This window comes from Fusarium coffeatum (assembly GCF_003316985.1).
Source record: "Fusarium coffeatum strain FIESC_28 chromosome Unknown BRIP53273_contig_179, whole genome shotgun sequence".
NCBI lineage: Eukaryota > Fungi > Ascomycota > Sordariomycetes > Hypocreales > Nectriaceae > Fusarium > Fusarium coffeatum.
In genome coordinates this window covers 161,780-215,111 of record NW_022157972.1, presented here as the reverse complement: position 1 = coordinate 215,111, position 53,332 = coordinate 161,780, and the positions used below count along the sequence as shown (strand labels likewise).

At 49.0% G+C, this 53,332-nt stretch overlaps 12 protein-coding genes across 12 annotated transcripts; 8 read left to right on the top strand and 4 right to left on the bottom strand.

Moving 5' to 3' along the window:
• Positions 1–932: 932 nt before the first annotated feature.
• Positions 933–3,189, top strand: FIESC28_07984 (uncharacterized protein; the record flags this gene model as incomplete). Its single annotated transcript, XM_031162124.1, has 3 exons — positions 933–1,175; positions 1,286–3,021; positions 3,078–3,189. 3 exons carry the CDS (start codon positions 933–935, stop codon positions 3,187–3,189), a joined length of 2,091 nt encoding a protein of 696 aa, XP_031013868.1.
• A 5,302-nt stretch (positions 3,190–8,491) lies between these two features.
• On the top strand, positions 8,492–9,912 carry FIESC28_07983 (uncharacterized protein; the record flags this gene model as incomplete). The annotated part of the gene is made up of 5 exons (XM_031162123.1): positions 8,492–8,621; positions 8,779–9,497; positions 9,550–9,639; positions 9,716–9,835; positions 9,892–9,912. The coding sequence occupies 5 exons, from the start codon at positions 8,492–8,494 to the stop codon at positions 9,910–9,912; spliced, it is 1,080 nt and encodes a 359-aa protein (XP_031013867.1).
• A 4,829-nt stretch (positions 9,913–14,741) lies between these two features.
• On the top strand, positions 14,742–15,657 carry FIESC28_07982 (uncharacterized protein; the record flags this gene model as incomplete). Its single annotated transcript, XM_031162122.1, has 2 exons — positions 14,742–15,356; positions 15,409–15,657. The coding sequence occupies 2 exons, from the start codon at positions 14,742–14,744 to the stop codon at positions 15,655–15,657; spliced, it is 864 nt and encodes a 287-aa protein (XP_031013866.1).
• Positions 15,658–18,585: 2,928 nt separating this feature from the next.
• Positions 18,586–20,610, top strand: FIESC28_07981 (uncharacterized protein; the record flags this gene model as incomplete). Its single annotated transcript, XM_031162121.1, has 1 exon — positions 18,586–20,610. The coding sequence occupies one exon, from the start codon at positions 18,586–18,588 to the stop codon at positions 20,608–20,610; it is 2,025 nt and encodes a 674-aa protein (XP_031013865.1).
• A 1,587-nt stretch (positions 20,611–22,197) lies between these two features.
• Positions 22,198–23,061, top strand: FIESC28_07980 (uncharacterized protein; the record flags this gene model as incomplete). The annotated part of the gene is made up of 3 exons (XM_031162120.1): positions 22,198–22,440; positions 22,521–22,908; positions 22,967–23,061. 3 exons carry the CDS (start codon positions 22,198–22,200, stop codon positions 23,059–23,061), a joined length of 726 nt encoding a protein of 241 aa, XP_031013864.1.
• Positions 23,062–25,333: 2,272 nt separating this feature from the next.
• On the top strand, positions 25,334–26,519 carry FIESC28_07979 (uncharacterized protein; the record flags this gene model as incomplete). The annotated part of the gene is made up of 5 exons (XM_031162119.1): positions 25,334–25,452; positions 25,595–25,743; positions 25,811–26,200; positions 26,346–26,431; positions 26,496–26,519. 5 exons carry the CDS (start codon positions 25,334–25,336, stop codon positions 26,517–26,519), a joined length of 768 nt encoding a protein of 255 aa, XP_031013863.1.
• Positions 26,520–29,630: 3,111 nt separating this feature from the next.
• On the top strand, positions 29,631–32,832 carry FIESC28_07978 (uncharacterized protein; the record flags this gene model as incomplete). Its single annotated transcript, XM_031162118.1, has 4 exons — positions 29,631–30,244; positions 30,306–30,575; positions 30,627–32,416; positions 32,471–32,832. 4 exons carry the CDS (start codon positions 29,631–29,633, stop codon positions 32,830–32,832), a joined length of 3,036 nt encoding a protein of 1,011 aa, XP_031013862.1.
• A 1,090-nt stretch (positions 32,833–33,922) lies between these two features.
• Positions 33,923–37,745, bottom strand: FIESC28_07977 (uncharacterized protein; the record flags this gene model as incomplete). Its single annotated transcript, XM_031162117.1, has 4 exons — positions 33,923–33,969; positions 34,022–37,333; positions 37,427–37,614; positions 37,672–37,745. The coding sequence occupies 4 exons, from the start codon at positions 37,743–37,745 to the stop codon at positions 33,923–33,925; spliced, it is 3,621 nt and encodes a 1,206-aa protein (XP_031013861.1).
• Positions 37,746–40,208: 2,463 nt separating this feature from the next.
• On the bottom strand, positions 40,209–42,625 carry FIESC28_07976 (uncharacterized protein; the record flags this gene model as incomplete). The annotated part of the gene is made up of 5 exons (XM_031162116.1): positions 40,209–40,727; positions 40,780–42,081; positions 42,137–42,208; positions 42,261–42,329; positions 42,542–42,625. 5 exons carry the CDS (start codon positions 42,623–42,625, stop codon positions 40,209–40,211), a joined length of 2,046 nt encoding a protein of 681 aa, XP_031013860.1.
• Positions 42,626–44,141: 1,516 nt separating this feature from the next.
• On the bottom strand, positions 44,142–45,004 carry FIESC28_07975 (uncharacterized protein; the record flags this gene model as incomplete). The annotated part of the gene is made up of 4 exons (XM_031162115.1): positions 44,142–44,291; positions 44,345–44,602; positions 44,659–44,934; positions 44,999–45,004. The coding sequence occupies 4 exons, from the start codon at positions 45,002–45,004 to the stop codon at positions 44,142–44,144; spliced, it is 690 nt and encodes a 229-aa protein (XP_031013859.1).
• Positions 45,005–45,473: 469 nt separating this feature from the next.
• On the top strand, positions 45,474–48,221 carry FIESC28_07974 (uncharacterized protein; the record flags this gene model as incomplete). The annotated part of the gene is made up of 2 exons (XM_031162114.1): positions 45,474–47,823; positions 47,875–48,221. 2 exons carry the CDS (start codon positions 45,474–45,476, stop codon positions 48,219–48,221), a joined length of 2,697 nt encoding a protein of 898 aa, XP_031013858.1.
• A 409-nt stretch (positions 48,222–48,630) lies between these two features.
• FIESC28_07973 (uncharacterized protein) lies at positions 48,631–51,036 on the bottom strand (the record flags this gene model as incomplete). The annotated part of the gene is made up of 5 exons (XM_031162113.1): positions 48,631–48,804; positions 48,860–49,529; positions 49,610–49,726; positions 50,512–50,881; positions 50,946–51,036. The coding sequence occupies 5 exons, from the start codon at positions 51,034–51,036 to the stop codon at positions 48,631–48,633; spliced, it is 1,422 nt and encodes a 473-aa protein (XP_031013857.1).
• Positions 51,037–53,332: the final 2,296 nt, after the last annotated feature.

Here is a 53,332-nt window from a genome sequence, read left to right as displayed (position 1 = left end):
CCAGCGCCAAGTTACTGTGGTGCCATCTTGTCTCAGTTCCTGCGCAGATACCATTCACGACTTGATGTGTTACTGTTTACTACAGTAGACTATGACATACCTGAGAAAGAACCTCGGCACCCGAGTGATAGTCGGAAGTTTAGGAGAATCTGCCATGCCGAGCCTACGGTAGTACATACCTACATAAAGCATAGACAGTCCGAGGCGAGTAGCTAACGGGTATTTAATCTTGCTAAAAATGCTAAATAACGTGATTTTCCTTTAGCTTTTCAGTTAAGCTTAGGCGATCACGCTATTATACGTACTTAGTACTCTCTGTATATAAAAATACCTAGAGATAACAATTAATTAAAGCCCTATCAGCAGTCTACTATAGTATAGTATATCTGTACATGCTTCTCCTGACAAGAGATTAGGTCATTGCCTGTCTCAGTAATGACATTTAACTACAGCATGTTACCTAGATCTAGATCATTATGATCAGACTTATTATAATGCAACTCGGCGTATCAACAGCAATCGACCATAATTTGATAGCATCTTGTTTTGGTAGATCCCCCTCGGTTCAGTGAAGCCACACATCACCAGCCTCCCCCACCACAGCCACGTTGGGGACCGTTTCGATGGCGGGGAACCGAGATCGGGAGGGGACGGCTTTCAGCGGTTCGCGATAGACACGGCAGTGAGAGAATCATTCCGTTCCGAGCTCTTAGAGGACGGAATACAAAGTCCGCTACACTTAGAAGACATTAAAACTTCTCAAATAGCAGAGTCCTCTTCAATTGTTTTGTTCCAGTGCCATAATCTTTTCCTGTTCTCTCGCGTTATCATATCTTCTCCAACTCGTCGCTAAAATTGCCCCTCAACATAATCTTTACCGAGGGGTTCGTTGGGTCTCTTAATCTCCCTTCTTTTACATCTCAATGCCCGTCATGTCGATCGATAAACTTGAGCCTTCTGCGGCAGCACCTCTCTCTGAGGACAATGTCCTTTGGAGGCATCCAGATCCCAAGTCCACTCATATGTGGAAGTTTCTCGAGCATGTCAACAAGAAGCATGGTCTAAATCTTGACGGTTACCCTGCGCTTTACAAGTGGTCTATCGACGATGTTGCTTCATTTTGGGAGGAAGTTTGGCAATTCACTGGTGTCACAGCGTCAAAGCATTTTGATGAGGTATGGAAATCCTGGTGTAAGCGAGATTTCTCAGGTGAGATACTCGCCGTGTCTACAATTGCAGTCAATGGGGCCAAATTGTTGAGAAACTCTACTAAACTCACACACAGGTCCTTCCTCAAAATGCTTCTATGTATCCTCGGCCTGACTTCTTCTCTGGTTCGCTCCTCAACTTTGCCGAGAATCTACTCTTTCCCGCAACTTCTCCACATCCCGAGCCTTCGGCTCCGGCTGTAATAACCGTCACCGAGTTGCCCAACTCCACAGTGACTACTTCGTGGGCCGAGCTACGTGAGGCCGTTCGCCGATGCTCTAATGCCTTGCGCGCAGCCGGCCTCAAGCCCAATGATGTTGTAGCAGGTTTTGTGTCAAATCATGTTGAGGCACTTGTTGTCATGCTTGGTGCTGCTGCAATTGGTGCTATCTGGACCGGTATCAGCCCTGATAATGGTGTCTCAGCTGTGCTGGACCGTCTGAACCAGATTGCACCCAAGGTGCTGTTTGCCGATAACGGCACTGTCTACAATGGAAAGGAGTGGTCAAGTGTGTCAAAAACAACAGAGATTGTGGCCGAGCTCAAGAATAAGGGGCTTGAAAGGGTCGTTGTGATCAACAACATCAGTTCTGGAGGTCTCGGTCTTGAAGAGCTTGAGAAACATGGTGTGATAGCTGTCGATTACACCAAAATGCTCGAATCTGCTCCAGATGGGTCTTTGGAGTTTGAGCAACTTCCTCCAGCTCATCCCCTCTACGTCCTTTACTCCAGTGGAACTACTGGTCTTCCCAAGGCCATTGTCCATACCGCACTGGGCACGCTGCTTCAGCACAAGAAGGAGCATCTTCTTCACTGTTCACTTGACTCGACATCTCGAATGCTCTACTACACGACTACTTCATGGATGATGTGGCACTGGAGCATAACGGCTCTCGCTGTGGGAAGCACTGTTGTAGTGTACTCCGGTTCTCCTTTCCGACCTAATGGCCACCTCTCGCTTCCACGTCTCCTTGCTGACCTTGAGGTCACTCACTTTGGTACTTCGGCCGCTTACTTGACTGCTTTGGAAGCCAATAGAGTCTACCCTGTCCGTGATAGTTCAATCGATCTCTCCAAGTTGCAAGCTATCTACTCAACAGCCTCCCCTCTACCTCCATCAACATTCAAGTTCGTTTACGAAGCTTTCCCTAAACACATCAACCTTGGCTCTATCACCGGCGGTACAGATATCATCTCGCTGTTTGGTGCCCCTTGTCCTCTCTTGCCTGTGCGCGTTGGTGAGATCCAATGTGCTGGTCTCGGTATGGCCATCCGTGCTGTTGACTCAATCACAGGAGAACCAATCAAGGCCGATGAGCCTGGTGACCTTGTTTGTGTCAAGCCATTCTTGTGTCAACCACTCACATTCTTCGGTCCTAATGGAGAGGCGAAGTACCAGTCAGCTTATTTTGAGCGTTTCGAAAACATCTGCGGCGTCAAGGGTGCCGTGTGGCATCACGGTGACTTCGTCAAGATTCCCGACCCCTCAACTGGCAGTCTTGTTATGCTTGGTCGATCAGATGGTGTATTAAAACCATCTGGTGTGCGTTTCGGATCAGCCGAGATCTACAACATCCTCACGCGTTTCTTTGCGTCGGAGGTTGAAGATGCTGTTTGTGTCGGGCGTCGACGAGAGACAGATTCAGATGAGACTGTATGTCTATTCGTCGTGATGGTGCCCGGAAAGGAATTCAACGATGATCTCCGTCTACGAATCAAGTCAAAGATCAAGGCCGAGTTGAGTCCTCGACATGTTCCCGGTGTGGTCGAGGAGTGCGGAGCAGGTGTGCCCAAGACAAGTAACGGAAAGAAGTAAGTCTCGTTGAGGAATCAGTGTACATGATCTCGGAATACTAATAATCGCGTAGGATCGAAGTTGCTGTAAAACAGATCCTTTCTGGCATGGATGTCAAGACCAATGCCAGTGTTGCTAACCCTGAAGCACTGGATTGGTTCAAGAGTTGGGCAGAGACTCACTAAAGAAGTCTGGTATAATTCGGGCAGGATCAATGTATTTCTTTGGAAATAAACAAAATACTGGCTAGGCTTTAGAAGGGGCTACTCTGTACATAGGAGGGTGTTTATGGTTATGAATGACAAAGAGCGAACAGTTCACGCATTATCTACGCATCACTATATCCAAGTCGGCCATACACAGCTGCCGTGCCCAGCAATTGAGTGGCTTCTTATCTAAGTTATTTTGTATCATCCATTAAACCACTCATTCTGAAGGAATTGCAGATTGAAGTGCGTGTGGCGTTTGCCCCGAGTAGCGTGTCGATACATCCAGTGTAAACGCGGAAGTTTGATATATGTCTCGAAGATGGATCAGAATGGCTGGAGTCACTAAACTCGTAGATTCTTTACTGAAATAGTACAATTTTAACATCCCCATGTATTACTTGATTGTGGGCTGTGTTAGTCTGCTGCTTTCGTATCTCAAGTTGAGAACTTGACTGAATGTTGATCCAAGCATACAAGTGACAGCCATCAGGGTTTGCAAACTAATTGCCATCAAGTAGTTAATTTCCATGATCTTTATGTTGTAAGCCTAATGGGTATCGTGTAAATGGATCTCGAGTTCATATGTTCTTCCGAACAAACCCCTTTCATACTGGCAATGTTAGCATGTAATTACAAATGTGTCAATCATGGGTTCGTGACAGATTTGCCAACCACGACACAGAGGTCCTGATATTTCTGGTATATAGGTAGCCCAGAGTGATGAAGAATATAGATCTGTATGACAGATTGAATGAGTGACCTTTCAGCATGGCATCAACGTTTATACTGTTCATTGACGAAAAGCAGCTTTGCTATAGGGTAGCCAACGCAGTCGGGTTGGCCCGACATTTCCTCTGGAGCAGCTACATGGCCTACCTGGTAAGCTGTGTCTATTGCTACTCCTTGACTCAATACTCCCCAGTCCAATTCGATTCGACATCGTCATTGTTGGTTCTGCAGCATTTCTATGTCAAAGCACACCTTCAGCTAGGTTGCAGGGTTCATGGTTCCTGAGTCACGCCTACAGCATTGCCAACTCAGCATAAGAGAGCTGAGAACAAGGAAGAACAGTCATAAGCTTTATTTGAGGACATTTTCGTTTCAAGTGAATCTGTTATAGTTCACAAAATCAGTGTTGTTAGCAACCTTCGAGCGCCCCATTGTATAGAAGAAAGCCGTTATTTGGCAACGATCGCAATATGTGGCTGAGCAAGGTCAAGAAAGTAAACACAAGCTTGTCATGAGTCGTGCACTAGGAAGAGGACCTACCGCAGAAGCTCTGGAACTAACTAGTCATTGGGGTTTACCTTGGGAACCAGATATTCTACAGATAAGTGTGTAGCTGTAGTAAGGGGTGCCAAGCCGGCTGGTTCCAGATACTACTGTACTGTACCGTACTGTACCCGACTCATGGACGCGTATGTATATGCAGAGTAATAACGACAAGTCAGCTTGGAATAGGATGAGAACTACGATGGTGGCTGAACATCAGGCGAGGGAAAGCACGGGAAGGATGAACGGGAGCCAGTATAACGATTCCAGCTATCGACATCGTCTGCGTTGGTGTATCTCGGCGCGATAGCTTGCAGCACCTCATATTACCGGGAAACCCTGGACAGGCTCGAACTCCGAGATTATCAACGGCCAGATATAGTCCGACGACTCTGTCGGTAAACAGAACTAGCATGGGGCTATTAGCCGGTTACCGCATTATGCCATAAAAGAACGTCAACACGAATTGCCTGCAGAGTCCATGGAAAGTTTAAGAGCAGAGTAACTGTCAATGACTCCCCTGAGCAAAACTGATCAGGGGCGCCGTCCTCTATCGGTACGTACTGTACTCTCTTGACTGGACTAGGACTGGACCAGGGACTGGGGGTTAACCTCACTTTAAGATGCAGGGGCCTGTCAAAAGAGTGGATACCTTGGGGATATTTAAATTGCGTTGGAGCCTGTGGTTTTATACTAAAAAGATGCAAGAGTTTTGAGCTAACGTAGTCGGAAGCTATACGTATATCATTTCGAAGTACGAGAAGAGCTAGACAAGTAAGAAGTTGTATGGAGTCAAGTAGACTCTATATGAGAAGATCAACTGGTGACATAAACGGTCAGTTATGAAGTCAGACTGGTTATATGTGCGGTGATTGTTACGGATACTCGTACTCAGCTACCACCACCCACATTTGAGGGGTGACAGTATGTACAAAATATGCATAACGCACTTGGGGGCACTTTTGATGTTGCACCTTACTGCAGGTACCGACCTCCATATCCACATTGCCAATGTCCGTATCAGCATACGCTACACATTGGATGACCGTGAACGTCTGATAAACGCCGGATGGTTACCTTTGTTTAGGTTGAGCCATACAGCGACAGTCATACGAGCTGTAGACGGATATAGGAACGGGTGGCTTTGGTGGCACAATCGAGGAATTGTTGTATCGATGATCTGCTTTTGTTAGGCCTGGGTCTGGGCCAAAAGTCCTTAACATTAAAGAATAGTCGCTACCTGGGCATTTTGTGTTGAAGAATGATCGACAGACGGGACGTGATTCAGGCGACAAAACGAGAGACACCAGCAATTTCTGCTACAAACAGAACCTAGCAAGCTTGGGTTGGATATTGCATCAGTGGTTGAAGGAGCCCTGCTGTAAACCAGGGTTCATCGGGGCTCTAAAGTCTGAATCCACAGTGCTCTCCGTATCCAGCCAATTGTGCCCCATGTCTCTTGATCAACAGTCTTCTCGAACGAAAACATCTCGAATTCTATAGCCTAAGAATTAGGAACAGAACAACTAGTCTTGATTAGAAAGTAGAACCGTAGCACGCTTGCAGTATCCAAAGTTGCGTGGAGGGACGTAATTTTGAGACATTGAAATGCTTGGATGTCTCTGCTCCTGTTGTCTCACAACGAAACCGTCACGGGTAACCCAAAATGCTGGGTCGAGCATACCGGAGAACCTTGTAAATGAAGTCAATTCGAAGACCTGGGGATCTCTTGGAAAAGCAGTGGCCACTTGGGCCAAGGCTGATGAATATTTGTTTTTTCCCCCCATTCCAGTTGCTTGGTGCGATCGAGAACCGTTCTTGTTGTAGCCGCGTACGATATAAGTAAGACCCATTCAAGCACCTTCTTGTCCAGTGCAGATTGGTGTCACCTAGCACTGGCTAGACTGGGCAAATCCTGGCCATAGGCTATATATGCAAGGCCGTGACTCTCTAAACTCCTTTCTGGGGAGACTTTGCTGCATAGCCGAAAAGCCCGGCGAGCATTTAATTATACAAGTGGAGCCGACAAGGTGCAAAAGTCGTGGGTCAAAAAACAGCTCATGACGGGTTTGGCAATGGCCCTGGATGAAGAGAGTCCTCTGGGACTAGCTTCTCCTTATGTGTATCGAAGCGAAAGATCATCTCTTGGATGGCAACGAGTAGCGCCGTCTCTGGACTTGTCTTGGCTGGAACTACCAGCAGCTAGTTATGATTATGTGAAGTGTGATTTGCTAATAATCCATGAAAGCAGACACCATATCCTTCCCCTGAAATGAGCCATCAATGAACCCAAAATTCAAGGTAAAGCAATGTCGTTGCTGTGACTTGTGCTGATGCTTTGACACCGCAAGAGTCTCTTGGTGACAGAATTAACCGGGCAGTTATGGAACTCGAGGTACGTACTGATTGAAGCTTGGGTAATTTTTGTTGTTCTCGGTCCTTGGGGTATTGGAGCTTGGTCAAATTTGGCGGGAGATCACCTCAGTGGCTCTGGTGGGTGCAGTTTAAGCAGGCGGACGCATGCAATGGACGCAATCTGAGTAGCAATCTGGCTTGGGGGTGGTGCGCCTTCGAGTCCTTCACCTACCCAGCTCGGGTTAAGACTCTCCGCTCTGGGGCGAGGCTCTAGCCCTGTTCGCTGCCAGGACGACCTGGATCGGTCGCTCAGTGGACGGGACGAGCTTCTAATGGAAGCCTGGGTGGGCTCAGTTGGCGATGCCAGCCAGAGCCAGAGTAGACGAGGTCAGGGGCCGGGTTATCTCGAATTGCTACTGATGCCTGTAGATGCTTGTCATCGCGCTGGAAAGAACCAATCGGTCATTTGCATTGTGTAGTCGGATTTGAATCAACAAGCCCCGAGCGGAGCATAGCAAAGCAATGAACAGTCTTGTGGTGTTTTGTCTCTGAAATTGTCGCAAGATCTGTCTGACATGATGGATGATCCCGATGATGGGTTGCAGTACCATACGGTACATGAAATTATTGGTGGTTGATTTGATGGTTGCAGCTGGCTCGGAAAAAGGTACGAACAAGATGGATGGATGGAAAGGAAACCGGGCAAGGTTGAGGTGGACAAAAAGGGTCGGGGCGACGGCGGCGACCGCAGGGTTCCCCTAGCTGCAGGTTCGTGCAGCAACAGCATCCACTGTAAATGGATGGAGGGGTATTTTTTGTAGATGAGAGATGCCATGCCAGGTTATGTACAGCAGATGGTACTTTGTATTTGGTGGCTGGATCGCAGAAGATAAGGTAGACTAGGTACAGGTAGCTAGTCGCATTTCTAGCCGTGCGAAGAATGATGGAACGATACTAGAATTCATCTTCGGAGCGAGACAAAGCTGCTGGTGCCCGTCTCCTAGGTACTATCGGGTCGGGTACTATAATACTGCCAGCTGTATCTCGGCGATGCTATGGATGGCCCCAATATCTGGGAGAACCACAGTCAGGGCAGTGTTACAGTCCCATTCCTTCTATTGTTCTGTACTATAGCTTCCAGTAACAATTGCAACTGTAACTGTAGCAGTTCAGTTCAGGTCATCCATCGTCGTGCTTGTTGTTGCCGCTGCCGATGCCACTGGCCAAGTCGAGCCCGCGCCCACTCATCGTCCACTCTTAGATTATCCACTCAACGCACACGCCCCCCTGTAGTCTGTAGCTCGCATTCCCTTCCCCCCCTAAAGGCCCCTACCACTCACAATCCTCCTCGCTCCTCTCTCCTCCAGCTCTCTCTCTCCGGCCTTTCCCTCTCCACTTGCATTGCATTTCGCCCATTTCAATTCCATCCACCATCTTCAGCCGGCCGAGCTCCTGTTTTCGTCCATCGTCAATTTCTCTTCTCGAAAGTCGCTCTTTTCTGCTCTGCTCCTCTTGAGCTCGACTTGGACCTGAGTATCGTCGTTCGTCTCCTCGATTCTCATCTCGACACCGCTTCTTGGTCCCCGGAATATCTTTTAATCTCTCCTGTCGCGCGTCAACAACCCGACACCAATTTTCCCGGTCGATCACGATGAATTCCCAAGGCAACAACGATGTCTCCCCCGAGGCCATGCAATCGCGAATTCAGCAGGCTCGTCGCGAAGCCGAAACTCTGAAGGACCGAATTAAGAGAAAGAAGGATGATCTTGCCGACACAACTCGTACGTGCTTCCCGATTACTCAACCACCCCGAACACTGCTGGCGGACGAAATAACCATAGCCATCCGACAATGCTCTGATTCTATCGTTACGCGTCTCGTCAAACCCATGTGTATCTCGGAGAAACCAATGCTGACTCGCTCTCTTCAATTCTTTAGTTCGCGCTGTCGCGCAACAGGCTCATGAGCCTATTCCCAAGAACCAGCTTATGAAGGCCAAGCGAACGCTGAAGGGTCACTTGGCCAAGATCTATGCTATGCACTGGTCAACCGATAGGAGGCACCTCGTCTCTGCCTCTCAGGATGGTAAACTCATTATCTGGGATGCTTATACCACCAACAAGGTGCACGCCATTCCCCTGCGATCCTCTTGGGTCATGACCTGCGCCTACGCCCCTAGTGGCAACTTTGTTGCTTGCGGTGGTCTCGACAACATCTGCTCTATCTACAACGTGAACCAGCAACGCGACGGTCCTACTCGTGTCGCCCGCGAGCTTTCTGGTCATGCCGGTTATCTTTCATGCTGTAGATTCATCAACGACCGCAGCATCCTAACGTCGTCTGGTGACATGACCTGTATGAAGTGGGATATTGAGACTGGCCAGAAGGTCACTGAATTCGCCGACCATCTCGGAGACGTCATGAGCATCAGCCTCAACCCTACCAACCAAAACACTTTCATCTCCGGTGCTTGCGATGCTTTCGCCAAGCTCTGGGATATTCGTGCTGGTAAGGCCGTCCAGACCTTCGCTGGTCACGAGTCCGACATCAACGCCATCCAATTCTTCCCTGATGGTCACTCTTTCGTTACTGGATCCGATGATGCTACTTGCCGACTCTTCGATATTCGCGCGGATCGCGAACTCAACCTTTACGGGGTAAGTGTGGATCCTGTCAAATTGGCTCTCCCTAAACTAACGCAATTGGTAGTCCGAGTCTATTCTCTGTGGTATCACCTCCGTAGCCACTTCTGTATCTGGACGTCTCCTTTTCGCCGGATACGATGACTTTGAGTGCAAGGTAAGCTGGATTTTGCTTGTGGTGTCACAAGCTGTCCCTCTGTGAAACAATGCAGTGCTAACATAGGGGAACCTAGGTCTGGGATATTACTCGAGGCGAGAAGGTTGGCTCTCTGGTCGGCCACGAGAACCGTGTCAGCTGCTTGGGCGTGAGCAACGACGGTACAAGCTTGTGCACAGGATCATGGGATTCTCTGGTAAGTATTTCTGATGCAAGGTTTCAAGATAAAGCATTGCTAACTTACATTCTCAGCTTAAAATCTGGGCTTACTAATTGTCGTTCGCGACTATGATACTATATGTCTGGATATATGAATGCCAGGACGTGCCCGCGGCCTCTATACCATCTGCGTTCGAACGACTATTTTGCCCATCGAATTCGAAAGCCAGAGATGCCCATCTTGAGTTCGACTATTAGCGAATGCAGGACGAAGTGACGAACCGCACCTTACCTTTACCACACATACCCCTACCAACGACTTTCTTCAGCCGGACGCGAGCACTCCAATAAGGGCTGCTAACTCGTGGTGGATTTGGGGAAGAAAATACACTGGCTGATGCGATACCTCTTTTTCATTACTATTTTCATTGTTCTTTTTTCTATTCCCTGTTTTTCTCGCACCTGCAACATTCTCTGCACCATAGTTTCCCCTTTTCTGACACAACCTGGGCTGTTAGTAATGGGTGGTTGTATTATTGGATGGGTTTCCTCTGTTGTTCAGTTGCCCTCTGTATGCGCATCGACTCTCAGCGGCACACACGTCTTTCGGTTCCGAGCCGTTTATATCGCAGAACGAATAATTACGGAGCCAAGGTCTGGAAAGCTGTATGGGGGATGATTTTTATATGAGGGGAATCCACAGGAGTTGACGGCTATACCGAGCAAAATTTCAGTCCTCGAGATAATACATCATGATGTTTCAAAACTAAGCGAACTTTCTCCCGTTTTCGATCTGACCTGAGATCTCGATCTCATTCTCGACCACTGTGACAACGCTTTAATCAGCTCAATGAAGAACGCAACTACGCTGTCCAGGGACGGTTAGTGGTAGGCCGGGTTGGCGACTTGGGCAATTCGGCTGTGTATCAACAAAGCAGCTCGGTAGAAGATTTCGCATACATAGGCTGCGATACAGAGGCAGTCATGCCCACCTACTGAGGCTATGCTATTGATGTTATTGCTCGATACCGGGTGGGGTTCTCTTACGCCGGGACATCTGCTCAACACCGGTTCTCTGGTATGTGCAGGTCAGTCAATAACTAATGTGCCATTGACAGACAAATTGAAGTCTAGTACTCTACTTGGCGAATAGAGGGAACAGGCTAGTCTTGAAGAGAACAAAAAGAAACGTTAGTCTAAGACAGACAAGGGGACTGGAAAGCTGTATAGTTCTTAAGCTATCAATATTGACTATATATCTATTAGCTAAGTGCCGTCTCGAAACGTGACCAAGAACAGAGTGCTGATATTGATGTATCTATCAATATGTATCCATGTGACTCTTCGTTGGAAGGATGACCTTGTTTATACTTACTGGTTTAACATTTGGCAGGCTTCTCTTTGCCATGACCGCCAAGCGTTGTATATACCATCAGCCAACATATGTATCGAATGTTCTCCCGATGAACCTTGACTTAGCCAATGGATTAATCGACCAGTTTCCATCCTTCCGCAAGCTCACTTCATGCCGGAAGCCGTCTCGGGGAAATGGACCAAGTGTTCATGAACTACAACGGGTAAGTTGGAAGAACAAGCCACCGACCTTGCTGGCTATTGTGTAACTGGCCCTCGGGATCGTCAACACCGAGTGCCGACAACGTTCACGCAACATCGTGCATGGCTGTACAGTCTTCAAAACCCTGTAATGATCTTATCCTTCTCAGGTTCGTCTGTTGGGGTTATGGTCTTGGAAGTTCGGACGCAAGTACGTTGGAAGCCAGCAAGCTGTCGCCTGACACTCACCGGGCACTCAGGCCATATAATCTTTTACCTACATACAGAATTAGCAAACACTTTCGATAGAAACACCATCGCGAGAAAGTATGTTACCTGCTTCATACGAGAGTTACACAATACTCTTGGTCATCATCGAGGACCTACAATAGCCAAGCACGCCACCTATCAAAGAACAAAAAGCCACATGGGTAAAGGATAGAATGACTTTGGCCTATGCGGGCATAACAAAGGATAATACGTCAATCGCAATGGTTACACAGATACGTAGCACGATACGTCACGGGACGAAGACAGGATGCGCTGTCAACCGATGCTTCACGACGTCCGTAGCTTACACTGGCCCGAGAGTTGTCGCGTCCACCGTTGCACATTACTGTCTTCCCTTTTTGGATGTTGAAGCTGCGCCAAGATCAATGCTGCGAACGATTTAGGCATGGGACGAAGATGAGATGGAGATCGCCGGTCAAGCAAGGTAGGTATATGCTGTCAACTTTAATGCATCGATGCCAAGGATATCATGTGTTGTTGTCAAAAGAAGGGACTGACTCCTGATACGTATGTAGTACCAGGAGCCATTGACTCGTGCAACACCCGTCAATATCATTGTTTAAGCAATCTCCAATGCTTCTGGAAGACTTCGGCGATGCCGAAGCATGGAAAGCTAAGCAGACAGCATTGACCATAGGGGTCCCCGCCAGCATCACCTGCTAATCTACGGTATTTAGGCGCTCATGACAAACTACTATGATGATGCTCTATGAATAGTATGTGTCGTATTGGGCTGAAAGCAACTTGTTAGCCTTGGACCCTTCGTTTGCTAGCCTTGGCCACGACAACGATGACGAGGCTGGGGAAATAAGAATGACTTGGTCATTGCTCGTGATGATGTGCATCAGAAGGATTGGAAACACGCTAGAAACCACTCATGGCGTTTGACGCGACCTTTGGGTTGGCCGAAGATTTGTTTGCCCGCTTGATGGCGCTGATATCGCGTTTGCCGCTATTGTCTGTCAAACTTGTGATCTGCGGATAGGCTATTCCTATGGGAGTAGAGTATGGATAGGTGAAGTATCATAACTCGGACCATCAGTCGAGACTTGTCAGCACGCAGAGGTGATGATCTTTGTTAGAGACAAACGGCAGAGCCAACATGTGACTGCCATGATGCTTCGCTTGTTTTGCTAATGCATTCTTCCATTCTCAGGTCGTAACAGAGTCTGATCGTACCGTCTTCATGACCGAGCTCAATCACCGATCGTCTTGATGGTTGCAACAAGTTGATGCGATCATCGTCATACACATCAACCTTTCCTTGGCAGGCGGGAGCATATCTTGGGGGATCGCGTGCCGCTACTCTCGGCTCGTGTTATTTCCTTGACCGTCTGTTCATGGCATGAATGATGAAACAGAGTCGTGAAACAAGTGCGGGTTGGTGCTAGTGGCCCTATAGTGTCCCCTGTCATTATCAGCCGTGAGGAACAGACTCAGGCAGCGAGAGGAGAGGAGAAGAATAAGCACAGAGAATGCACGGTTGATGCACGGAACCGAGCGAGGTCTGAGAAGCAACTTAATGAACTCGAGCGTTACTTGATCTTGATACTGCTTGCGAGATGATGCTATGATTTCTAGAATTCCCCGATGACTTGACTTGACAGGTTGTGGATGTTGACACTTTCTCAGCCTGATGGCCAACTTTACATATTCCTTGTCGATGAGAACTCTATTTGATTGGTCAAGAATGCCTGTCTTCATTTATGCCAGGAACCCGCGTGGCATTGCCGAATCTGTTTCTGGGTTGTCGCAGGATGGGATGCTTGAGCCCCAATGCGCCAAGGCACACAGGGCAAGTAGGGCACTTTATTCAATGCAATTTGAAGATCAGGTTCAGTTTGATGTGACAGATATTGATCTTGTGATTGTTTAAGTGCCCAATTCTGAGATCATCACTCTAAAATGTCTAACCACCAAAAAAAGCATCACCCTTATCCTCATCCTCATCTTTAGGACGCCCAACAATATACTGCAGTATTGTGATATCGCCCCTGAACAGCCGATCATCCACTGGTGCGACTGTGCTGCATCAATCCTCATTTCAGTAAATCCATTACCTTCCTGTGATTTACTAGTTGATGTTCGACTCTTCGGAGCATGTGACCTGATGCGGCTGGCCAGCGTAACGTCGTCCATATCCGGGCATGCCGACTATTAACAGACGTTTTGATGTCTGCATGTACGGAATGGATATACGTACTCCATTCAAAAACCGTTGAGAACCCTGGATCCTTGCTTAATTTGGGAGCTCTCTAGGCTCTCCACCCCTGACTAGAGACTCGCGTGGCTTGCTCCAAGATGGTCATTCTTGCAATCAATCAGTCTATGTGCAACAAAGATCATACAACAATGCATGCATTTCGGTTACAATCCGATTATCGAGATGCTTTTTAATCGCTTTCCAGGATTGTAAAGTCACAAGATCTGTAGCGACGCTGGGATGGAACTCCTTCAGATTAATAGAGATATATGTTAATGGTATTATCATCACTTCAACTCTAGTGTGATTGGCTCACAATGTACCAAACAGCCCCTAACAATTTCTATTTTCAGTCAATCTCTCGAGAATCAAGCATCTTCTAAACTTGAACGCCCTGTAACAAGCGCTCAAGCCCTGCTCCGCCCGAGTCTTGCGCCCACTGCCCGTTTCCAGGACAGATCATCAAGTGGCTCGACCGCAGTGCCTCTAATGTTTCTTGTCGATTACAAGGCCTTAACCTTCTAAAATGTCGAAGTCCTCCACCAAAAGTCAAGCCCTGAAACACACCAAGTCTCAAAAGGGGATTCGTACCCCTTCCACTTCCGCTGCTTCGTCACCTTCTTTTTACCCTTGGATCCAAGCTTTGCCTTCAATCTCACCGCCCTGTCCCTGTCTTCCTCACTCTGTACAGCATTCTCTAACTCGGATTTCGCCTTTGTGTGCCCTGTCCTCTTTACGGCCCCCCTTCTTAGCTGCTCCACACCTTCCAGAACGATACAGCACTTGTGTTTCCAACTCCTGCTCACAGGCATTGACCTTTTCCAACATTCTCATCTGTTTCGAGACACAACCACATACTTATTAAACCATTCCCCCTCCCCCCAGTTTGCCCATCATGTCAACTGCTGCTCAAGAAGAATTTAACGACCTGGTCGCCAAGAATACACACCGCGAAACCCTCCATCCTGAGGACCGTGACGACCCCGACTTCAAAGATTTAGACCTTTCAGAAGAAGACGTTTTCCGCAACGCTCAAATCGACAACGCAATGCGCATGCCTACTGTTGATCGCCTCACCGGCGCTGGCGCCTCTGAGATCAAGCTTCCTCCTGCCTCCTTCGACAGCAACCATGCTACCGGTGTCAAGGGCGTCATTGCCGACGCACGAAACTACGAAGCTGCCCGCAAGAACAAGTGGCGACACCGCGTTCGCACTGCCCGCAACAGCATCTTTGGAATTGAGGCTCCTGCCGCCGCCAAGAGTGACACTGAGAGCAGCGAGGATGATGCCAAGAGTGATGCCGACGAGGAGACATTCCTAGCCCAATGGAGAGAGAGCCGTCGACGTGAGCTTGAGAGTGAAGCCAGTCGATCTGTCAGGAACCGAAGAACAAGCCCTAGTGTCCGCATCTATGGCCGACTGGATGAGGTGGATGCTCTCGGATACCTCGATGCCATTGAGAAGGTTGGAAGGGAAACAACAGTCGTTGTCTTTGTCTACGACCACGAGGTATGTCTCAATCTTTCAGTTCTTTGAGTAATCTAGTACTAACTCGTCCCAGTGTGAGGTCTCTGCCACTATTGAGCAGGCTCTCTTGCCCATCGTCAAGTCCAACCCTGAGGTCCACTTCGTCAAGGTCCACTACGAGGAGATCGAGTTTGACAATGCCGCCGTGCCCGCAATGCTTGGCTACAGAAATCAAGGCGACCTATTCGCCAACCTGACAGGTCTGATTGAGATGATCCCTGATGATGAGAGCTTCGGTACTTCATCATTAAAACAACTCCTCCAAAAACACACTATCCTATAGTGTACTGGACTATATCATTTACATCACACCTCAAAATACATTAATGCGGCCACGTCTACGACACAACACTTGAGTTATTTCCCAGGGTTCCGATTCACATCGAAACCCTTGATTACGATACCCACACATGGCGATGAGTGACCCTCAGGGAGGGGATACACTCACGCTAGCCCTTTTCTTTTGTTTATATATCGGCGGAGTTACAGTGCGGCAAAATGGACTGCTGGATCACTGGTTTATGTTTTCTTGCATTTACGCGAACAGAAGAGTGTATGAGTACATTGCAATGATGGCGGTGCCTTTTTTCATATAGACTTTGGATTTACGCACAGAGATACCCTTACTACCTTATGTGGATATGTCGACATCAGGATATTTGGGCTTGATTTGATAACCTTTCTGATATCAGAAAGCAAATGAATTTATAAAAGTGCTCTACAAATATTTCTCTCGATTCCTCAAATATCTGTGAATAATCTTGGTAATCCAATCCGCCGTCTATTTACTCTGGAAACTGGAGAATCTGATGTTATGACCTACCCCAATGCTGTTGCACTTACACCCATTAGCCATGCTCGCATAACTCAAGAGTGTCAACTTAATATTGTTGACTCGAAGCATAGGAATGAGAAGCCACGAGGAAGTTGACAACGTTATGCTGCTGTATTACACACTCTCTGGTTTGCAACAAGTACTGCTGGGATTTGAGAAGGGAGCTGTGCAAGAACGACAATTAACACTATGGTATGGGTCCGTCTCCACGCTTATCACCTTAAATACGGCAATGCAAAGAGCGGAGCAGATTGCCGAGACTGTGAGACATAAAATCACCCAAGAGATCTATCAGTATAGTTAAGGCTATATCAATCAGAGAGTTGAGAGTTGACTGGGCTTATATACGATTCTGTTGAGCTCAAGCTCGCCTAAAGCAGCAATGGAACATTGGTTTGGACTTTTCAGGCCTTCGCCATAACCAAAGCATCAATGTTATCGGCCATATACACTGGACCGTTGTCTTACGTCATTCCACCTATTATATGCGTCTGTCAGAACTGCACCGCATGGTGGCTGTCTGTTCCATTGCTATTGGATTTTGGGTTTGATACACGTAGGAATAGTCAAACCATGGCGGTGAAGAGAACTTTGGAGTGAGTCAACTGTCTGGTCTAGCTTCAGAACAAGAGTGAATCTCATGTCATTAAAGATATGCATTTTTTGCGCGGTTATTGAGTCTCAGTCACTCAAGTTTAGACGTAACATGTTCCAGACAGATATCGGAAGAGGTTGCTCACGAGGTCTAATAAAGAGTGGGTTTATTTGAGCCCGAAACAGCCCTGGAGCAGTCTCATTTACCCCGCAGTTGCGCTAAGAGGTCACGACGGCTCATGGTGGGGGTGCAGGGTGCGATAGCGGCATGCAAAGCGATAAGACAGAGAGGGACATTTAGGAAGGAATATCTAGACGTCACAGTATCAAGGATTCTATATGACATCTAAATGAATTTATGAGTCAGAGAATAAACTCTTGTTCAGAATCATTTTGTTATTATTTGAATCTTTGTGGCTCTGAGGATAAATCAAGATATCAAATCCTAACCTTGCCAGCTCTGGGCATCTGTCCCTATCTGATGGGGCGTGAATTGCATGGATCCTCATCTCTAGTGCAAGCAGGGACCCCGGTTTAAGTGACGACAGCAGGCAGACGAAAGGTATGAAACACTATAGATCATATCGACCTTGAGGGGCCATGAATACCTACCTAGATAGTAGAAGATCTATCATAATATTATCGAACATATTATTGAAGAACCTTTGATGCTGCAAATAAAGTCGTCCGGGGATATACTAGACCTTTAAGTTCAGTGGGCGAAAGTGGCGTTTCAAAGGGACACCTGCAGCTGAAGCTCCAAGTGATCCACATTGCTGTAATGTTGTTTGAATGTGATGTTAATGTGCACTTCACTGCCTGCCTTATTTCAACCATCTCCTCAAACGCTGCTTTCCTCTAATCTCCACCTCTTCACCTTCCTCGAGCTCATCTTTCAATTCCGAATTCCCTACAGCAATCATCCTTGACTTGCAGACAATCATTTCTCGACCAAGCCGAGGCCAAGGGTACGAGACAGGCAGCTTGTCCAAGTACTTGAGCAACGTGGAAACGTCGAGCTTATTCTCACGAAACAAACTCCCGACTGTGCGCCATTGTAGGTACCTACCTGCCTTTGAATACCATATCAACGAATGCAAATCGGAGGCTTTGGATTTAACTTTTTATCCTCAGTAACGCCCCCCGCGTCTCGACTTTCTCCTGCATCGGCAGCCAGCTTTTTGCCCAGCTTCATCTTCCAGCCCCAGGCAACCAAGGGACAAGACGCCTTCACAGTTCATGGCACAGACCCTGGAATAACTACCTGCTTTGCACTGACAGCGTGTATCGAGGCCCAATCTTGATCCCCATCTGGTACAGTAAGTTATTTTATTCGCTCCGTCCTCTGCATATAAATCCAAACCCACATACTGTCTGTCATCCTTTCTTTTCAACCTCGTTCTCTTTGACCATCTGGCCCGCATCAGGAAGGCTTTCCTCTACACTTTAGACCACGCAAATAAAAGGCCCTGGGCAATGCTGGGCTGAGCTGCATAGCATAAAGTTACCCATCAACCTTCTTTCCTGTCTTATGTTCTCTGCGGTCATTTTCTGATACCTGAAAGCTCCCAGGCTGCCTATTTATACAAGAATCTCCCCCGCCATTGCACCATACGCAGACGCCCCCTTCCCCATTATCCGGCCTTCCGCTCACCCCCTCGCCTTATCCTACCAACTCAGTCTCTCTTGCCCCTCGCAATCCGACTTCACTTGACACCTCATCGTATTATCCCAAGAGGCCTGTGATGGAATAGAACCTCTTCTGCTCTATTTCGTCTCGTTATGGAACAGCAGGATCTTGATATTCCCTGTACTCCCACTGCTCGTGTTACTGAACACCGATCGACTCTCCAGTCCCCATCGTCATCGCCCTCGACCTCTTCGCTTACACCAGCTCCCCAGCGACACGCTACGACTCCCTCTTCTCGCCCGACAACGCCAGCGACGGTCGGTTCAACCGTAACCTTACCAAGAAATCCTCTGTCGACTTCCGAGCCTACTCTACGGTTTCCTCGCCCTCAAGGCAATCGACATCTTGCCAACTGGATTTCATCTAGTAATCCAGATATCATGCGCTTTACCACCACTACCGAGGACAGTGGACTGATGTCCGAGTCCGAATATGAAGTAATCTCGAACGATACTGAGTCCCAGGATGGGAACTACACCGAGTCTATGGGCGAGTCTATCGGCTCTTTGGGGCTCTCCCGTCCCGACGACGTACAAAGCCACACCGGCACCGAACAGACCTACGATGACGAGTCTGTCACCGACGAATGCGATATTCCCAGCCAGCAAACCCATCAAGAAGAGCCTGATGATATTGTCGACTCCATGGAGCCTGAACAGACTCCACAAATACAGCAAAGCTGGGCTTCAGTAGTCAAGAATGGGCCTCTTCCCGAAGTTGAGGTTGAGCCTGAGGTCGAACCCGAGGCACAGCCTGAACCCAGCGCTGAACAGGAACCTGAATCAGAAGATGAAGCCCGATCCAGAAGCTCTCTTGAGTATACTCAACAAAGTCTCAAGACCCCCTCGATCCCTAGTCCCGACGCTAGTATTACAGAGCACAAGCCTGATCAAATGCTTCTACCCACTGGAAACGAAGAAGAGGCGGAGACTCGACGATCAGCACTCAACAAGTGGCTGAAAGAGACACAGCATCCTGTATCTAAGAACAGAGAGACAATCATCAAGAAGGTCACCAGTCCTTCTACGGTATCTGCAGTGCTTTTACTCGTCTTGGTCTCGCTGATCAGCGTATTCCTCACTCCACTCTCGAGAGATGCGGCTCCCCACATCCCCGCAGCCACTTCCGCTGTCACGAACCACCCCACTCTCATAAACTCCTCGAGTCGAAGCTCCTTGCCAACTTCGCAGGCTCTTACCACATCAATTGGAGGTTCGGGACTTATCCCTGTTCAGGATGCACCCGCCAACGATTGGCCATGGAGCAGCCAGAAGATCAATGTGACTGTCGAAAGATATGAAGGTAACTTTCTGCTTCGCATGCCTCGAGATGTCAAGAAATCATGGCTTGACAGAGATTGTCTCAACTTTAATGCCAAGCGTGGCGGAGAACATGTCCGATTCGGTACCTCATCAACAGACGAGGGCATCGTCCTCAAGATCCCCAAAGAGGAAGCCCATGGAATGGTCAAGGTTGACATGTATACTACTTGCCGCCCAAGGATTCACAAAGTTCTCAGAGTTACATTCGAGAAGGGTATCATCTCGGAGGCTTTGGATCTAACTTGGTCATTTGCGCAGCGTGTCCCAGAGCTCGTTCCAGCTGCTGCTCAAAAGGCAGAGCGACGCCTCGAGGAAGCCAGACGCTCACTAGAGACAGCTTCTTGTAACTTCAAGACCACGTCTGGCACTTTCTGCAAAGATCTTGGTGTCAAATTCCACGATGCCCACCGGTCCTTGGGCTGGATTAAGAAAGATATTAAGTGTCGATCTCAAGCAGCTAAGCACGGCATCTCGGCGAAGCTAGAGTCTATCGCAGCTGATGTCAAGCAATACATCCCGAGCACTGAAGCTGTGCAGAACAGAGCCGAACTCGAGTTGCTCAACGCACAAATTACGGCAAAGCTGTGGTGGCTCAGACTGACGGCGGGCGACGAGGAACATGACCGTTACGAGCGCGCGGCCGAACAATTCATGACCAAGAAAGTAATCAAGCAACTGATCAAGAATGAGTATGGTCGACAATCTGCTGCCAAGGCGCCAGCTTCTGCGAAACTCAGTCGCTTTTGGTTGTGGTCTGATGACTTCAAAGATCGTGCAGAACGACAGAAGGCATAGTGGTACCAAAACTGCATCTTTTATTGACGGCGCAAGGGACTTTTCTCTTTGCCCACTATCACTCGTGGCACATTCGTGCTAAGGAAGAATTTGGGTTTATATTCGGGTATGGGTTTCTAGGGCACTGGTGGATTGGAGTTCGTGGGGTCTCATACCATTTGTAGACGTGTTTTCTATTTGCTTCTATCGATTTTATATCTTCTATTCCTGCAATAGTCAGTGTTGCTGATGAGCCCTTTCTGTACGTTTTGGAAGCTGTGAGTGACATCAGAGCAAGAGGGAATTTGCCCGATCAGACTCAAAAGACGACACAACTTGCCACATGCAACATCAAGCCGATGCATTCTTTTTGTACTTTAAGCTTAGACGATACCGTTTGTAATACTATGGTGGCTTGTTGCTAGCAAAAGGCTCAGGGAGAACGGAATGAGGCCAGCACAGTAGTTGATCACTAGTAGTTGAACCCATCTCATCTCATGAGTCGTTGTGCTTCTTAGTGGAAATGACCAGAGGCCAGTCTCCTAGCAACGGAACCAAACAGTTGATACTGTTATGAATGATGCAAAGAAGCTTCTTATGAAGAAAAATTATGACTCAACACGATGGATATGAAGCCAGTATTCGGGGAAATGAGCTCGTGATGGATTATTGATCCCTTCTATATTCCCTTTTGGCATCAATTTGACCAACTCTGCAGTTGACATTGTCATGATACCTCCGAATCCAGTTTGTTGCAGTCCCACTTGATGAGTAACCCCACAACCAATCTTGGATCCTTGTTAAGTGCCCGACAGCACCTGCTGCAAAGTACCTGCGCTACTGGGCAACAGAAAAATGGTCCCCCAAGCCCTTTGGTCGCCATAATAAGGTAGACTATTAGTCAATGCAGTATAGTATTAACTGTTCGAATTATTCTGTTCTCTGGGCTTTCGACGGTCATCTTTACTCTGTGAGGTACTTATCCACAGATGGAGGCCATCCCCAATCACAGGTCAGTATTTGTTGATCTTCGCCATGCCTACGGAGCAAGAGGCTACCGGGAGGCAGAAAAATTGTCCTGCAAGGCTTGGGATGCCAAAATAAAAGGGTCTAAGTATGCATCGAAATAGGCATCAAACGACTAAGTTATTTCGTCTCTTGTACTTCAGACAGCCAGTTTTTCTGCTACCCTGACCGCAGGGCACAACAGGGGAAAAGGAGGGGCAAGCTGCTCATATTTTTTCAGGCGGGACGGCAGCCTGACAAGGTGAAAACAACCTAATCACCAGACCTTGACCGCAACCCACTTCCACCATCTACCATCATCACATAAACTTTCAACTCCCTTGCTTCCCCGAAGCATCTTCATAACCACATTTCGCTTATCTGGTAAGTTTAGTGCGCCGTTGCTTGTACTCAACTTTTGCTTTGTTTTGCTCTTCCTTTTTTTCTGATGTGCATTTTACTACGCTGGGGGGCAATCATGACTCTGAGCCCCTCCTTGAGGAGGGGTAAAAGCCATGACCGCGGGACTGGGATCCTGGACATGAAATGCTGACATCTGAGGGGCAATAGATTAATTCACAACCGATTACACTAACCGTCAAAATGTCTGCTTCCGAGCCCACCGAGCCCAAGGTCGAGGAGACCAAGCCTGAGGAGACCAAGCCTGAGGAGACCAAGCCCGCTGAGGCTGAGGGCAATGCTGAGAAGCCTGTGATTTCCTCCTCCGTCTTCTCCATGTTCGGAGGTGGTGCCAAGAAGGAGAAGAAGGAAGAGGAGGAGCGTGGTGACAACTCCGGTAGCGCTAAGGCTCAGCGAGAGGCTGCTGAGGCTGCCAAGGGTGATGAGGTATGTTGACATGTCTCAGCATGGCATGCTGTAGCGGTTCCCATCGAAACGACTGAAGCTGACCATGTTCTCTTATATAGGAGGAGGCTCCCGAGTCCGAGGACGTCCACTTCGAGCCCGTCATCAAGCTGACCGAGAAGGTTGACACCAAGACCAACGAGGAGGCCGAGGAGCAGACTTTCAAGATGCGCGCCAAGCTTTTCAAGTTCATCAAGGAGAGCAGCGAGTGGAAGGAGCGTGGTACTGGTGACGTCCGTCTGCTCAAGCACAAGGAGAACGGCAAGACCCGCCTGGTCATGCGCCGCGACAAGACCCTCAAGGTCTGCGCCAACCACTACATCGTCCCTGAGATGAAGCTCTCCCCCAACGTCGGCTCCGACCGCAGTTGGGTGTGGAACGCTGCCGCTGATGTCAGCGAGGGTGAGCCCGAGGCTGTCACCCTGGCTATTCGATTCGCCAACGCCGAGAGTAGGTTTTACCTGTTGATGTGCGTGCCTATAGAACCTAATCACTAACTTGTGCTCAGACGCCAACAACTTCAAGGATTCTTTCATGAAGGCCCAGAAGGAGAACGAGGAGATCTTCAACAAGGCTGGTGAGGCCGATGCTCCCGCTTCCTAAACGGCTGTTATTTGCGAACCCTTCCCGACCCCCTGCCCCTTCGGAGTTCGACCTGGATATCGTCAAGGGCTCCCTCGTTCGTAGCCCTGTGATTCTAGGATGAAGTTTTACTCCAACACTCCCACCACGCATGCCACAGCATCAAGCAAGCACCTTAATCGTTGCAAATGCTTGAAACCATCATAAATACGCATCAACATCACCATACCCCGCCACAACACCACATCCCAAGTTCGTTTTTAAGATGGATAGATAGAGATTCTTAAGGACAGAGAGGTTTATTTTGAGGTGAACTGTCCGAGTTCAGCCCCAAGGCGGATTATGGATGGATGGACGGATGGATAGTTAGCAGCATAGGAACATCAACACATAGCACCCTCTGTTAAAGAAGTAAAAGAAAAAAATTCCATAGATTTATGATGCCTTTTGTTGTAAGCTACTTGGAGTGAATGTCTTATAGGTTGATCAAGGATCAGATTGTGGGTGATATTCATTTGTGGCGCAATCCATAGATGTGGCTGATAACCATCGTGTTTGGTGTTTGGCTGATGACTTCTGTATTTGTGTCAAGGTGCTGTTCATTATGAGTATGGAAGTTTTGCGTTTCGAAATTATACATAGCATTTCGTAGATGTGTCTTGAACCTGTGTATAGTTGCTTGTGTAGACAAATGCTTCAACAGGCGCTGCTTGCTCGCGTTCGGGACGTTGACGTATCACAGCTACTAGCTTTGATGAAGACCGTTCCGGGGTGCCTAAGTCAGTTGTAATAGGAGTGGTAAGAAAACGGAATTTTTCGTGATCGTATCTTCTGCTTTGATATATCTTCACGTCATTGCCATATCGTTCCAAAGACGAAAGGGGCCATGTCATGGTGCATTCGATTATGGAACCAAGGAAAAAGCACAAAGCTCAGCGATAGTGGCTGGATAGTAGCGCGTAGTGGAGCAGTGATTCAGCGTGTTGTGCCCTGGAAGCTCCCCAAAAGGTGCAGAGGTAAACGGTAAACAACCTAAGAGTTCATGTCCGCCTTCGTCCTTGTGAAAGCTGACAACCTAGTCCCTTTCTCTTTATTAAAGCTTCTGCATCTCTTACCACTCTAAAGTGGGTTTGTCAGAGATACATCAACTTCCGTGTTGTGTGTGTAGCTGCCTCAACTGTGGTTCCCCTGGCACTTGGTTTGAAGCTTGGCCCTCTTGTCCCATCTCGTCCATCGATTGCGCCTGCCCTGGGGCTGCCTGCGCCTGCACTTACGCCTGCACTCCAGTCTCCAGCCGCCTTCCTTTCCATTCTGCCCCCCGTCCAACCAACCGTGGGACTGGGACTGGCCTCTGCTTTCCCTCTGTCTGTGTCCGTTTTCCGCCGTTTCCCATCCATTCCCGTCCATTTCATCCATTGTAGGAATTTGTCCCCTTGTAACCCAATCCAAGTCATTCTTCTTCATTATCACTGTGTGTCTTTTGTGTATCCACGACAATCCTCTTGTCAGCTTCTCTACCCTCAATTCTCTACTGTTCCAATTGCTGTTTTTGATCACCAGAAAAGATGTTGGTTGAGGTAAGTCAAAAATCGCAATCCTTCACCTCGAATCGCCTTGCTGGTTCGATGTATACACCATCCGCTGCCCTTCTTTCTTGACTGTATTTGGCTATGTTATGACTTCACTTTCGCCTCCCGCAGTCCGCGGCTTTCTTTTGCTTGAGCGGCTCTTTTGGTTGATGGTTGCGGTGTGGTTCTTTGTTTGCTTTCCTTTAGCCCTGCTTGACACTGACGTGTGTCGCGCGGTGAGTGAGGCTCTGCAAAGATTGGTCGCGGTCTGTTCGTGTTTGTCTACATACATGCATACATCCAAATCATATCTGCAACTGCAACTGCCAGCGCAGTGCCGATGTCAGTGACAGGCGTTGCGCGTTTGGGTCGGACAGCCAGAAGTAGGCAGCCATAGATGCCCATGATGGCGTTTGACCTGCCAGCTGCAACAGTGATTCACGCACTGCTCGCGACGGCATTCAAATCTGCATTACCTATCTGCCTGCTTCATCTCGCATTTCTCTACGCGCTTGTTTAATGCGCGAGCTTCTGCTTCATCACCACCCTCGTTTATTCACCCGTTCTGTATCATCCACTGTTTTCGTATCTTGTTCACGGACAGCACAAGCGCCAGCGCGCTATCCTTACTCTGTTGCCTTACATGATACTCTGTGTTACCGTGAAACTCTACTACGCACCTTTCCACGTCGCCCGAGAACTGTGCACGCCCAGGACTCATCATCATGGCTCCGCGTAGTCGAGCACCACCTTCCAGCCGCAAAGTGCTTTTGAAAAACTCTAGAAACGACACTAATATCCGACTTCAGCGCAAAGTCAAAGTTGTTACCGAGCAGCATGTCATGTAAGTTTGCGCCTTTACCTTCCGGCGGCTTCGCTGCTCTTTCCAGTCCGTGAGGATCGTACGGCGTTCTTCATCAAGATGAAACGGGTCTACGAAAGGATACAGTCGGCGGATCTTTGCATACTAACGCCCATATTCTTAGCGACAAGCCCTCGCCAGTGGAGCAATTCCCTATGCGGGAATGGAGTTTAAAGGTGTTCCTCGTTGATGAGGACGGTAACGAGCGTCCCGCCGATGTATTCACGAAGGTTGTCTATAACCTGCATCCCACGTTCGAGAACCCCGTCCAGAGTAAGTCCAATATTTATCACAATGATCGCAAGGTCAGAGATGCTGACGAGTCTGTCCTGTTTGACAGGTTTCACAAAGCCCCCGTTCACATGCAAGAACGAGGGATGGGGAGAGTTTGAAATCTCTATCGACTGCTACACAACCGAGAAGACAAAACTAGCACCAATTATTCATGACCTTAACTTCCACCAAGAAAAGTACGATCAGACGCATACTGTCACTTTCAAGAACCCATCCCAGAATTTGCAGGAGCGCCTGCGCGAAACTGGTCCTCTCCCCACCGACGACGATCACCGTCCCAAGAAGAAGGGTCTTGCTACTAAGAAGACCAAAAACTACGACTACGAGAAGATCGCCGAATCCCTGGAGAAGCTTGAGGAGGAGGATCTGCTCCGTGTTATTCAGATCATCAATGAAAACAAGGGGCCAGACACCTACATAAGAAGTGATGTTGAGGGTAAGTTTCCAATCCCGTGTGTACGAATGTACTACCACTCTTTCCGCCATGCGCGCTACCCCTCCATGACCTCCATATTCTCTTGTTTCATTCATACACCCTCCCTTATCTTTGCATTGAAGTTGATGTATATGGTGGCTAATAGTGGATGACTTGGTTAAAGCCGGAGAGTTCTCCATTGATCTCTACACCATGCCAGACAGCCTCACGTCGAAGCTTTGGGACCATCTCGTAAGTTCCTCCCAACGTCAAGACGTGAAATCGCCAATTACTAACCACAACAATTCGGTAACAGTCCAAGAAGGGCCTTGTCAGCTAGATCTTCTAGCATATCATAATGTCAATACCCCCAATGTTGTTCGATTGACAATGGGGCCTACAGTTTGCGCTTAGGAGTTGCTTTCAGTTGGGAAAATGACGAGTTAATGTGTACGAAGGAAGAAAATGCAGAGGAAAGAAGGATGACCGAAAATAAGAAATTTGAGGTCTTGGTCATCGAGTCTATAAAGAACTCTTTTTTTCTCGCTCATTTCTTATAAAAGTTTTGAATTGGTGATAACACTCTCCTCTCGAGACTATCCCTCAGGCCATGTGATGTAACGCCGTGCCGGTAGATCTGGTGTGCGCTTAGACAATTCTCACGGAGGGAGTTGAATGTCGGTGCCCGGAGACGGGCATGTGAAAAGAGATCAGCCAATAATATCATGGCTTGGCCCGGCCTCGACCGGTCAGCTTCACGGGCCGGATCGATCAGACATGTCGGATCGAAAGTTGAGAGACTGCCGCTTCCCCTGGGCGGATGTAGCCAAGTCCCGTGAATCCAGGTGCATCTATTGCTCGGCTTCAGGCATCGGGCTTACTGATATTGGAAGCCGGTTACTCTATACATGCTGTATGTAACCTTAAAAGTACGGATCTGTCTGTTGGGAAACTATTCTCTTGCGATCTAGAAGGGTAACAGCATGTGAAGCTGGCTAGTTGTAACAGTAACAGGATGGGGGAACTGTGTCTCGGACTGGCCTGCAAGTTTTGAGCAAGTTTTCGATCAAGTCCACTGGCCAACGCTCAAACTCTCCAACATCTTTCGACCAAATACCTTCTCTTAGTGCCTCGTGGCCACATTGGGTACCGTGAGACTCAGTGACATAACAACGTATCCAGAGTATCACCTTGTGTTTGAACGTGAGCGGGGACCTACCTTCATGGTCTGAGCACAGGTTCCTCGGCAGTAACGGGGAGTTGGATACAGTGGAGGAGGAAGATAAGGAAGCGAGGGGCCATCCTGCGTTGTTGTTACGTACGAATGCCGGCAGGGTTGCAAGGATATGGAAAGTTTACATGATGGCGCTCAATAGGGCGTTGGTAGTAGCTATAAGTGACTATGGATTGATCATTTCTAAGAATTCAACCTCTTGACCCTCGGACCGGCTGTTCTACAATAACTATCCGGTTCCTTCTCCGGGCCGGAGATGTCGGAGGACGAATCTTTATATGTATAAATAACGGTTGATGCAAAACATCCAGCCACAAGAAGAACGGCATTGAGGTGGTTGCAACTTGGCATTGACGAATTAGAAGAAAGCAATGTATGTCCTACTATGCGGGGCGTAGACTAGGAGGTTTTCTAAAGAGCCAAGACGTAAAACCATGCACGATGTGTAGTAGGAATAATTTGGAGCTGCATGTCTTTTTTATGTCCTTCTTGATCTAGATAGTTCTTACGCGATAAGTATGTAGATATTGAAAAGTCTGATAGACGGACACGGCACGACACGTATGCATATGTCAATCTTGACAAAGAGGAGGCGTCGTCAACGTGACATGCGCCTCAGACTTGGCGATTGGTTGTGTGGTAACTTCAGAACGGGAGGGGCGGACCTGATGCATATTATAGTGAGGCTACAGAATTGGACTCGTTGATGGAAGGCTTGTCTTGCTTGTGCTCGGACAATAGATTGTGTTGACAAAGTCTCTATTGGAAATAAGCATTGTAGGCTCAAGTTATGGAAGTCCTGATAAGACTTTTCGGAGTTTATTCGTGGGTGGCAGATCATATCAGAAATGTCACTTATTTAGGTAGGCTAAGACTTTTGGTCCTTCTGATGGCTGCAGGCCCCTGGTTCACTCGATCGCCTGCAGCGGATTTGCAGCAAAAGGATATCAAACCTCGGGTGAGCCAATGAGGCTTAACGTTGATTATCGAGTTGCCTGTCTCGGGATAACGTGAACTTTTGACTGACTGGGTTCTTTTGTTCTATTCTTCTAGACCTTTCATCTCTATGCCATTGAAAACTCTGAAGACTCTCTCGACTAAGTTGTTGGATCCAATGCATTCGGGGATAAGGAATTGATTAGGAAGGTAATCAGTCAAGACGGTGAGCATCAAAGGGAGTTATGGCTATGCTCGTCGAAGCTCTCTTGGCGTATCAGCTAACAAGCTCGCTACTGACAACCACCCATGGCAAGGAGCTGATCTCGATTGGAATGTCTATGCAGTGTTTGTAGGCTAAGTCCAAGGTAAGTTACTGTTGATTTCCAATACGTAAGGCATCACATTGACAAGGTGTCACCTGATAGTTGTTGGTGTGTACTACGCCTCTCGAGTGGTTCATGACAACGTGTAAGAGCTGTTGGACAAAGGGGACATGAAAAACAACAGCAAGACTCGTGACCTTCCTTTAGAGAGGATTGAACCTATCACGTCTGTCCCAGCTTTACCGATACACGTTTGCTGCATGTTTCACCCCCAGAATAGACATGGACAAGGACATGACAGCCTAAACGCTTCTTGAGTAAGAGAAAGGGCAAAAAAGTCTTACCCCAGGCTTTTTTAGTTTCTTTGGACTCTGATGATCGCCTTGACCAACGAATTCCCATTGAATTGACTCCTGCACTGGCCACTTCCGGCGGTCGAGTCCCAGTCCTTAGTAGTCCCCCCCGCATCGAGTACCTCGATAGAACGGATCCATTCAGATTCTTCCACTCGCTCATTCTCTTCCACTTCCCTTATCAAACCCAACCGGGGTATAGTACGTACTAGTTTTATAACAATCACGCACAGGGCACTTCGAGTCAAAACCCTTGCGCCGGTCTCTTGGTTCCATCATTCCCAAGCGGTCCAGAAGAAACTCCAAAAAGGACCTCCATCCCCCCCAGTCCGCTTCTCCTCGGCCCGCGCTCTCATTCACTTTCCCTCCCCGAACCGCCGCAAACCGAAACGCGACATCATAACTTATCAGCCTTATCTTTTTTTATCCGTCGCGTCCAATTTTGAGCCTCTTCAGCTCTTAGCTGAGCTCGTCCGGTTTCAGCACGGCGACGTTTGACGTCGACCTCGACGCCGCTCCCCGCGCCGCCCAAATTCGGTCATCGGCCAACCGAGTCCGTCCGTCAACGAAATCCTACCTCCGATTCTTGTTAGACATTGACAATGGCCCCGTACGGCGCTGGCCAGCCGGCCTCCGGGGCCTCCGACTCAAGTCCTGCCGCCTCGATTAACAATGCTGCGCAAGGTTCTGCGCAACAGACTCCTGGGCAATCGGGTGGAAACGCTGCGCAGAACTCCCAGCACAAGCGTGTTTACCAGGCTTGCATTCCCTGCCGCCGGCGCAAAGTTCGATGCGATCTTGGCAGTGTCGACAATCCCCACGATCCTCCTTGTGTGCGCTGTCGCCGAGAGAGCAAAGAGTGTTTTTTCAGTGCTACTCGTCGCAAGCGCAAGACAGATGATGATGGAAGCGACCAGGATGAGTACATCATCAGAAATGGCCGTAAAAGGCTTAACGTCAACGGAAGTCCTCCGCCGCTCATCGAACGTCGATCTTACAGCAATGCACCCTTGACTCCCGGAGGTTCGCATGGCCAAGCTCAACCGTTGCGCCGTCCTGATGGCAGTAGAATAGGTCGCGGAAGGAATAGCGAATGGGGCGGTGACGGCGATGCCAATCAGACATTGGAAAATATTGAAGCTCAAACCGTCATGCGGCGCGGTGTGTTTGGTCCGCAGGATGCCCTGGATCTGCTCTATAAGGCAGCTACAGATAGGTATGTTCTACAGACCTTCTAGTCTTTGCTAGTCCGGAAACTCAATGCTTACACGAAACAGTCCTGCCGTCGAACGCGAGCGCAGAGAGAGTACTTCTTCGGCTCGTCCAACGGCCCCCAGGCCCCCACCCGAAGATACTGGCCCTTATGGCTATGTTCCCAGATCGAACTCCAGACCGCCTAAAACAGAGCAACCCATCGATCCCGAGCTCTCACGTCCCGAACTCAGTTCCCAGCCTGGATATGCGGAAGCTATCAAGGCATGGCAGCGCTTTCGATTTGTCCGCGCTGGCTGGTTTACCGCCCTCGAGGCTATCGAGTACATCGACTAGTAAGTCCAAACTTGCCATCAAATATGAGATTGTTATACTAATCTCAATAGCTACTACAAATACCTTTCTCCATTGACACCTATATCACCGCCAACTTTCAGCAACCCCGCGTCGCATGTCACTCTGCTGTATGAGGAGCCTATCTTGACTGTCACTCTTTTGACGATCGCCTCGCGATACCGTCAAATGCCTGGTACTGGCGGGCATTGTCGGTCTCATGCGATTCATGAGCAGCTATGGATGTATCTGCGCGGCATGATCGAGCGATGTCTATGGGGACAAGAGGCTTTCGGCGGTGGTTTCTGTGTCCCTCCTAGCACCAGTGCCATTTTCGATGAGTCTCAAACGAGCAGCACAGCGCCCTGGCGTGGATTGCGCAAGGGCAGTTTACGAACTCTAGGAACTATCGAATCACTGATGATCCTGACCGAGTGGCACCCTCGTGCGCTGCATTTCCCACCTACCGAGGCAACTGACGAATTGGTTTTGCCTATGGAAGCCGCCTTCCAGGCTATTACTGCTGCTGACGAGGACCCCAGCAAGACTTTGGGACCTGGCTTCGGCGGTAAAAGGATTGAGAGCTGGCTCGAGCCAGCTTGGAGAAGTGACCGTATGTGTTGGATGCTTCTCAGTACTGCAAATGGTCTCGCATACGAACTGGGTGTTTTCGATGACATTGATGAGCTCCTTCGCGACGACGCCATCACTCGACCCGAATACCAGGAGGAATCGTACCGCCAACGAGCTTTCCGAATCAAGCGTCTACTGCTCATCTATACTACACAACTAGCTGGCCGTCTTGGTTGGACCAACATGGCTCCTGCTCACCTCCGAAGAAGTGATCCTGCCCTCGCTCGATTCCGACCTAATTCAGTTGACGGGACTACACCAGGAACAAACCCCTCTTCGGTGGGCAACCACTTCAACTATGTGCCTGATCTGGAATTGGATGATCAAATTATTCACTGCTGGGCCGGCATCAGCAATGCTATGGAGATGGGTAACGAGAAGATCTTCCGCTCCCGAAAGCACACAACACAGATTATTCAGAACGGCAAATACATCAGCATTCTCAAGGAATTCGAGCCTATCTTGCGCGATTGGTGGAGGGAGTTCGAGTTGTTCCGTCTTCCTGAGTTCATCAGGCATATTTTGACGATCGAGTATCAATACGTGCGCATCTACATCAACTCGCTTTCGCTCCAAGCGGTCGTCGAGCGATGTACCAACCAAGCTCAACAAGGAGCAGCGGCTCATTCTGGACATAACGGAGCGGCAGCTGTTAACGGAGGACACCCTCAATTATCGCCGCAGACAATGATCAACTATGGGAAGCTTCCCCTTGGTCAACTCGGAGGCTTCACTGCACACGATCAGGAATACATCCGCGAGGTGGTGGAAGGAAGCCGAAATCTACTCCGCACAGTAGTCGAGGGTTTGCTGCCAGGTGATTACCTGAAACATGCTCCTGTCCGGACATATTTCCGCATTATCAGTGGTGCTATGTTTCTGCTCAAGACTTTCGCCCTCGGCGCTCCACGATCAGACGTGCGGATGAGCATTGAGCTGATGGATGCTACTGTTGAAGCACTTCGAAACTGTGTCGTTGATGATGTTCACCTGGGAATTCGCTTTGCAGACCTTCTCGAGTCTCTCACGAGCCGCCTCCGCAACCGTTTCATCCAGGCTCCTACTATGCAACAAGCTTCAGGCCGAGGACAAAGCCCTGCACCAGATGGACAGGTGCACGGTGGTGAAAACGCTGCTCCTAACGGAGAAGGAGACCCTAACTGGGTTGGAGGCCACGCGCAAAGACTTCGAGACGGTCTGAATGGGAATGGTAAGCACAATCTGCTTTGCAAAACTCATGGGAATACTGACAAAATCGATTTAGCACCAGCTCAAGCCGCAACCCATGAGGCTAACAACATCTCAGCGACGCCTTTCGACCTTTCGGCACAGAACTTCCCCTATCCTGGACAGGGTCCCATGGGTCCATCAACACCCACTGTCGTCGATAACGCCGTCGCCAATATGGATGTTAGTCTATTCGAAGACTGGAACCACCAGGGCAACGAAATGTGGTATCTACCTCCCGGACCGGCCTTCTTCCAGAACGTTGAGAATCCCTCCGTTGCCATGGGTCCTGAAGGGGTCAACGTGGGTGGTCTCGATCTCCTCGAGTATATGGCCATGGATCCCTCCCAGTTCCCTGGTTTAGATCCTTCTTCTGGACCCCCGACAAGTCATGCATAGACTGTTTCCGGCCTTTTATCGCCGCTCTGATTTGGAGCGATATCCATCTTAGTCGACTCATGTAATTGGTATCTCAGAGCCTCGAGCGATTGTGGCCATCTTATCTTTGTCTCTTGCCATAAATTGGCTTGTGCATTTCTAAGGAATTGTGGGATAATACGACTACAACAGGCAACAAGAGGTGCAGAAGCACCAGTGCCGCATTAGTAAAGAAAACGGGAGCATGGCGTAAGAACCAGTGGCGCAGTCATTATGATGGTATGAAAGAACAGAAAAGTGCTATATAAAAATATGAAAACACTGATTGGACTCTTGTCAAAAACATTCTATAACATTTGCCGACTGCAATGATTGAAGTGGAATACAGTGAAGTGAATCATCACGCAGTACATGTCACAGAGCATTAAATATTGAATGTGGGATCAATAGTTTTTCTTTCTACCTCGATCTGGTCCGTTTCAACCAGCTTCCTTTTCGCCGCCATCCCTAATAAATAGTAGAATATCATACACTGCCTATCCAACTGGTTCCTCCCATTAGCACTAGTATGCACCTCTGATGAGAATCAACAGGTTGGTGTGGGTCAAGCAACGAACGAGGCATGCTATAGATAGTATAAGGAAGAACAAACAAACAATGCTTGTGTGTAGAAAGTAAAAAGAGAAAGGTACAAAAGAAGAAAGAAGAAGAGAGCCGTCGGGGCTACGCGGGTGAGAGGAAAGGGCTGTGGTATCATGCGTACATAGTTTAACATGTGAAGAGCAGACAAGTAGAAAATTATATGAAGTCTTGTGGGTGGTGTGTAGGGGAATATGTAAAGCCGCTCATGGGCGACGAAGTGGTCCAAGGACCGAAGCATCCAACGGTGTGTATTAGACACCTAAGCCAGCAGTATACACTCTGAAACCAAGATGTTGATAAGTAGAATATCGTAAGGCCGTTAACGTATAGCAAGGCGTGGGGTGGGTTTATGGCAAGGGCAAGTGAACACTGCCATGTATATATGTAGTGGTAATCGACGAGTAGAAGAGCATTGGATTTGCTCGGTGTATCGGGCTCGGCCCAGACATGGTAGGAATTGCATCAACGCTTACAGCGCGAATGGTGTCGCATGCTTGGCATGGGCTTCTTGCAGGGCTGTGTTGTTTGTCAGTATGTTGAATAGTATGTGCGCATCAGGGAAACTTACTGCTGAGAATGTCTACCTGCCCGGCACGGTCCATGCATGCGAGCTGTACACTGCTACCGTCAACGAGATCCAGAACCACACTGTTGGGTAGCTCCTGAACCTCAACATCAGGGATGTATGGTGCTCGGAAGTCGCTCAGGTGATATCGCTTGGTACCCTGGGCAGTACGACTGCTCTGCGATGGGAGCGCGCTCAGAATGAGGAAGCCTTGGGAGTCTAGGCACATGTTGCGGCGCTTCCAGAGTAGGTTGTCTGGGAACTGCACATTGACATCACCCATAAATGAGACGATAGATGGGGGTCCAGTGGTCGCTGGGCGAACCTGCTCCTCCTGCACGGTCGGTGAAAGGACGGTTGGGGGCGTAGTCTTGCCACGGGAGCTGGAAAGAGACGAGAGGCGGCGCATGAAGCGGCCTGCCCGGGACTTCATCTTCTCACCATTGGACTTGTTCTCGTCGCCGGATACAGAACTCTCAGTGGTAGCGGAAGGCGAAAGAACATTCTCTCTATCGCGACTAATGGATGATCGGCGACTGCTAATTGACAGTCGCTTGCCCTGATGTGTTGACGGTGGGCGAGTTGGAGATTGCGAGCCCTTAGGAAGGACATCGGCTGAAGGTGATGTGAGGGACTTGCGGCGATCGTTAATGAAGTCTCGGACTACGCTGAGCGAAGACCGTCGAGACTGGTCCTCTTTGTCTCCGTCGTCCTTAGACATCCGTCGCTCAATCAAGGACTCTTTTGGCGGCTCGAGAGTGCCAGGGTTCCAACCCGATGACGCCTTTTGGTGGTCTACCAAGAGAGGGGATTCCTGGAGTTCCACTGGGTTAAACTCAGATGGATCCTTCGGGGGTTCAAACGAATGTGATGGGTTTTGGCTTGGGTCACGGACTATTCTAGCAGTGACCGAGATCGATTCCGAACCAGGAGATCCATCGTTCTCTGCGGGGTTCGCTTCGAATACAGATAGGCGACTAGCCACTGATGTTGAGCGTCCTCGACCCTTTCTTCCTGTCCTTTCGGGGGACTCATCTCGCGAACCAGATCGAGAAGGAGGCGTTCGAAGGTTGGAACGATTGAAAGAGCTGGCCCTGTCTACCACAGAAGGGGATCGGGACGGCTCGCGGCTTTTTCGCACAGAGAAAAACGCTGAAGAAGGTCTCTCCCGAGCAGAAGCAGTGGGTGCAGGACTAAGTGTCTCGCCCGTACTGGCCGAGAGCTTTTCAAGTGCTTTGATACGCTGAGAAATACTCGATCCCACAGTGCCCTTGCGAGAAAGGGTAGGACCACCGGGCTGTTGGGCGATCTTGTGCAAGTAAGCAGCTCCCCCTGAGCTAACAGATCGTGCCGAACTCGTAGTTACATCACCAGGCGCAAGAAGCTTGCCGTGAACAGGGTTCGAAACAGTTCTGGCGACAGGGGATCGTTCACTCTTGGTTGGGCTGGGGAACACCGGAGTGACTGGGCTCTTAGCAACAGTCATAGGCTTCGCCTCGTGAAGGGTCGCGCTGTGTAGTTCTTCCATCAGATCCTCGTCATCAGATAGAGTGTCTTTATCTTCCGCAAGATCTGTCTTGATTGGCTCGATGTTGGCCTTGCGCTTTTGTTGTTTCGTTTCAGATACGTCGGCTTCTTCTTCCTCGCCTTCCTTCTCCTTCTCGGTAGCTTCTTCGGTGACAATGATTGGGCTGGTCTCGCGGATTTCCTGTTGAGGAGAGCTGGGGACTGCGGCAGGGGCTTCGTTCGCTGCCGACCGCAAATCCTGTGTCGAGAATTTAGATTTAGGGATCTTCAAGGCAGCAGTTGTAGGGGATAGAGGTTCTTCTTTCTCGGTGTTGGTCGTTACTTCGGTTGTCTCGACTTTGTTTGAGATAGAGTCCGTTGTGGGTTCGGTGTCGTTTGCGGGTGTGTCTGCTTGCTTCACTGGAATGGTGGTATCGGCTTCGGGCACGGGCTGAGCAGGTGCGTTGTCGAGCTGTTCCTCATTCTCAGATGGCAGAGAATCCTTGACTGGCGCAGCGTCTATATCAGTAGCAGTCTCGTCGTTTGCGGTATTGGCCGAGATTTCGTCAGTATCGGCTTTTTCGTCTAGACGCTGATCGTGCGCATCCTCATTCTTGGGATGCAGAGTCTCGTCCGTCGATTCAGAAAGAGAAGAGGCTTTTGTCGATGAGATCTCGGGTTCAGAAGATGCAATGACGGGACTGTCAGGGTGAGAATCGGTCTGAGCAAGATCGGAAGCGTGATCGGTATTCATAGAGGCGGAAGATGTGTCAAGACCGATACCTGAGTCGGCATTCGAGATCAATGGCTGATTTGGTTCGGTCTCGGGTTGATTTTGGTTGTCCTCAGCGCGATCTGTAGATGATCCACCCTCACTGGGTCCAGGAGATTCAAGAGGCGGTGACGGGGCCCCTGCTTCGACCGCCAGATCCTTCTTCTTTTTCTCTCGAAGCTTCATGGCTTTCATTAATCTCGCCTTCTCCGGTGAAATGGTCGGTTTGGCGGGTGCAGGCGGAGGCAAGCCAGGAGAACCAGGAATCGAAACTCCAGAGCTGGTCGCAGGACGAGTGAGCTCTGTATGAACGATCTGCAGTTCGCCTTGCGCAGGCGGTGTATCCTTGTCCTCGGCAGGAGTATCCTCGGTAGTAGTACTGTCGTCCTTACTCTTCTCCTTTTTGGAACCTTTACCAAACAACTTAAAGCCAGAGGGCATCTGGGAAACGGGACGATAAGAGCCAGCAGTGCGAGGTCGGCCGTTTGTCTCAAGCGACGGACGGGGACCAAGCTTTACCTTTGGTTTGCCGTAATTATACGATGAATAAGGATACAAGTCGGGTCGCCCTGATTGCGATGACAGTCGCGGAACTGCTTCAGACTCAGAGGGTGAGACGGGTCTATCATCAGCGCCAACAAAGTTGGGAACCTCTGAGGTTGATGCGTCGGTAAATTTACTCTCCTCCGGGGATTCCGCGAGCTCTGAGTTCAGGGTTACTGGCTCTACATGCAAAGCCGGATCGTGGCTTGTCTTGGCTGTTTTGGGCCGAACATCGCCGTCTTCGTCGTCCTCAGCAACTGATTGGCGTTTTGTAGCGCGCTGCTGCTGCTCGTCCTCTTCTTCTTCCGCAATCTCCATTAATCGTCTTCGGCGCAGAGAGCTCGTAGACGATGAACTGGAACCCGAAGCGGCATGCAAGGAGCAGGCCGCCGACAGTCTGGTATCTTTGAGCTCCTTGGCGTCGGTGATTTGAAATAAGGTATCGTATGGGGAGAATCGATCGCAAACGGCGTTGAAATGAACAGCTACTCGGGCTACATTGCGACAAAAAGTCAGTTTACCAACTCACGAACCATCATGCCAGGGACAAAGAAGGACATATGCAGGGGAGGGGCGCCTGTACGGACCTTGAATAAGACGAGAGCAATCCTCTGGCAAGTACTTGATCAAGACGTTTCTCCTTCGGTATCTCAAGAAACCATATAGAGGGCTGGTTTCTTCGTATTCGGCGACATTGTTTCGCACTTCAGGCACGCCGCCTGAGCCACGGCCCAGCAGTTCGACTTCATCGCGACTCGCGTACTTGAGGAGGAACCTGAAAACTTAGCTAACCAATTCTTACCAACACAAAAGCAGAAGTCTTCCAACATACCATCCTCCAGGTTCACCGACAGCGGCCTCGTAGGCTTCCTGGACCTTTGGGTCGTCCAAGCCATTCAACGACATGGTGTCACTGTTGGCAGAGGGTCAAAGAGTAACAAAGTGAAAAAAGAAAGCGGGAGCTGAAAGCCTAGGTTTCCACCACAGGCATATGAAAAGTAACAGAGAAAATATTAATTAATGAGAAAGGAGAGAAAGGAAAAGATTAGCAGAGCAGAACAAAATGAGCTGCAGATCGTTCAACAAGATCAAGAGTCGATAACAAGACCGAGATCGTGGACGAAGACGAAGACGAAGCCAAAAGGGAAAGAAAGAGAAATGAAGCTCTCCCGAAAGACGGGGGAATCTACCAAATCAGTCGAGTAGAGTGGTAGTATAGAGCTAGACCCGTCCAGTATAATTCGGGGTCTTGCTCTTTCAGTCAGGAAACGAAGCGTGAGCCAGTGGGATGGCCTTGGCCTTGCCTTTGGTGGGTGGATGTGGATTTCCAGCAGGTGCGGGTCAAGGGGCGGCAGCACCAGATTTCAGGGGCAGCTGCCAACCTACATGGATCTAATACCGTAACCATCCATGAATGAATTTATGATAGAATTGGTTTGATTTCCAGGGCTGATTTGTTTCTTTGGATGCGCCAATTCGTCTGCCGTATAATGAAGAGGTACGCTGTAGTGAAGCCGTGATGTATCAAACTGAGAGAAAGAGCATTAATCCTCAGGAACAATGTTTGTTTGAAGAATGGAGTCGTTGTCGACACCGTTTATGCCGATCAATAGTTACTGAATCAAACGATGAAACCTGACGGTAACAAATCAGATCGGGAAAGGCCAACAACTGCTTATATTAGCCTGTTCGAATTGGGTCGAGACACTTTCAATAGACTCAGAGACTCGAACAAGAACAGGAGAGAGAATCACAACGACAGAAGGCAAGTTCTGGGCCAGGCTACGTTCATAAATCGTCACTGATATGACACAAATGTCTATTACTCGACAATCATGGTCCATCAGAGTGTAAATTCCATGCCAACCAAAAGAGGAGTTCTGCACTGGAATGCAGCATGAGTAGCGTCTTGTTCTCTTTCGGGATAGGCCAGCGCCAGCCTATACCAAGACATACATCCATCCATCTAGAACCAGCACACAAGCACAGGCGAGGCCGCCCAGTTACAGTACGACGATTGAGTTGTCTATTGTCTATTACACGATCTTCACGAGGTTGGCATGTACAGTTAGCGAAGGCAAGTATATGCAGACGAAAAGAGAAATGAATCGAAACGACATGCAGATATTACTTAGACGAGATGAGATCTAGTAAAGACCCCTGTTGTGACACAAACAAACTATGTACTCTCTTGTGCTTTTCAGCTGCAGCAAACTGCAGCAAGGCAAGGCAAAGCCTCTACTATTACCAACTCATAAGGTTCAAGGCGTTTTATATTCTCTTCCCACCTCACATCGATCGATACCTCCATGTCTGTCTATCTATCTAATCTAAGTTTTGACTTTTAAAGTTCCAATACCAGCAGATCAAAGCCACCGTCAAGCCACTTGAGCAACCGAGCACCGCCCAAAGCCCCCCCTCCCGCCCCAGCTTCTCCACTGCGGACCAACGCAATCTAAACAGCTTCTGGCGTTGATTCATTCATTAGGTCTTGTTCCTGCGTTGCCGACTCGGTAGTGTTTGAGTCCGTCATAGGAGACGACGTCAATACAGTTAGCGAAGGTCGACTAGGGGTTAGCAGAAAACATGACTTTAAGTGAAGAAAATAAGCATGCAATGAGCTTCATTCTCCAACTCATCTCGATTGTACGACACTCGTAAATTGGAGGAAATTGCTGAGACGCTCTCAATTACAGCTCAACAGTTTACAAATTGTACTGCAGTATGGTGGGCAATGCTGTAATTTGCAATCAACGCTATGGGGCTTGAAGCCAGACTAGCGATTCAGTCTTAATCTCTACTTCAACCTTAGCTAGAAGAATGGAAGGCCATGTCGAAGCTACGAGGAACAACATGTCAGTGGCCAATCGATTCAGATCCCAGCACGAATCTTGTACTCCGTATCCGTATATTGTCTGCATATCCCTAACCTATACGCGGTAAATATCCTCGGAAACTTCACCAGCTTGACACGATCATATAGTATAGCGTAGCTAACAACACCGCCAGCATCTTCAAGTAATAGAAATATTCGTTATTGATGCAACAATGCACTGTAACGACAGTGTCGTACCCCCTTTCATCGTGTGTAAGACACTGTTCAACTAACAGATAAAAGACAGCAACACTCCTCATACCCTTTTCAGCTTTGCGTGAACCGCGAAACCCATAAGAGCACCTTTGTTTGCAGAATATGTCAACACACTTTGTGAACAGGCACCCAAGGATAGAGCAGGACCAGCGTTATGTCGAAAGACATACAGCAACCCACTGCATCCATCTTCCGTTCTCAATCTTTGTCAGGTTTTGAGGCCGAATAACTAGCTTGACTTATGTATATAATGCCCTGTGTTTGATGTTGAGCATGTATTATTCCTGCCCAGGAGGCTTGTTTTCAACGGGCTTCTCTTCCACAGGCTTCTCTTCAGCATGTTTCCCTTCAGCAGGTTTGTCCTTCCGAGCTTCCTCGACGGCCGCTTTGTTCAATATAGGCACGTCGTTCGACTTGGGGTCTGCAACATGAGGGGGTTCCTCAGTTACTACGTCATCCAGAGAAGTGGGCACAAAGTCGCCTTCCTGAACTGCTACAGGAGGTTCAGATTGGGGCGCGTTGCTGGTCGCAGATACACCGACGGCGGATGCTGTACCCTCTGCGATTTTCTGTCTAGTCTCGCTGACAATCTTGTCCGCCTCACTGACTTGGGATGCTGCGCCTTCCACGTCCACCGCAGCCTCCTTGTTCTGGTCCAGCCGAACGACCATGCAAGACAGATTATCAGTACTGAAGCGGTTCAACGCATAGTCTACAAGCTGCTTCGAGGCTGAGACAGGGTCCTCTACGTTGCGTACAAGGTCAACGGCTTCCTGGTCGCTACATACGTCCCAGATCTGGTATAGTTAGCTAATGACTCCATATAGTTGCGGTAGAGGGACGACTTACTCCGTCACACGCAATGATGATAAATTCGTCACTGTCAGCCTGAATGACTGTCTCAGTGGTATACGGATGGCCTGTAACAAGCTTCTTCATATAAGCGTCGCCAAGGGCGCGGGTCACGGCCAAAACGCCATTGACACGGTTGTTGAGAATCAGACCTCCAGCAGCGGCAATTCGTTTGCCTTCGACTTCGTCGCTGCCCTTGTGGTCATAAGAGAGTCGCAGGGCCTTTCCGCCCCGACAGAGGACGATGCGCGCATCGCCAACGTTTGCAGTGTAAAGTACTCGCTGGCGTCCGCTGCCCTTCCCCTTTGAATTTGTAACTTTGGTTGCCTCGTCACTCGGCGCCCCATCAGGGGCTTTGTCCATCTCGATAGGCTCTTCTGGTTTGGCCGATTTAATGGCGGATCGATCGTTCGAAGCTCGATCTTCCCAACGCAGGACTGCAACCGCAGCGGTGCAGCCACTATTCTTAAGCGGAAGTTTTTCCAACTGCGCGTCAGCGGCCGTGAAGGCTTGATCTAAAACCTCGGGAATCAAAGCATTGGGGTTCTTGCGTATGATCTCCTCCAGAATTATATGTAGCTTTTTGCCACACCAGTCGGCGGCGAATGTACCAGCATGTCCATCGAAGATAGCAAAGTAGCCATTGTCCGACTCAACCATATCAGAAACAACCAACTCTTGGTCAGCTCCTTCAGGTTTATCCTTTGCTGGCACATCGTTTAAAGCTGGGGTTTGCACAAAGTTGTACAGAAAAGCATGCGTGTCTTCCATAGTCCGGCGGCATTTCTTGTTCCTATCTTCCCAAACACCAACACGGAACGTAGATTTGGGTCCAGGCACGGAGTCTCCAGCAGAGTTGTTATGTTGGCCCTGAGGGACGGCGAGAGCAGGATCCTGTTTGCCGAGCTTCTGGAGAGGTGTCTGCGAGCTCACTTCGGAGCCCCCACTGCGACTGCTCTGAGATGAGAAGTTGAGCGAGTTCTTTGCAGATGCCAAAAGGCTACTGGCCCGGCTACTGACGCTACTACTTCTGCGTTTCTTGTCGGTCGGACCGCCGATGTCCTGGCGAGTGGGAGGGCTGCCATTTCCGCTACGTTTTTCACCACTAGCAGCCTGGTCAGTTGTCTTGATGGGAGCTGGGGCACTGGGGCCGGACGCAGGCTCAGGAGAAGGAGATTTATCGGATTTTGAATCGCTCTCGGATTTGTTGCCCGCTGAGTTGTTGGAACTGCCGCCAAACATTCTATTCAGCAGACTTCCTCCAGTCGAGGAGAGACTGCGACGCTTGTTGCTCGCCAGCTTGTGATAGGATCAAAGTAAAGCTAGGTGGCTTGGCGCAGATCGATAGAATTACCAGCACGAGGGATGCTGTTTGATGTAGGATCCGGTTATATCGTCCTTCGGGGTCGGGAGTTTTGTAGGGTGGCTACCCGTGAGCCGTTACGGTAACAGTTATAAAGTGTATCGTTGTGGGAAACGTAAACGTAGGGGGCGGGGTGCTGGTCGAAACCAGCTTGGCGTTTATGATTCGTCGGCGCAAAGTTGGCCTAGATGTAAGAGTTAGATCGTAGGCTTTACTTTATGTCGCCAAGCATAAGTAGATGAAAAGAAAAAGAGGTTGATAAGCATATGCGATTGTAGCATGGACGGATCGATGATGTAGGTAGCCAAGCGCACAAATCACCGATAAGCATATGTCTAACTGTCTTCACTTAGGTGCAGTGGTTGTAAGACGGCCTATCTGGGCACATCAACTGACGTACGACAGCGGATTTGTAGGTGAATATCGCACAGCAATCAAGCTCCTGTGAGCATTGTAGAAGCGCAATGCTTCAGAGCGCATCGCAGGTCAGAGGAGCGTGACGTAGGCGCCACGAGGGGGGAATGGCTGCATTGGCGGGCACAGTGACATACAAACGCCGTAAACCACAAGCGCAACGGGCGAAGGCTGAAGTAAAAGGCGAGAACAAATAAGAAACGAACAAACACAAACACACAAGCGACTCAACGTTGTCAAACACAATAACAAATCAACAGATGAACGTACCTGACGATGAAGCAGGAAAGGGTAATGTACTCCAACAGGAGCAAGATGGGCTGTGGAATAGTGAGAGGAAAGAAAAGGATACCCTGCAGAAATCCTGAAAGCAGGGCAGAACCAGGTTAAGTTATGGTTTAATACAATGCGGGTAGGTGCAGAGTCGTGTCGTAGTTGATGAAGAGAGTTGGTTGAGACGTTGAATTAGTTGGGCAAGTAACCTGGGGCTAGCTGAAGTGAAGCAAACCGACCTCAAGGCTCAAGACATGGAACGGATTGGCGAGCTACCCTGATCAAAAGCCAGGGCCAGTGGGGGCGGGGGACCTGCGCTTAGTTGACCCAAGACCCTCACTGGCTGTTGGCCACTGACGTATCCACGCTTTAGTGACGTTTACTGGCTCACGAGTGCGCAGCTTAGCGCTGTGCAGACAACGGGCTGGATCTTGACCCATGATTATCGGGTAACAAAGCACTTGATCTTCAGGATAAATTAGCTCCAGAAAAAGCACATCGATTGAACCCTTTCTCTCGGGTTACATTGAGAATTAACGGGGTACAATACATTCTCTTTGTGATACAGAACGTAGCTAAACCGACTTGACCCCGAGACATCCGGGAACAGGTAATGACAGAGACTGGTATCCGCACTAACACAGAGTATTTTGCAATGGATTCACTTGTCAGATGTATCCAACGAACTGGAGTTAATTTATCCATCCATCTGCAGGATCCAGGCTCTTGAGGCCAGCCTCTAGAGCCGTAACCGGCTGTACACGTGTAACTCCGAGGTTGCCGTCGAACTTCATGGCTCAAACGGTTGCAAGTATCGTACGCTAATGAATCAGACCCAATCGATGCATAAAAGTGATGCCTTTGTTGTAGAACAAGTGCTCGGTCCTATGCAATCTCATGCTGGAAACATTCCGCATTGATCAACATGAATACAAACAAGACACAGACGCTACCACACAATCCGATATGGCCATGGCAATCCTACGAGATGTACCATGAAACATTCTACCAACCAACATTCTTTTGCAGAATCCGCAATCAGCGAATGACACTTCTATAAAGCACGGAAAAGGCTGAAAAATTGAAGTATTATAATACAGTTCTCCAGACACCAATGCACCCGAACAGATATAGCGCCGTAAAGTCGCCAATTTCTTCCTACAACCATAGATTGGTCGTCTAGCAAATTTGCTGTTGCCTTATTGCATAGTTCAACTGGTCTAAATAGACGAGAGCATTTCACCTAGCCGGTTAGAATAATATGTTCAAAACAAAACGCCAAAGACTTCCCAAACGCTCCGTTGTCCATCTACTTCCGCAGACTATCCAGTCTAGCTTGAAGGTCATCATCAACGGGGTCACCGCCGCCGCCGCCACCACCACCACCGCCTCCTACTGCTTGAGCAATCTTGCCCTCGGGTACTGCTGCGGTTCCCAATGCAGTGGGGGTTTCTCCAAGCTGATAACGGAGTCAGTAACAAATGTTGAAATTTGAGAGAAGGTTTGACTTACTGCTTGATTGAAATCCACACCGATCTCTTCCAAGACTTGTTCTACCACCTCATCACCTTCTTCTTCAACCCCCACATCCATGGCGTCGTCAAATACATCGTCCATTATCTCAGATCGTTGATCCATGATGTCGTTCTCGCGCTCAAACTCCATTGCGATTCGTTGCAGCTGGGGCAGGTTCATTTGCTTATTCATGCTTCCCAAAGCCCTGGTGGCACCCTTCATAGCCTGCATCATGTCTTCGTTCGTCCTGTATGTCTATAGCGTTGCCAATCAGTTTCCGGTCTGTCGGTCATCCGAACGCAATTATTTACCTGGAGACGCAGCGAAATCTTTTGTAGTTGACTGCGCATGCTGTAAAATTTCTCGACGTATCGCCTCGTACGAACCAAGTCCTTGGCTTGGATCTTGCAAGCTCCCATTTGTCCATTCTTGGCGCTTGTTTTGATTTGTTGGATAAGGGTCTTTTCTTGCTTCTCCAGCTTAACTCGTGTCTGATCAAGTTCTCGGATGGCCTTATCGAGCATGCGCTGGTTCTTGCGCAGACGCTCCGCAGGCGTAATGCGCTTTCCGAATGCCCATTCCAGGATCTATGCATTGAGCGAATTAGCCATCATGAGCGCGCTATGCGTTGCGCGACACCGCTGCTCTTACATTCATGGTGGGCGGGGCAGTTGTCGTGGATCGGTGAAAGATGGGGTAGTCGAAGGAGAACGTCGAGGTATCCGCAATGGAGAGGGAGGTTGTCTTGATATAGCAGAACAATAGGCTACAGTATTCGTGAGGCAGCAGGGAAATGCCCAAGCCCAGATGCGTGATATGGGTTGACCTGGCTGTGTCGTCGTCGGAAACTAGGTCTCTCTACGTAATCGGTCTGGTCTCGGCCAGCCTTGGAACCCCCGGCCCAGGATAAGATAAGAGCCCGCGTGGTCCGCGCACCGTCGCCAATCAAATCGGACATCGGTACGTAGCAAAAATCATGCAGAAGTGGAGCCATCGTTGACTGAGTTGTTCGCCTCTCTCGACACCCGACCGCCATCGTTACATTAACATTACTGATTCAAAGATATTTTCTCCCTCTTCTGTTCGTGCGAAATATGCCGCTCGAACTGAAGCTCGACGTTTCAACATGAGTCAAGACTACTTCAACGGAAAGGGCAAGGGCAAAGCCCGCATGCAACAAGAGAACGATTCAGATGGTGATCATGCTAACGCGCCGAACGGTTCCTCGCCCGCCGACTCTTCCCGTATGCAATATATGACTGTTGGCAATGGTGTGCAATCCGAACATGCTGCTCGCCTTCAGAGCATGCTCGAAGCCGACTCCGGTTATGGTGGAAGTATAGTTGGCGCCGATGATCAGCGTTCTATGGCTTCAGCTGCTGCATGGGACATGGCGATGCACCACGACCGCCCTGCGTCGGGTGCTGTTCACCAGATGTGGTATAATGCTCATCGTGCAACTCTCGGACGATCCATCAACAAAGTGCTCGAACTACTCGAAAATCTCCAAGAGATGAATGCATCCTGGCCCGCACATTACCCCTCGGTTCAGCGAGCACGCCGCGACTCCCCCGAATTTACACGACCTGCTCTCGCCCACTCGCAAACGGGCATGGACGGAGTACCATCCTCACATCATCACCCAGCATTGCGACGTTCCATGACCACCGTCGAAGATAGTTCTGCCGAGTCGAGTCGAGCCGCCGAGACTAAACCAACACCCGAGCCACGACTTGTTTCACCCCAGATTGCTCAAGAATTCTCTGTATTAAAGCTGGATCTCAAGCTTGGTGCTCTGAGCCAGGCTGAGCTTGTTCACTCGCTTGAGAAGAGTTCAATTGCGTCACTACTCGATGGAAAGATCAGCACCAGTATCAAGCATCTTATTGCCCTCCGCGAACGAATCGAGGATACCGCCAGTAAGGTTCTTATCACGGGTGATCTCAACGCTGGCAAGTCAACTTTCTGCAATGCGCTCCTGCGTCGAAAGGTTCTTCCCGAGGACCAGCAGCCTTGCACCGCTATCTTCTGTGAGGTACTTGATGCAAGAGAGAACTCGGGTGTGGAGGAGGTGCATGCTGTGCACAAGGACGTTCCCTACGATCGAAATGATGAATCGACTTACGATGTGTTCTCGCTGAAGCAACTGGAAGATATCGTTATTGACAACGAGACATACACCCAGTGCAAGATCTATGTCAAGGACAGCCGAACTATCGACGAATCTCTGTTGAACAACGGTGTGGTGGATATTGCTTTGATCGACGCTCCTGGTTTAAACTCCGATACAACCAAGACAACAGCTATCTTTGCCCGCCAGGAGGAGATTGATGTCGTAGTTTTCGTGGTGTCGGCTGCCAACCACTTCACACAGTCTGCAAAGGAGTTTATTTGGGCCGCGGCTGCTGAGAAGGCTTACATCTTCATTGTTGTCAATGGATTCGACGTCATTCGAGACAAGAAACGATGTGAGAAGATGGTTCTGGACCAAGTTGCTGGCCTTAGCCCCCGAACACACAAGGAATCGTCGGAGCTCGTCCATTTCGTTTCAAGCAATGCCATCCCTGTCGGCCCATCTCCCCCAGGAGGCCCCAGCGGTGGCGGCAGTGGAAGCTCAAGTGGAGGCGCTGGTGACCCTGGGGATGGCGACGACAAGGGCAAGGGTAAGGATGCTGACAAAGTACGAGATTTTGAGGCTCTTGAACAATCCTTGCGAAGATTTGTGCTCGAGAAGCGCGCACGATCGAAGCTTGCACCAGCTCGAACCTATCTCCTTAACATCCTGAATGATGTCAACACTCTTGCGACTGTCAACCAGGAAGTCGCCCAAGCAGAATTGGAGCGAGTTACCAGTGAGCTTAAGGAGCTTGAACCTCAGCTGGAGTCTAGTCGAAAAGCACGCTCTGAGGTTAGCGAGAAAGTGGACGCCAATGTCGAGGAGACATGCAAAGAAGTTTACGATTACACTCGCAACACTCTCAACTCGGCCATTCTCCGTTCTGGAAGCAGCCATTACGATGTGCCCTACCCAGGTATCTGGAGTGCCTTCCAATATGCCGAGGACCTCAAGGAAGCCATGCTCTCTCGTATTGCGGATTCAGTGGCGAACTGTGAGGAGTATGCTCGCGGCAAGACTGTCTATGGTGTCAATGCTATTAAACAGCTGGGTCTTCTGCACGTGGGTGACGAGTTCCAGAACCTCCAGTTCCGACCAGATGTCATGTTCCGCCGCAAGCGAGACGCCCTTGCTCGCCAGGTTGATATTCCCACCGAGATAGCTGACTTTGTCGACTGGACAACGCTCCTGCAGCGACAGGAGAAGTACGCTGGTACCGGTATGGCTTTGACGGTTGCTGGCGCCGTGGTGCCCCGGATGATCGGAATGAGCACATGGATGGACCAGGCCATCACAGCAACGAAGATTCTAGGCAACGAGAACCTACGCTCGCTTATTATCCCTGGTATTCTCGTGGCTGGTAAGTGAATTAACTACCTGATTTGAGTCCGCTTTTACTAATTGTGTACAGCTATTGCCGCCTCCGCCTATGTTCTTCAGCAAATTCCCAACTCTCTTCCTCCCCGCCTTGCTACCAAGATCTCTGAACAGCTCGCTGAGATGGATTATGTTCACTCCAACTCCGCCCGTATCTCCTCATCTGTTCGCAAGGTCCTTCGTATCCCTGCCGATAACCTCCGAGTCGGCCTCGACCAGAGTCTCAAGGATCTGAGCGCTAAGCGTGAAGAGACTATCAAGGTCAAGGGCGAGAGTGAGCGTGCTTCTCGTTACTTCCTTAACCTCGTCCGCCAGAGTGATGACCAGCGTGGCAAGGTTGAGGCTGTGGATCTCGAGACCCCGCCGCCCGGTATGCACTGATGACGAAGATATGGATGTCCAGATGAACACGAGGCGGATATACACGGGTGGGGTTGGTGAATGAGATCAAGATGAAAGAATCACAAAAAGTACGGCGTTTGATTGGGGAGGATCGATTCCATGTGTTATGCCTGACGGAAGAAAACGAGATGCTCCTGATTTTGGTTTGATATCAACTTCTCTCCTCACACCTTGTTAGCGCTCAGCAGTAAGAATTGACCATTGATGCTTCGTCCATTCTGCTATCACGAAAAACAAAAACAAAAAATGCAATAGAGCAAAAATCTGTACAATATCCTATATATTCCAAGACGACATTGATACCACGAAATAGTATTCATGAGCTATCCAGCCTCTTCTCCACGAACTTAACTAGTCAATTTCCATCTTCTCACGTTATCTTCTGACTTCACTGTGTCCACATGAGGCGCCGCAGCCTTTCTCTCTCCTCCTCACCTCCAAAGATGCCTTCGATAGGTTGTCTGGCCAAGTCACATATAGCTTGACGGTCAAGTCCGAAGTGTTGCGCAACGAGTCTATACTCATTGGACAATGGACTTCCAAACACACCAACATCATCAGTCTGTCACAACTGTCAGTTCCATCGATGTATCAGTTGTATCTCTCTGAGAACTCACACTGAGCGAAATCTTTGGTCCCTCAACTCCTCTCCAATGTCCGAAGTGATGACCCTCGAACCCGCCGAGCACCATATCGGCCTTGACATTACAGCTCAGGCATAGCTCCAAGCACAAACCTCTCTTCGCGATCTCTGTCTTGATTTCGTCATCCTCCCAAATAACATGGCCCAGACGGCCTGGCTCCCAAGACAGTAGCGTGTCCAACTCTTCCTTTGATCCGCTGGCTTCAGCTTCGGCAAAGTGCACAGTGATACTCAGCCCTTTCTGCTTTGCTTCTTTGAACACTGGTGTAAAGATACTGATTTCACCGTTGGGTCGGGCTGTTGGGTCACCACAGAGGTCCAGGCCGACGACTCCTTGACTGCGGTATTTCAGAGCAAGTTCGAGCGTGGAGTTGGCCTGCTCGGGTGTATGTCTTCGATCAATAGATAGAACCAGACGTGTGTGTAGTTGAGGGTTCTCTGACTCGAATTGTGAGATTGTGTCGACAAGAGTTGCGATATACTGTTCTGCAGAGAGGTGAGGGGTGCCGCGGGGTGTCGTCCGAAGTTCGAGGTAGCATATGCCATCGTTGATGAAGTCTGTTAGGACAGACTTTGTAGTATAGCGAACAGATTCTTCATCGGTAACAAGATTGTATATGTAGCTGCTGAAGAGTGGGAAGAAGCTATGAGCGAGGATGTTAGTGGTTTCTATCACAAAGTAAACTTCCAGTGTAAGCAACAGCAGAAAGGCAAGAGTTCCTACGTCTTGAGGTTGTAGTCATGTTTCCCTTCTGGCATTACAACCAAGGGATCCTCGAGCTCTACATCCCCTGCCTCCTTCTTCCGAAGCCATATCTCGTGGAGGGCTTGACGCGAAATGCTGCCAGTCAAATGGGCATGGAGCTGTAAACCCATCTTAGCGTCGAAACATAGGATGAGAAGAGTTAACAACCTCTATTTTAGGTAGTTTAATATAGTCCATGATTGTATGTTATCCTTGTCCTAAGGTTGCGTAGTCTTCAAGTACACTTGACAGGAAATAAGGTTAGAGTCCTGATTAGGTATGTGTGTATTGGGAGGGGCGCATAATTCCTTACCCTGCACTTGTAATCTTTATCGCCATTGTACATGCTTGGGTGATAATTCTACATTGCGTCGAAGTAAGCAAGACCATGAGCGCATTGGAATCTATTTAGACATGATTTTGACAGAAGTAAAATACAGTTGTACAGATACACTAGCCAACAGAAGAAACCACTCAATGGGAACAAGGAACAGTTCGTAGCTTAGATTAAAGCTCACACATAAGTCATCAATTATACATCTCTAATGTGACAAAATGCATGAGAAATCGCCTTTCCTGGAGATGAGATCGCAGTCATTACCAACCCCACCCGATACTTTACACCGGTAACCATGCGCCATGGATGCGTTCCGCTTCTCGTTCCTCCCAGTCCAGCCCAATTGCATCCATCATGGGCTTCCGTCGGCCTTTTGCGCCGTGAATATATATTGTACACTTGGGGAGCCGTACTTTTTTGTTTTTGCGGCCCAATAATGACTGCGTGCCCGGCAATAAAATGGCGCGCCGTCTAGAATTTCCTCACCCAGAAACGTAAGGTCGAGGTTTTTGTCGAGTTTGTGACACAAAGCTGTTTCGCTTACAGAGAAGCTTGGGCGGGCTTGCTCTCGAGAGCGGCGCCAACTTGGTCGGCGGTGCTCTGCTCGGAGCCAGCAGTCAGAAGCTCGCTGCCGCTTTGTCGCATGTTGTACTCTTGCTCCATGGCAGTGAGTTGCTGGTCCTCGGCGAAGGACAGGGCGAAAGGAACACCGAAGAAGAGGGCGGAGGTGGTGATCACCCAAGCACCCTTGCCGCTGAAAGAGAGAACGCTCCAGGCGGCGTTACCAACGGAGCTGGCCTTGCCGGAGATCCAAGAGCGGGTAGTGGGGGGTACGATATCGCGCAGGGCATATAATCGCTCAGCGAGAGTCTCATCTGAAGGGTCGTAGTCGGAGTCGTTAGAAATTTCGGAGTCTGCGGATCTAGTTAGTATGCACGATATCGCAGATGCGATCCAAGGCGCGGGGTTGGATTTTACCAGTATCCGAGTAATCCTCGTCGTCCTCAACATCGGGGCCAGCCTGAGCGTGCTGGAAGTGCTCGTCCTCGACCTCAGTAAGGGTAACCATCTTGAATAATTGAAAGGTGGGATATGTAGAATAGAGTTATTCAAGGTATTAAAGAGCCTGTCGAAGGGCTTTGGTGGGTGAAGGAGCCGCCGAAATGGAGCACCTCAAAGTTTCGAAATTGAGGAGATTAGTCCAAACTATGATCTAGTTTGAATCTGACGTACGACTTTAACAAAAAAGTCGTGAAGCGAAGTGCAATTGTCTTGATGTCTAGGAGGGTGTTGACGTGCGTCACGATTTTTTTCTTGGACGTTGGCCGCTCCAAGCTCCAGTGCCCACATCCCCGGTTTAGCCGAGAATTGATTGTCACACATCATCACGTGCTTCTTGCATCATCATCTAAACCAGCAATAGATTGATTGTTAATGAAGTCTTGAGGCAATGGAAATGAATTTATACAATGCTACATCATGATCCGTACTCGAGTTGCTTGTGCAAAGAGTCTTACCGAATGATGTTTCGAGTAAAAAACAATGCTCCCCAAACAATTTTGAGTGGTCTGGCAGTCTCAGGTTGATTCTCCAATCAGAGTCGTAGAAGGGTAACTGAGCAAGAATCTACATAGTATATCGAGCCTCGATTGCAGGTGGAAAGCAAGCAGGCAAGTCAATTGATGGCCATTGGCGAAGGTCATATCAACATTGAGGCGAAGCCGTCTATACCTCGTGATCATCGCCTATAAACCATAATTACCCGATCGCCAGCAATGCCAGATCCATGGAACCGAGATCTGTCATTTCAGCTTTGAAATGAATAAGAGATGGTTGGATTAAGCTTAGATCAAGATCGCATGGGAGCCAAGCATGACCTCTGGCGTTACCAGGAGCTCTGACAGATGCGTTTCTCCTAGGAAACGCTTTCGCTTTCGGTTCACTGTGGTGATGCTATCGTGAACTTCCGTTGTTTATGTATGGATGATGTAGTTTGAGAATAGCCTATAGGTCCAGAGGATATAGGTACCTCGGTAACAAGCTTCTGGGGTCTTCCCAATATCTGCAGCCACAGGTTTTGATAGATGGTTGGTCAGGTGTTCGCATACAAGGTTAAGAGCAGAGTTCACGATTGAGATGGGAACAAAGAAAAAGAGTAAAAACATCACTCGGGAAAATGCAGCACGCCTGGGAGGTCAAGCATACCCAAGAAGCTGAAAACCATAATATTGTTGAGTTCAAATTGAAGCGAGCCTCAAAACTCTATGAAACGTTGGCAGCCATATCCTGTAAGCAGAGACACTAGTACGTAATTTGTGTATTCCCCTGTTGCAAGGGGAACAGCACACATGACCTCCGATGGAGCTCGTCAATTGACTAAACCATTGGCAATTAAACATCTGGCATCGTGACCTATTCTCAGCCCGTTTCAAATCATTGAGGTGCAGGGAGGTTACGTATTCTATGGTGGATGTATGCGACATCGATATACCTAGGTACGGAGTACTTTCTGATCAGGCGGTAAAAAGCATGCCGGATTTAATTTACACAAGGGGGTTTTGGATTACGAGGCACTCAAGGCCAATCGTACAGGCACGAACCTCGTGATCACCACTAATCTCGTCAAAAATACCAGAGAATGCCGTGTGATGCTGTTGGTGTAACTTGTCGGACCTGTCGAGGCCGTGATAGTCGCTGCGAAGTAGCGGAGCGGCAGGGGACGAAACCGCCGATTGGAAGATAGATTCAGACATGGCCAAGCCTCAGTCGATCAGGGACGACATTGTCCAGATCTCCAGTTTCAGTGGCAGATGCAGGAAGAGCACTACACTTGTACACCACCGGCTAATCGGTACAGAAGGGAGACGTACCAAAGTACATATCGAGAAAGAGCTTGGGCCGTCGGCATCTCTGTGTTATCTGGGGAAGAGAATTCGAAGATAACCTGTATGAGCCTTGTTTGTAAGAGGCAACTCATGCCGGTCATCTTCACAGTATCAGAATAACGACCATGTACACATTATTCTATACTGAAGCTGACGCAAGGAGCATCGCCGCGAAAAACTAGTCAATTCTCCTTCTTCTTTGGAATAACCAAATGTCGGGTTTCTTGTTGAACCTTGAAAGGAAATATGCACCAGGTCACATTTGCAACCAGCACGTGTCTGTGCCGTTTGTCTGCGTAAAAAGTCAATGGACCACTTCGATATGATGAACCAAGAAAACATGGATGATAATTTACATAGAATTGATAACTAACAACGTATCCTCAGGGTTCAAAGCAGCTATGGAAATGTGCCCATAGCATATCCAATATCATAGGCCCCAACCTCGCTTGTTAGTTAGGAAGCTCCATTCATTCTATG